The sequence below is a fragment of the Pseudonaja textilis genome, chromosome 9 (assembly GCF_049901715.1).
Source record: "Pseudonaja textilis isolate UNSWEBS1 chromosome 9, rPseTex1.2, whole genome shotgun sequence".
In the NCBI taxonomy this organism is placed as follows: Eukaryota; Metazoa; Chordata; class Lepidosauria; order Squamata; family Elapidae; genus Pseudonaja; species Pseudonaja textilis.
The window spans coordinates 1,671,571-1,742,885 of record NC_141998.1 but is presented as its reverse complement, the minus strand read 5'-3'; the positions used below and the strand labels follow the sequence as shown (position 1 = coordinate 1,742,885).

At 44.8% G+C, this 71,315-nt stretch overlaps 2 protein-coding genes across 2 annotated transcripts; both read left to right on the top strand.

The window, feature by feature from the left end:
- The first annotated feature begins 34,157 nt into the window (after nucleotides 1-34,157).
- Nucleotides 34,158-42,975, top strand: DUSP2 (dual specificity phosphatase 2). The gene is made up of 4 exons (XM_087938798.1): nucleotides 34,158-34,659; nucleotides 37,269-37,399; nucleotides 39,412-39,631; nucleotides 40,781-42,975. Exons 1-4 carry the CDS (start codon nucleotides 34,272-34,274, stop codon nucleotides 40,993-40,995), a joined length of 954 nt encoding a protein of 317 aa, XP_087794924.1. The 5' UTR covers nucleotides 34,158-34,271; the 3' UTR covers nucleotides 40,996-42,975.
- Nucleotides 42,976-46,117: 3,142 nt separating this feature from the next.
- Nucleotides 46,118-69,522, top strand: ASTL (astacin like metalloendopeptidase). The gene is made up of 10 exons (XM_087938750.1): nucleotides 46,118-46,139; nucleotides 52,752-52,862; nucleotides 55,103-55,164; nucleotides 56,131-56,221; nucleotides 57,273-57,390; nucleotides 58,665-58,846; nucleotides 60,195-60,276; nucleotides 63,523-63,668; nucleotides 64,655-68,902; nucleotides 69,402-69,522. The coding sequence occupies exons 1-10, from the start codon at nucleotides 46,118-46,120 to the stop codon at nucleotides 69,452-69,454; spliced, it is 5,115 nt and encodes a 1,704-aa protein (XP_087794876.1). The 3' UTR covers nucleotides 69,455-69,522.
- Nucleotides 69,523-71,315: the final 1,793 nt, after the last annotated feature.

Genomic DNA, 71,315 nt, shown 5'->3' with positions numbered 1-71,315 from the left:
TATCTTGTAAGCGATTGACAAATCAAATCAAATCAATAAAAAATAAAATTCCTTCTTCAGGTCGTCCTCCTCTTCCTCCTCCTCCTCCTCCTCCTCCTCCTCCTCCTCCTCCATCATCTTCTGACTGCTTTCCTTTCCTGCTTTGAATAACCTTACAAAACCCTAGTTGTTCCAGGAGGCCAATTATGTGGCCAGTGAATTTGAATGATTGGTAAACGCTTTAATATGTACAGTATATGTACATATTATATGTACAGTATATGCAGGTAATCCTTGCTGAACGATCGGTCATTCAAGGTTACCTCCCCAAAAATACTTAGAGCCCAATTTTTAAAATGCTGATGGTCCCAACTCTCCCCTCCATCCCTCTAGTCATGGGATTGCATTTTGGCAACTACTCGCACTTACATCCTTGGGATGTCAACTTGTGAATCATTCCTATGCCTATTTCCGAGTTGCCATAAGGAGGAGTGGGGGGTGGGGAGGCCTGGGTTAGCAATACAGTAGATGAAGGCCAGAAGCACATTCCGCACTTATCTTGTGGAGGTTGTAGCCTAGGCTACCGGATCTTCTGCCCCTGAAAATCCTTCATTGGAGAGTATGATTTATGACACCCAGCCTATGAATGTGTTTGTTGGATAATCCGATTTATGACGCACCCGGCGAGGGATGGGGGGAAACAGGATCATAGGTGATAGTAAATTATGTGTCTCAGAGTTGGCTAAATATGGATTAGTGTAGGACATGTTACTCCTAATAAATCTTTTGGATTCTTTTGAAGCTTGGCTTGAGATTCATGATTTCATTAGGGCAATCATCGGAACCCTGACATGGGCAGCATCCTGAGGTCACTTGACCATGGTTTATTATGGGGTTTTTTTTGCTCATTTCCCATGCTTGCTTCTAATTTTCATCAAAAACGCCCATTGGATGCAATGGTGTCATTTAACAATCACTGCATTCATTTAATGGCTGCTGTATTCACTGACTGCCCCCCTCCAAAAAAGGTTGAAAAATCAGGTCTGGTCACCTGATTATCTGCTTAATGACAGCAATGACTTACAGTTGTAATTCCTTGCTCAGTTATGGTTATAAATCAAGAACTACCTGTAATCCCTTAATACGTAGGTGTTCACTATTGCACTGGAAGAATATTACAGTATTGTTGCTTGCTAGAACAACACTTGGAGGGTGTTCAAATTAAGTGATCTATAAATACCATAAAGCAAGGGTCTTCAAACTCGGCAAGTTTAAGACTTGTGGGCTCCAACTCCCAGAATTCCTGAGCTAACATGACTGGAGGAGGAGGAATTCTGGGAGTTGAAGTCCACAAGTTTTAAAGTGGCCCCCACCATAAAGCAATAAAAAGAAAACGTAGAAAATATTGGTTAAATTCGCGTTGTTTCTATCATTTCACCAACAGTGTTTCAAAGGACGGCCCTTCCAATAATATTATTCAGCATTTCTGGAATATTATGAGAAAATCCATCCTCCCTTCTGACTTTCCTAGAACTCTCATGTCTTCATGCCCCACCCTTTACCACCTACCAAATATTAGTCCAAGGGTCTTCAAACTTGGCAAGTTTAAGACTTCGTGGGCTTCAACGCCCAGAATTCCTGAGCTAACATGATTGGAGGCGGAATTCTGGGAGTTGAAGTCCATGAGTCTTAAAGTTGCCAAGTTTGGGCGCCCCTGTCCTAATAGAAGAGAATAATTGTAGCTCAGAGTTGAATGGTGGGGTCTTTGATGTTCTCTGAATTTTGGTGGTTTTCTTGCAGATGTTTCATTACCCAACTAGGTAATATCATCAGTGCTAGAAGGGAGTAAGGTTTGGTCTGTGAGTTGGGATTGGTCTACTGCAAGGGTCTCCAAACTTGGCAAGGTTAAGACTTGTGGATTTCAACTCCCAGAATTCCTGAGCTAACACGACTGGAAGAGGAATTCTGGGCATTGAAATCCACCAGTCTTAAAGCTGTCCAGTTTGAAGACCCCTGTGTTAGTCTATTAAAAAAGTGGAATAGATTCAAATTGGGAGGGGGAAATGAATGCAGAAGCCCACCAATTTTATAGAGGGTTGAGGGTCTCCCTTTGAACAAATAGCAAGGCTGGGCAAGAAAAGACAACCGATTAAAAAGTGCGGGGCTACAATCTTGGCCATTTTAAAACGTCTGGACTTCAACTCCCAGGATTCCAAGGAGGCTAGGGAATTCTGGGAGTTAAAAGTTCATATATTTTAAAATTGTTATATTTGAGAAACAGTGGGCTAGAAACTGGGAAGCTGTGAATTCTTGTTCCTCTTCTTGGCATAAAAGCCAGCAAAGTGATTTGAACCCCACACCAATACTGGGTAGTTGTGATGGGCAAAATCTGACCATTAAGTAGGGCCACTGCCTTGAGTTTGACCAAAAAAGAAAAGTAGGATCAAAATATCTACGGAGATCCTCAACCATCCAGTGGGGTTTTTTTTGTCCCCAAAAGGTAACTGGACTTTCTTGATTGTTTTTTTTCTTTGAACACTTTCTTTGAAAGTTAGAACTAAAGAAGCTTCTTGGATGAGAAGCGAAATGTTTTCAAAGAAAGAAAGAAAAAAACCCAAGAAAATCCAGCTGCCTTTTGGAGGAAAAAAAACCCACCCCTTTTAGGATAAAAATCAATTTAAAAAACTCATTTTGTTTTTTTTTTAAAGTTACATTTAATTTGAATTAAAATTCAATTTCAATTAAAATCCTAGAGTTGCTGGGAGTCGGGCAGCCGATAAATTTAATTAATTAAAAATCAAATTAGAAGGCGGTTAAGTGACCAGGCCCATTTGGGTGGCAGTATTTAGTAGATTGTGGCTGATTTGTAAAACCCAAACTAGTTTAAACCTGCTTAAAACTAGCCCAGACTGAACTCTAAACTGGAACTGACAAACCATTTCTGTTTCATTCAGGATAATTACCTGGACCTAACCATGAGGTAACTGGCAGTTTTGGTCAGGTTGGCAAAATGGATTTTTTTTTTCAAGTCTCTACTTCCCTATAGATTAAATATAGATTAAATATAAATTAAATTTATTTAACCTATAATTACTGTAATTTCAGAACCAGTAGAAATTGCAATTTGGTGGCAACGTTGGAAGTACTTCCATTCTTTCAAGGACCTGATGATGTGTCGAATACCATCTCAAATAAGACTTTAGTAGAAATGAATAAAAATTGCTTTTCAAAAAGAAATCTCAGAATGTCTGCCTGTCTGTCCGCCTGTCCGCCTGCCCACGAACCCGAATGGATGGATGGATGACAGGCCATCAATTGGATGTTAACTCTCAGTGACCACAGATAGATTTATAAATTTCTATTCTATTCTATTCTGTTCTGTTCTGTTCTGTACTCTACTCTACCTCTACTCTACCCTACCCTACCCTACCCTACCCTACCCTACCCTACCCTACCCTACCCTACCCTATTCTATTCTATTCTATTCTATTCTATTCTATTCTTCTGTGACAATGAGGAGAGTGCAAAACCGACCTGGGAAGGAGGGAAGGCTGAGTCAATCTTGAGCCGGTCAGGATCGAACTCCTGGAGTGAGCAGTGAGCTAGCTTGTAATACTCCATTCTAACCACTGCATCATCACCTACCTACCTTCCTTCCTTCCTTCCTTCCTTCCTTCCTTCCTTCCTTCCTTCCTTCCTTCCCTCCCTCCCTCCCTCCCATGTGGGATTACATTTTTTTAATACTGGTTCTGTGGGCGTGGATTGGTGGGCATAGCTTGGTGGGCGCGGCAAGGGAAGGTTACTGCACAATCCCCCTTCCCTCCCCACCCCACTAACCTGCTTTCCAGCTCCGTTCTCCCGTGCAGGGCAACGAAAGGAGACCCAGCCGATCAGCTGGGACTCAATGGGAGGCAGAGAAGAGATGGGGTTGGCGGGGCCAGTCAGAGGCGGGATTGGCCGGTTCTCTGAACTACTCAAAACCTCTAGGCACCATGAAATTGAAAAAACCATTTGAAGAAAAGATACAAAGTTGAGTATTGTCAGCATACTGATCGTACCTCATCCCATGGTGTCAGATGATCTCACCCAATGGCTTCATGTCGAAGTAATTGGAGCAAATGTTATGTTTTTCATTGTGCTTCAATTACATGTTAGATATTTTGCAAGCCACCCAAGTCATTGTGGAGTCAGGCTGCCTTAATCAATCTAAATAACACCAACAATAACAATAACAATCTTCTCCAGGTCCTTCTCTTCTGGATGCAGATTAGAAGAGAAGGAACCGGAGAAGATAACAAACTACAAAGACCTGCAAGTAGAAATAGAATGACAGTGGACAAAAAAATGCAAAGGCAGGTTTCAACAGTGATAGGTACCAGGCAAATATTTGGCCTAGAACATCTAATTAATTGAAATACTGGACTGAAATTATAGAAATTGAAGATCAACACATTTCAAGGGTACCACTTTGGGGTATTAGTTTAATTTGTCTCAGCTGAACAATAGGTGGGCAGAAACACCCATATTCAGATTTGCCTCCTTCACGGGTCTCAGTTCTCTGCGGTGTGAGGACAATAATATTATCGTATGACTTTACAAGGTTGATGAATGCTTTGTCAATGTTCTGACTAATGAGCCCAACCAAAGCAAGCACAGTCGAGACAATCCCATCTCTTAATGCAAAACTTTATTGGGTACATCATTTTGGCACCGGTGAGGGCAAAAACCAGATCTAACTACTTCCTGCACAAACCCACCTAGTTAAAACATAGGATTCTCCCACCCCCTATAAGAGCAGGTCACGTGGTCCAATTGAGTCTCTTTGTATTGTTATGAGAAAAAGTCTTTGGCTCGGGCAAACCCCTGCGGAAGTGTCCTTGGCTCTCACGGCTCGGCTTCCCAATGTCTGGAGCACCCATCCCATCTCGCCCTTCCATCTATCTTTGGTCCGTTGGCAAACTGAGAAGCGATAATGGTTGCAACAGCAAAACACAGTTTGAACTTGACAAGGTTATTAAAATGATGTGTGTGAAGTGCGTACTCTGGAATGTATTGTCAACATCTGTAACATTCCCACCACACTTGCATTCCTAGGAACTTCAGGGGCAGGTTTAGGCTAAGAGATAGGACCTTCCCCAATGCCATGTTGTAATAATAATTAGATGGTTATGTTGTCATCCATCGTATTGTAGCTATACATTAGTGCAGGCAAAGAAATACTGTGGATTTTTTTTTCCCCCAACTTGTTTCTCACTCAATTTGCTAAAAATGAAAATGGCTTTCAGGTGAAGAAACTTCTAGAGAACTTCCCATTAATGAGAAGGTGACCAGAGGCAGGAGTGGGATTCAAAAACTGCAGCACAGGGGAGGATGTTTTTGCCTTCCCCAGACTCCGGAGGCTTTTGTCGAGCCTCCGGGAGGGTGAAAATGGCCTCCCCTGGCTCCGGAGGCTCTCTGGAAACTGGAAATGGGTCCATTTCTGGCCTTTCCGAACTTCTGGGAGGACCGTTTTTCACACACACAGCCCCCGAGCCTCTGTGTGCGCCCTGCACTTACCTGCATCCAAAACGGGCTGAGTGGGGACACCTGGGAGGGGTGGGCGGGGCAGGGCCAACCAGGAGTGGTATTTGGGGGGTTCTCCAAACTGCATAGAAACTTAGCTAGGGGCTCTCCCCAATCCCCAGCAGCCCTCCCCTGCCAATCAGAGATCCTGGGATTGCAACCGCCGACTTCCAACTAGCATGCGCCAAGGTCGTTTTTGCTGGGAATTGCAGGGCTTGTAGTCCTAATGGGTTCGGGGGAAAACCTTACGCCAGGAAGAGCTGTTGGGGTCATCCATATTTCCCCCTGAAGGACCAGATCAGGGGCAGAGGATGAGTTAATGGTTCCTAGCATTCCTCGCCCGATATTTTTGGCCGTGGTCCATTTAGTCGTGGGAGAATGAGAAGCATCGTTTGATTTACCTGGTGGATCTGACAACCTTCACACACCCACTAATGAGCAGAAAGCTGGGCAGAGCCAGCTAAGTATCTTGAGGGACTATTTAGAGAGGGAAGGGTGAAAACTGGCAACCAAACACACCGAACGAGTTTTAAGCAGGCGGTTAATTTGCGATCTAATCTTGCCTGGACCTGAAGAGCTCTCTTCCACGGTTGAAAGCAGGGCCTCACCCTTGGGAAGCGAAGCCTTTTCACATGGTTGTCTCTCAACGGGGCCCCATCCTGGGAAGTCTCAAGTTCAATCCAAAGTTTTTAATGTCACGTGTCGAGGATCCACTGGGCAGCGTCTCCGGAGGCCTTCTCAGAGATCCTCCATTCTGTGGTCTGTTTTTGGATTGCTCTGCTCTGTGGATCCTGTCGTAGTACAGGTCGACCTCAACTTACAACAGTCCTCGCAACTCTAAAACAGGCATAGCGTCTCGGAATCAGGTTCACATACTCTAGGTCATGCCGACAGGTTCGCTCCTAATAAATCCTTTGAAGTTTTTGAAACTTGACTCGAGGCTCATGATTTAATTCAGGGGCAACTGCCGGAATCCTGACACGTTCATTTACTGACCGTTGGAGGTTACAAGGGCACTGAAAAAATGATTTATAGGATCATTTTTCACACTGATAACCCTCCAGCATCCCCATGGTCACGTGATTAAACTTCAGACATTTGACAACTGAGTTGTATTGGTGACAGTTGTAGTGTACTGGGAGGTCATGTGACCATCTTAGCAACTGAGGCAAGGGAGGTCGTAAAAATGAGCCAAAAGTCACTTAACAAATGTCTCACTTAAGCACAGGATTTCTGGGCTCAATGGTGGTCGTAAGTCGAAGTCTACCTGTAGTTTATTCCCAACGTATTTGGAGAATATTAGGTTGGAGGAAGCTTTCCTGGGCTGTCAGTCTGTAGAGATTCTCCATTATCCAGGTCGTGGTTGTCCCGAAAGGTACTTTTTTAAAGAGAAAAGTGGACTTTTTGCTTTTTTTCTTTTGAAGATGTTTTGCTTCTCATCCAAGAAGCGTCTTGAGCTCTGACTGGATGGTGGGGAACGGAAGGATTTCATGGCAAGGAATATAAACTCTGCAAGGAATATAAATCCTTCCCTTCCCTACCCTCCTGTCAGAGCTGAAGAAGTTTCTTTTTTTAAAAGATTAACAGAGTTGGAAGGAATCTTGTAGGCTCATCTAGCCCAACCCCCTACCAAGCAGGAGACCCTACCCCATTTCTGACTGATGGCAGTCCAGTCTCTTCTTGAAAGCCTCCAGGGATGAAGCTCCCACAACTTCTGAAGGCAACTTCTGTTCCATGGGTTGATTGTTCTCACTGTCAGGAAATTCCTCCTTATTTCTAGGTTGATTCTCTCCTTGTTCAGTTTCCATCCATTATTCCTTGTCTGGCCTTGGGGTGCTTTGGAGAATAGCTTGACCCCCTTCCTCCTCTCTGTGGCAGCCCCTCAGATATTGGAAGACGGCTATCCTGTCTCCACTGGTCCTTCTCTTCCCTAGACTAGCCAGGCCCAGTTCCTGCAACCGTTCATCGTATGTTTGAGCCTCCAGTCCCCTAATCTTGGATGAGAAGCGAAAAGTCTGCAAAAGGGGAAAAAAAAACCCCAAGAAAGTCCAGTTACCTTTTGAAAAAAAAACATCTTTGGGATTTCTTGGGCTGTCTTTTATTTCCCCCTGAGTGAAACCAGTTAAACAAAGAAGTCTTGGGATTTATGAAGTCTGTCTAAAGCACCACTCAGTTCCATAAAAACGTCTGGCTGCCCTCAACATGTCAAGCGCCCTTCCTGACATTAATAAGATGTTTACAGTCCTCAAGATCTCCTTTCAGTTGTATTACTAAGGAATTTTGCAAGGCAGGTCTGGACTAGCTCTAACTGTATAGAAGGATCGGAAAATTGGAGAAGGCATTTCTGCCCAACCTCTGGATGATCACTTGTTCGTGTTGATGTATCTCTCATATCACGTAGCTCATTCCAGTGTAACAACCACAGTGATGATTTGTTTAGCGTCCTTTGGCTCTTACAATGGCCCTGGGGAAAGTGACTTATGACCGGTCTTTGCACTTATGACTTTTGCAACTTCTCCATAACTCCATGGTCAAAATTTGGGTGTTTTGGCAACCGACATGTCTATACAATGGTTACAAGCAACCCTGGGTCACGCAATCTGGCCATTTCTGACCCTCCCGGGGTCTTCTGAAAGCAAAATCAACAGGGGGTTGCTTAATGACCGCAGCAAAAAAAAAGGTCACAAAATCGTACATGACTCACTTTAACAATTGCACCTCTGAGCAACGGAAGGGGAGCGTGCATAAGCGCACCAACGTGCCTACCGTCCCTGTCCTATTGTTTCTTTTATATATTTTTTTAATTTTTCTTATATGTATCCATGTGTTCATAACTATGTTTTTACTTGTGCCTATTCTCTTGTAAGCAACTGACAAATAAAAATAAATAAATAAAATAAATAAGTTACAGTTCCAATTGTGATCCTGATGCAAGGACTAGCTATATTTTCACTGGATTTGTTTTAGTGCCAATTTAGCCTTCTTGATCCTCTCAGATAGCAAAAGTAGGGGAACATCAAGGTGTGGAGGACTAAATCTTGTTCCTTCTGGTCTCACCTTGGCTGTTCAAAGATAGAAATCTTTAAATTTCCTAAAGAACCATGGGCGACCATGCTGAGCTCAACCATCAAAATCAGAGACCCACCTTACTTTTGAAACTCAACTGGTTGTCCCAAAGGTGGTTTTTTTTTTCCAAAAGGCAACTGGACTTTCTGGTTTTTCTTTGAAGACGTTTCACTTCTCATCCCAGAAGTTTCTTCAGCTGAACTGAGGTGAACTGAAGAAGCTCCTTGGGTGAGAAGTAAAATGTCTTCAAAGAAAAATAAGAAAGTCCAGTGGTGTCTTTAAAAAGCACCTTTGGAACAACCATGATCTGGATGACTGAGAATCTCCATAGACATGTGGTTATGTCACTATATAGGCAATAGCCCGTAGAGACTACGGACAATGATTTTGACGGACATCAAAGGTGGTCTTCAGCAGGTTCTGACCAGTTCTGGAGAACCGGTAGTGGAAATTTTGAGGAGTTTGGAGAACCAGCAAATATCACTCTGATTGGAGATTTTACAGTATCCTTCCCCTGCCACGCCCATCAAGCCACGCCCACAGAACTGGTAGTTAAAAAAATTGAATCCCACCAACTGATGGACGTGTATAGGAATTTTGTCTAAGCAAAAGGGTCCAAAGGATTTTTTTTAAAGTGTAAAATGGCTAGATAGCATTTCAAAGTGATTCAGGGGGCTCCCTAATTTAATAACCCAGTTGCAACCAGACTTTTAGGATTCTGATATAACAACCAAGTCTCCATAAAATTAGTTTTAGCTTGCTTATAGCATCAGGTTCCGAGTTTGGTCCTCCTAGTGAGGCTGACCCCAGAGTTGCTCTTTGTAGACCCTCAAGGAATATTTGCATATAGCTGGTCATGCAAGGAGTAGAAATCCTTCCTTTCCCCATCATCCAGTCAGAGGCGAAGAAGGTTCTTGGAGGAGAAATGAAATGTCTTCGAAGGAAAACAAAAAAACCAGAAAGTCCAGCTGCCTCCTGAAAAAAACACCTCTGGGACAACTGTGATCTGGATGACTGAGAAACTCTACAGAATAGAAGGGGGAACTCAGCAGATTTGCAGATGACACTAAGCTGGCAGGAATAGCCAACACCCCAGAAGACAAGCTCAGTGTCCAAAAAGATCTCGACAGACTTCAACCGTGGGCCCTATCCAAGAAAACGAAATTTAATATGGAGAAAAGGGCTAGAGAGGTGGATAAAAATGCCAAATCCAGTCTCCCCAAAGTTGCTTCTTCAAAAGGCAACTGGACTTTCTTGGTTTTTTTTTCCTTGAAGAGGTTTCCCTTCTTATCCAAGAAGCTTCTTCAGTTCAGAAGGGGAGAAACTTCTTGGATGAGAAGCGAAACGTCTCCAAGGAAAAATCAAGAAAGTCCAAATTGCCTCTTGAAAAAAGAAAAAAAAACAGAGCACCTTTGGGACAATCAAGACCTGGAAGATGGAGAAGCTCCATAGATATTTGCAACACTGAAAAAAACAGGCAAAACAATGCCCGGGGACTCCTTGAGTCTATTTGGTGGACTTTCTCTGTTCTGCTTTGTGAAAAAAAAATGACAAATTGGTCCGTGGAGAAGAACGCCCTGAGCCGGTGACAAGTTGTATCATTAGATGTGCTTTTTCAGCGTTTGGAAAGTTGCAATGAGATGAGTGCAGCATGAGGTCACCACTTTCCCATTGCAACATTTGCACTTAGCTTTGAAATCCCTGGCTCGCGAGTTTGATAGGATTCTCCCCTTTATCTATGCTTTTGTTCTGACCCAAGAAGCCTCGTTCAAATTAAACAAGCGCAAACTGTGTATAAAAGCAAACCTTCTTTAATGCAGCGCTGGGAATTCTTTGCATTCCCAGCCAAAAGTCATTTAAACCTAGTTGTCCGATATCAAAAGCAAGCCCTTTCGAGGTTGCGAAAGACTACCAAGAAGAGAAGATTATTTCCTGATTAAATATCCACCGCTAGAAGTTTCAAAAACAAACCGGAGTAAGCAGGGCTTCAGTGAGGACTCTGAGTCTAAAGAACTTCCTTGCTTCCTGCAAAGAACACATCTCCGAGGGCTGGCTTTTATCCCTTATAGGAGGGGCCATAACCTTCCAGCCTTACTCCCGAGTTGCCCGTGCTGCTTCAGCTGCTCTTTCCTTCGAGCAGCCCCGAGCGCACGCACACTGAGCGCAGGTACCCCGGAGTCCTCTGCATTACTGCTGCCAGACTCCACAAGCTCCAATGGCAGCACCCCACTCTCCCATAATCCTGGCCCCATCCCTACATCACACACAGGCCCCTCATCCGAGTCCTCGCTATCAGAGACCTCTGCGCCTCCTGCTGGTGAACCACAACAGCCTTTTAGAACTGGCGGCCTGGGGAAACATGCCTAGGTCACCATTGCAAAGGTTTGAGTTTTTTTGGGGTATCTCTGCTTCATCCTTATTGGAGACAACATCAAGTGGAATAAGGTTTCATCCAGAGCTACAGATGCTCAGTTATGCCCACTGCTGCTTGTGTGTCATATTAAAAATAAAAACGGGGCGCATAGAATCATTCGTCACCCTTCAATCATGTTACACTTACAGAATAGAGTTGTCAAGGGGGAACAAAAGGACGCCTTGCCTTTATCAATCTTATTGCCTTTGTGTCATTTTCATTGCTAATTTTGATTAGGGTTGAGCTGTGCCCTGGTGAGACGTGCTATGATGTCATTTATTTAATAATAAAAATGACTGCAACTGCTAAAATCCAACTTTGGGTGTGTGTGTGTGTCAATTTCCGCGTCTGTTGGCTTGATTACACAACTACACCGTTATGAATAGCAACCACATAAGAGAAGGAGGCCACCTGCTCTCAACCCAAAATAGGGTCTTGAGGGAAAACATCTGGAATTCAATGCAGCTGGAAATGCAAGGGGTTAGAAACAGGGGAAGGTGTCGAATAAGCCAAGGTGGAGCCCTGCCCACACCATTGAAGCCCTGCCCACTTTCTTTCTTTTTTTTTTTTGAGTAGCTGCCATCTTAACCTGGTTGACCTCTCCAAGGAGAGCAGCTCCACTCAATGGTGTCCATGCCTTCCTTGTGGTTTTCCAACCCTGCCCATCCAAAGCATGTCTATGTCTGGGACCTGCTAATCTCAGTGAGGAGGAGGAGGAGGAGGAGGAAAATGGTGAGGAGGAGGAGGAGAAGAGGGAGTTTCGTGGACAAGTGACTCTTTGTCCTGCATGGTTCTGCTCAGCAAGTATCAAGGAAGGGAGAGAACATTCCACAGGATTGCCACATCATTGGGTGTCATGGAAAGACTCATAACTACAAGTCCTCTTGCGGAATATTATGTAACAGCTGTCTTACATCCATGGTGTGGTCATTTTCTACTTGAATTCACTCAGATTTGTGGCGTCAGCTTTCATTTTCTTGCAGAGTAAATAGGAATATTATTCCTCCACGGGTCTCCCAGACTCCTTGCAGAGAAACGCCGCCCTACACAGCTAAAAGTTCAGGATAGGAGGAGTTCCAGGACCTGCCAAAATTGCCCTTGAGCGCAGTTACCCAAAAATACAAGAGTATGGACCTTTTCTTAGGTGGCTTCCGGAAACCTCAACCCCTTGCAAACCTAAGAAGGGCTACCTTGTCACCAACCATCTCGCTGGTCTTTATCAAGGCCAGAATCAACAAATTTGACCCAACAGATAAAAACTTTGTAAAAAAAAAAATTCGACCCAACAAACTGGGCTCAGATTCTAAGGCAGAATGTTGAACACAAAAAGGCTGAAGGCTCATAAATCCAGGGAAGGTATTTGAGGGTGGGCTGTTGGAAAGCCAGCATTCTAGAATGGTAGATTTGGCAAGAACAGGCCACAGGAATCAACTGAATCAATTCTGCAGTGTGCAAGGAAATCAGGCAGCCTGTTGATGAGAGTTGGTTTGGTGTGCCATCTCTTCAAAACCACCCAAAGGTGGCGAGCCCATAAATTCCATAGCGGGAGTCATTTCTGAACATCTGCACAAGCCAGATGAGGAACAGCAGCCGGGCCAAGGATCCTGACATGACTTCATTTGGTTTCCAGGAGAGATGCTAGAGATTCCATTCATGACTAAAGCAGAATTTAAGTGGGCAATTAGGATAGAAGGAAGGAGGAGACTAAAATACCTGCCCTTTTGTGGGCAACAGGTATCCCCGAACGAGAAGCAATCAACTCCCTATGAATGGGATGCGGCTGATCTGATTTTTCTGGTAGGAAAGCAAACATATATTCAAATAGGAAAATAATATTTTGTCCTATGAGCCACAGCCTATTCATGCACAGTTATTTCCGCCTGCAGCTCGGTAGCTCTTCGTTGTGCACGTAAGTGCATAGATAGAACAAAACGTTGCAACAACGGATAACCACCCGTTTGTGCAGAGTAGGATACAAATAGACATGCAGAAGGTACCCAGATTTCTATGGCTGCACAAACACGCACGCATACGCACATATGCGAAAAGCTCTCACACACAAATATGAATGTGTGCCAGGCAGATTACATGGCAGCAATATGCAAGCAAGGCGTAAAATGTGCAGGCATTCTGAATTTCTGCAAGCATATCTTTGTTTGGGCATGCACAGAACACATTGTGCAATGCACCACCACATCTTTGCGGGACTCCCCTACCCAAATGCAAACAAGCATTAAGACAACACAAAGTCATGTAGAAATTCACAAGGGAGCATTCCAGAAGCGTACATACAAGTATGCGTGCAGTATGTGCAGAAACACACAACCCTGCACATGTCCCAAAGTAGGTAATCATGCACAAATGTGTAGGAAATTGGTACACACAAACAGACACACTCAAACACACCCAGATGCATGCACACACTGATATATCTTGGTAAATTTTGCAGGTATCAAAGAGCAACATCAAAGCAGCCTGAGGAAAATTGTCCCATTTCTGCACATTGCACAGGTATTTCTTTCCCCCTCAACTGCTGTACTTTTAAGCTCCCACAGCAAAACTGTTCTTTTGGGGGGAGAAAGGCCCCTTTTGCATGCACGCTGCAGCAGGTAGATATATCAATCTCTTGGTGCATCGCGTAGATTTTCCGTAGCTCAAATTAAACCTGGACGCTCCATTTCTCCACCGCAAATTTCAACCCAATTGGAGATATCCTTGGGAAGCACGAAGCCTCGCTGGCTGCAGAGCCCTTGTTTGCAGCTCCTGTAGGTCTTTGGGTTTTCTCCACCTGGAGTCTGCATTTCTGGCTGCCAAATCATTCCTCCACTCTCTTCAGGTTACCTGGCTGCCCAGGTGACGCACCGCGGCATCCCGAGCTCCTGCTTTCTCTCCAATTTCTCCAAGATGGGCAGGCTGCATTCCAATTCTGATTACTCTTGAGGCTGGGCTGGGCTCCTTCCTAAGCGAACTCCACTCATTAAAGCTGTCTCCAGTTTCTGCAATTAGCTGCGGAATTGTTTGCCTGTATGAACGTGGTGAGCAATTATATAACAGCAGCCTTTTCACTGGCCCTGTAATTATCCTTTCCAAGCCAACGTGGTACAATCCAGAGTCCGGATTGCATGCTGCATCTGGGGTGGTTCTGGAGTCTTTCCATGTGAGGTGAGGGTGGTTCTGGTAAGAAACAGGAGCTCGCTCTCTACCAGCGATACCTGCCTGGTGCAATTCCCAACATCGTTGGAGCACCGCAAAGAGAGACACACCTCTGAAAAAGAAACGGGTGTACAAGAAGGAAGAACTTGTTCCAGTTGCTGGTTTCTGCAGGGGAAAAAAGCGCTTGGTAAATTGGTTTGTGTAGCCTGGGAAACTACCCCATCACGAAAGAACGCTCTGTCTCAAGATAAGCGGATCAGGCAGGGAGATGAGAAAGAAGTAGCTGTACACAAGGACAAAAATCTAGCAGGGCTTAGTTGAATCTAAGTTAGTTTCAGGGTACCCCAAGGGTGGTATTCAGCCGGTTCGGAACGGTTCTGGAGACCTGGTAGCAAAAATGTTGAGTACTTTAAGGATTCTGGGTATTTATCTGAGTTTATGTTTGTGTGTTTAGCTGTGTCCCTGGGAAGAGGTCAAGTGAGTACTTCACATGGGCATTCAATAAATGAGAAGGTAATAAACAGCCCTGGCTAAATTGGGGTTCAGGAAGGGGAGGGGGACATGGTTGAAGTTGGAAAGGGAAGAGGAGCATGCTGACAACTACACACACACACACACACCAGAGATGGTATACAGCCGGTTCTGGAGAACCAGTAGCAGAATTTTTGAGTAGTTCTGAGAACCGGCCAATTCCACCTCTGACTGGCCCCACAAACCCCATAAATTCTCTGCCTCCCGAGTCCCAGCTGATTGGCTGGGTCTTCTTTGGTTGCCTGCACAAGAGAACGGAGCTGGAAAGCAGGTTAGTAGGCCGGGGAGGGAATGGGGATTTTGCAGTATATCCTTCCCCTGCCACGGCCACCAAGCAATGTCACACCCACCAAGCCACGCCCACAGAACCGGTAGTAAATGTTTTTGAATCCCACCACTGGGGTACCCGGTCCTAGTTAGTTCTGCACTACGGTGGCATCACGTTATTGGAAGAGGAAACCCTGAGAAGTCAGCTTTTGTTCTGCATTGTGGAGGAGAGACCAATTTTCTTCAGCAAACCATCACCTCCACATTTCTTGAACCGGGGGATGATGGGAGTTATGGTTGGAACGATGGAGAAGGGCTGGCAGGACTTAAGACCTCATTTACACGATGCATTCAACTATGAAACCATCATTTATGGAGCGAAACTGAATACACTTGGTTATGCAATACTCCGGCTTTATTCATCATCCAGAATGGCTGAATTACTGGAGAAGAGATGGTCAAAACAAAAATTTTAAAAAAAAGTGCTTTTCAAAAAAGGTAACTGGATTGACATCTGTGGGAATTTGAGAAGGAGGAGGAGGAGGAGGAGGAGGAGGAGGAGGAGGAGGAGGAGGAGGAGGAGGAGGAGGAGGAGAAGGAGAAGGAGAAGAGGAAGAGGAAGAGGAGGAAGAAGAAGAAGAAGAAGAAGAAGAAGAAGAAGAAGAAGAAGAAGAAGAAGAAGAAGAAGAAGAAGAAGAAGAAGAAGAAGAAGAAGAAGAAGAAGAAGAAGAAGAAGAAGAAGAAGAAGAAGAAGAAGAAGAAGAAGAAGAAGAAGAAGAAGAAGAAGAAGAAGAAGAAGAAGCAGCTCCTTCAGTATTCTGGCATGCCAACCATCTGGTCCAGGTGATTTGTACTCATCTAGCACAGTTAGGTATACCACACACTAGTGAGGCCACACTTGGAATTCTGCGTCCAGTTCTGGTCACCACAATACCACCACAATATAAAAAGAGATGCTGGGATCCTAGAAGAGCAACCAAGATGACTAAGGGGGCTGGAGGCTAAACCATGCGATGAACAGTTGAGCGAGCGAGCCTTGAAGAGAAGGAGTGACATGATAATTATCTTCCAATGCTTGAGAGGCTACCAAGGAGAAAAAGGAGTTGACTTGTTCTCCAAAGAACAGGAGGGCAAGAGAAGAAGCAAAGGGTGGGAGCTTTACGAGAGAGAACCAACTTAGAAGTAAGAAGAAGTTTTCTGACAGTGAGAACAATTAATTAATGGAACGGGTTGCCTCCAGGAATCGCGAGGGCTCCATTGCTGGAGGATTTCAAGGAAAAATATACAGACAAATGGACAACCCTTTGACTGGGATGGTATAAGACCCCTGCCTTGAGCAAGGGTTTGGACTAGAAGACCCTATGATTCTATGTCCCTATTCTGGGTTGTCCTCTTGCTTTGGTAAGGACCTGTCATGCCCCTGGTGGAGACTGACTCTGAGGGAGAGGAGGAACAGCCAACAGGGAGTGGAAGTGTGACTCCAGAGGTTGTGGAGAGGCTGGCTGGGCAGTCAGAGGAGGACCCAGGCCCATCCCATCTCCATCCTAGGGCACGCAGGGAGGAGAGGATAAAGGAGAGACGTGGTCTATGGGGGAGGAGAGGGCCTTGATCCTCTTCATGGGCTGCAGATGTGACAACCAGATAAGAGGATGGACATGCGTATAGGCGAATGCTGGAAACGAAGCATGGAAATATCTCTAGTTTATGGTTCTTCTTTGAGTTTGGTGTCCTTCCCAGGGTGTGTTATCTGTGGACATCCTCCAGCCCTTGTCTTGCCTGGTTTGTGTTGGCTTTTTTCCTTCTTCTTGCAACTGTTTGTGTGGGAGTTTTTTGTCTCCAGTCAAGGATATTTGGAGCTTGGAAGCAAAGCGAAGGAATAAAAGGGGCTTGGCCTGTTTTCTGTGACTGTGTTTGTTTTGTATCCCACCCGGGGTCATCACAGGACCCTTCATCTCACTGAGATTCAGATCTTAAACTTTTGGTCTTACTGCAGTTTTTTTTACCCTCTAAGGAAGCGATGGAAAGTTGGCTGGTGAGACGTCTCCTCCTTCTATTTCCAGCAACCATAACAGCAGAGGTGGAGTCCTTAAAATAAAGAAACATAAAATATAGACTGTCAAAAGGCACTGGAGACACCCAACTGCACCAGCATGGCCATGTGGGCCAGGCCAGCAGTTGCTGTGGGGGTGGTGGTGGAATGAAATCACTTAAGGCAGCACATGGCAAAGCACATGTCCTCCTCCCTCTTCTCTATTTAAGGAATCACATGGACATCGATGATGCGACGACTGGTGAAAGCGGTTTGGAGGCTTCTAATGGTCTTTCCAAGGTGCTTGGAGCTGTGACCACTTGAGTATCTTTGTGAAAGGTCTTGCCTTTGGTTGCTCACAGTTTGTGATGACCCAAAGGGGCGTGGCACAAAGGCAAGGCAGCCAGATAATCCGTAGGAGTCTCTTTATTAGCTCCAACTTTGCCCCCAATGTCCAGATTACCTTCGGGATGGAGAAAAACTCTCCCAGGAACAGCCTTGGGCTGCAGCAAATTGAGTCCAAAACATGGTCAACACAAACTAACTATAAGTCCAATCAAGCCAAACTGAGGTAATTAGTTTGGCAAGGCAAGAGAAGGAATTCCAGATGTGAAAGCACGGCAAAACTCACACAGTTGGGAAGACACCAGGAACACAGATAAGCAATGACAACAAAGGATACGCATCTCTTTTAAACTCTCTTCCCAGCTGTGGCTAATGAAGGGAATCAGGGCCCTTTCCTCCCCTGTAAGCCATGCCACCCAGGTTGCTCCCTTCTCCCTGAGTGCCCTAGGATGAAGAGGGGTTGGGCCTGGGTCTTCCTCTGACCTCCCTCTCCCTTGTTCTACCTCTCTCCTGCTCTGCCCAGCTGGACTTTGCCCTTCCCCAGTTTCCTCCACATCCAACGGAGCCACATTTCCACTCCCTGTCAGCTGTTCATATTCCTCCTCAGATTCGAACTCTGACAGTGGCACAACACAGTTCTTGGGGAACAGATTTGCAGGGAGTCCTCAACTCACGACTATATGCTTAGTGACCATTCTGTAAGAGATGACCCAGGCAGAGCCTGAGGGTGGGTTCAAATGCATCATCCGTTGAGGGTCCCAACACCCCACCCAAAAATCCTCCTTGAAATCCGTTGACTCTTATCTGGTGCCAATTCTCCCTGGCTGTTAGTAGAACATATTTTGGGGTACAGGTAGCATGGAGTAAAGTTACAGTGGTTTTGCTTGCACCTGACACATTTGAAATTACAAGTTCCTGAGGGTACTTACAACCCAATTCTGAACTAAGGAGAAATTTCATGACAGTGAGAACAATTAATCAGTGGAACAGCTTGCCTTCAGATATTGAGGTGCTCCAACACTGGAAGTTTTCAAGAAGAAATTGGACAGCCATTTGCCCAGAATGCAGGGGTGGGATTCTACAGGTTGGCGCCTATTCGCTAGAACCGATTGTTAACATTCTAAGCAGTTTGGAGAACCGGTTGTTAGAAGAAATTACTGGGCTAATCCTGTAAGGAAGGCAGGAAGGAAACATTCTGGTGTTGCTTACAGAAACTGCCTCTCCGTTAACCCTTATTACATTCTTGGCAGGACTCGACTTCCTGTCTCTGGACCGTCTCTGGAGTTTTTTCCCCCTCCTTTGCTGGTACTTTGCTTGTGTGGAGTGACCATTCTAAGTTACAGTGGTGCTGAAAAAAGGGACTTATGACAATTTTTCACACTTACGACTGTTGCAGCATCCCCTCAGTCAAGAGAGGCCAGGCGAGGAGATGCGTGCCTCGATGTGACTGATACTGATTTGGCCACACCCAGCCAATAACATGATTACCAAGCCATGTCCACCCAGTCACATGACCACCAAGCCACGCCCACCGACTAAGCCATGCCCACAGAACCGGTTGTTAAAAAATTTGAATCCCACCCCTGCCAGAATGATATAGAATTTCCTGCTTGAGAAGAGAGTGGAACTAGAAGACCTCCAAGGTCCATTCCAACTCTATTATTCTGTTATTCTGATAGCTGACCCACCCACCTGCAGTCACATGACTGTCAGGTCTCCAGTTTTGGCACAACTGAACCATTGGTTCACTTAACGACCAAGACGTTAGTTTTACAGCTGCGGCAAAACAAGTTATTAAAATCGGGTTGGTTACCTGGGTGACCATTTAATAACCATCATGACTTATCACCACGAGGGGCAGGCTTCATTAAGGTCGGAAGTCAAGAGCTATCTGGAATAACTGCCACTGTCAGTCCTGCCCTAGTCTGGTCTCTTGAGAAAGGAAAACCCTCGACTCCAATTTGGTTGAAGTGAAAGCGACTTTTACGAAGAGAAGCTGGTTGCCATAAGGTCAGACGGGATCTGAGGTTTCCCGTGCAACAATACAAAACGACCGCCTTCCACCCCCCCCATTCCCCATCCCCGGTGACCAGTTCGAATCCAGCCCATGTGATGTCGCTGCGATGTTTTGGGAAAGCCGAGGTGCTTTTGCTGCTAACTTCCCGGACTCAGGGTAAATGACCTTGGAGATGCCTGGTACGAACTGCGTCCATGTAGCTCTGCTCTTCTTCAGTTGTTGCACCCCTCCCCAACTCCCACACAACTGCGTACAGTTTTATTGCCCGTTTATCTCCCTCCTCTCTAGCCCTTCCCCCTGGTCCTTTTTGATGGCAGGACTCTAGCAAGACTCCAAGCCAATAAGTCCGTTGTGTGGATCATCACATGTTCTCTCTTCCCGTTGCTATCGTAGACCTATCATAGAGTTGAATGGGACCTGGAAGGTTGTCTAGTCCAGTCTCCTACTCAAGGCATTATACTACTGCCAGACTAATGGTTGTCAGTCCATTTTTGAAAGCCTCCAGCTAGTCCACAAACTGTTCGAGATTGCGTTTCTTGGATGTTTATGCCTTACCAAAAGACAGAAGAAACACAAACACAAACCGGAGACTTAATCAACACCCGTGGTTCATCCCAGGCCTGGCTCACCCATGTGGCACACCCTAGGCTGTTTCTCCCACCATTTTTCCCCTCGTGTTCCTTTGATCTTGGCTTGTGCAAGATTCCGTGTCCCATTGTGTGTGCGCGCCCCAGTTCAGCAACCTCTGCAGCCTTACCAATAGGAGTAGCGTAACTCTATAAGTATCCTGCCACTTTTATTGGATTTCTGCCTTGGGCACAGGGCTGGGAGGCAAGGGGGTGTGGAAATAATTATTTCCTCCCTGCCCATTACTTCTGATCTTCACTAATGTACACATGAAGGTTGTGTAATCTTTCGTGTTAAACTTAGCCAGCTGCCATATCTAAACAACGTGACAGCCTGAATGAAGAGGGATTAAAACTGTGAATCCGTTGATGTGCAAAAAGGGACACTGTTAGATTCCACTGGAACTAGCATTCTAATCACAAACGTTTAAAAATACACTTCCCTTTTTCCACATAGGAAGTGTTTGCATTATAAGTGCAAGTTATGAAATGGGGAAGATTGCTCAACTAACTTCTTTAATTCTTAGAGGATTATGCCCAAATGTCTACCTATAATTGCCATTGTAAATGTAATAACAGAATAACAGAGTTGGAAGGGACCTTGGAGGTCTTCTAGTCCAACCCCCTGCCTAGGCAAGAAACCCTACGCCACTTCAGACAAATGGTTATCCTACGTCTTCTTAAAAACCTCCAGTGTTGGAGCATTCACAACTTCTGGAGGCAAGTGGTTCCACTGGTTAATTCTTCTAACTGTTAGGAAATTTCAGGTTTTAGGTTGCTTCTCTTCTTAATTAGTTTCCATCCGTTGCTTCTTCTCCTGCCTTCTGGTGCTTTGCAGAATAGCAAATAGCTTAAACTGTCTACCATGGACCTTCCTCCCTTCCTAAGAGGACTTTAAGGGGGCGTGCATAAGCGCAGCAACGTGCCTACCATCACTGTACTACAGTGGTGGGATTCCATTTTTTTTAACTACCAGTTCTGTGGGCGTGGCTTGGTGGGCGTGGCAGGGGAAGGTTACTGCAAAATCCCCCTTCCCTCTGCGTCCCACTAACCTGCTTTCCAGCTCCGTTCTCCTGTGCAGGGCAACTAAAGGAGACCCAATCGATCAGCTATAGGTGTGGCTTGGTGGGCATGGCCAAGGAAGGATGTACTACAAAATCCCCCTTCCCTCCCCACCCCAGTAACCTGCTTTCCAGCTCCATTCTCCTGTGCAGGGCAACCAAAGGAGACCCATCCGATCAGCTGGGACTCAATGGGAGGCAGAGAAGAGATAGGGGCGGGGCCAGTCAGAGGTGGGATTTGACGGTTCTCCAAACGACTCAAAATTTTTGCTACCGGTTCTCGAGAACCGGTGAGAACCGGCTGAATATCCCCTCTGCTCTCCTATTGTCCCCATTTATTCCTGCTCATTGATGATGTCTGTCCTTATACCCATTTATACTTAGATGTGCACATGTTATGCTCATCCTTATACTTGTTTTCTCACCGGTTGCTCGACAAACGAAATAAATAAAAACAAAATAAATGATAAACAGCCCATTCGGCCCTGGTGGCTGCACACTTTCCCGTCCTTTCACTCCGATGAGTGGCGTCGGTGAAGCGAGAACCTCTCCGGCAAAGAAGGCAGCGCCCCACCCAGGGTGGGGCTGCCAGCGTCATGGACTGGGAATGCGCAGCTCTCTTGCTACCTGCTCGATAGGGAAGCAAGAAGCAAAAGGGACGGCAAAGAGTCTTGCCGGGCCCCGTTCTTGCTCCAGGTGCCTATTAGCTTGTGGGCTTAAGCCTGCCTCCCTGGAGCGGCCCAGCTGTCACGTGGCCCTCGGCACAAGTTGGCTTTGGGAAGGTGGTCCTTCGGGAGGAGGGCGGGGACCCATTTCGGCTCTGGGAGGTGCTTCTCCATAGGGATGAGGGCCCGTTTCTGGGCCACCCTGAAAGGAGGCGGGGAGGTCTTCCCTGGAAGGGCCCCGGGTGCTCACTGAGCTGGGTTGCTTTCTTGCGGACGTTTCATGGGCCGAACTAGATAACATCATTAGTTCTGGGGCTGTGCAACAGTGAAGGACGGTAGAAAACAACCAAGCATTGAGGCCACCAAGGACCCCACAGTTCTCCTGCTCCTCTTGCTCCTCCTCCTGTTCCTCCTGCTTCTCCTCTAGCTGTTTTTGCTCTCCCTCCTCCTCCTGCTCCTATTCCTGCTCCTACTCCTACTCCTGCTGCTCCTGCTGCTTTTGCTCCTACTCCTGCTGCTCCTGCTGCTTCTGCTCTTCCTGTCCCTGCTCCTGTTCCTGCTTCTGCTCCTCCTCCTGTTCCTGCTCCTTCCCTATTCCTGCTCCTACTCCTACTCCTGCTGCTCCTGCTGCTCCTGCTGCTTTTGCTCTTCCTGCCCCTGCTCCTGTTCCTGCTCCTTCTACCCCACTCTGATTCCTGCTCCTCCTGCTCCTGCTTCTGCTCCTCCTCCTGTTCCTGCTCCTGCCCTTTTCCCGCTCCTACTCCTACTCCTGCTGCTCCTTCTGCTCCTTCTGCTCCTGTTGCTCCTGCTCTTCCTGCCCCTGCCCCTGCTCCTGCTCCTTCTACCCCTGCTCCGATTCCTGCTCCTCCTCTTCCTGCTTCTGCTCCTCCTCCTGTTCCTGTTCCTGCTCCTGCCCTATTCCTGCTCCTACTCCTGCTGCTCCTGCTGCTTTTGCTCCTCCTCCTCCTGCTTCTTCTCCTCCTCCTGCTCCTGCTCTTCCTCCTCCTGCTCCTGCTCTTCCTCCTCCTGCTGCTTCTCCTCCTCCTGCTCCTCCTCCTCCTCCTCCTGCAGCTCCTCCTCGTCCTGCTCCAGTGAAGTTGAGACAGTGTGTTTTTCAACTTTAGCAACCTGAGCATGTGTGGAGGTCAACGCTCCTAATCTGGGAGTTAAAGTCCACGTGTCTTCAAGCCGACTGGCTGGGGAATTCCGGCAGTTTGTTTATTTATTTCTTTATCCGATGTATTTGGCCACTCATCTCAGTGAGTGTCTCTGGGTGGCGAACAGAATTGAAATAAAATGAAAACAACGCCACACCTTACAAAGGTTCGAATGCAAAGCAGCCAAGAAAACAACCAACCCAAGCCAGGGAGACATCTCAATTAACAGGTGAACAGAGCTGGAAGGGACCTTGTAAGGTCATCTAGGCTAGAAGGCCACCAAGGTCCCTTCCAACTCTATTCTGATTGATTGAGATTACACCTGGATCCTAGACCTTCTAAAGCAGGGGCCACCCACCTTTTGGGCCTAAGGGATCACCAAACTCATCATCTTATATCCCGCGGACCAGACACCCTGGGAAAATCCCCCCAAAAATCTGCATGGAAATTCCTCACTCCGCTTTCCTACCGATCGATCATTCTTTATTTGGGATCTCAGGATACCGTCTCCAGCTCCGTTCTCAGGGGGAGAGAGAGAGAGACTTTTGGCTTCGTGCAAGGAAAGCAGCAGAAGCCGCAGAAGTCTTTCTTTCTCTCCCCCAAACTTTGCCAGAAATGAGTCTTTGTGAGACTTGTCATGCTGGCACAGCCTCTTGGAGCAAGAGGCCTTGCAGGGTCCCAAAGACTCATTTCTGGTGGAGTTTGGGGGAGAGAAAGAAAGACTTTGGCTGCTTTCCTTGGGTGCAGCCAAAAGCAGAAGAAGAAAGAAGCAGCTTGGTGGCCAGGCAAGGCGCGTGGGGTGAGTGGGGAAAGTCCCCCCTCCTCCCTTTCCCCCCTCCCCTCACTACCTCGTGTTGTTTGCAATGCAAGCAACACAAGCCTTGTGTTCCCGTGGGCCGTGTGGACGGCACAGCCTTGTATTCCTGCGCAGCCTGGGTTAATTGCTTTGGGGGTGACATTTCTCTGCGGACCACCCAAATTTCCTTGCAGACCACCAGTGGTCCCCAACCCACTGGTGGGCGACCACTGTTCAACTCCCAGAATTCTCCCACCTTGACCACTTTAAGCCTGGGAGTTGAAGTCCGCCAGGCTTAAAGCGGCCAAGGTTGGAGACCTCTGTTCTAAAGGGTAAGATGAACTTAGTTTATTGGAACTTCGTATTTCTTGCACCTGGAAGGAGGGGAAATAGCAACTCTTATGCCTTTGGGGACCACGATTCTGTGTTCTTGAAAAGGGAAACCGTCACTGCAGGTGAGAGTGGGGGAGAACTAATATATATATATATATATATAACAACGGAACAAGATGCTTCATTGATAAAGGAAGTGGTCGGTGCCTTGAACCAGGGGTGGGCCAGTTTCCTGTGAGCGCTGTAGGTTGAAAGCGTGGGCGTCTCGTTTTTCTGCCTCTAAACCCGAGACAAGAGAACAAGCGGGACTGATTGAACCGCGGGAGGATATTACATCATTTAGAAACAAAAAAGGGGGGTTGGTTTAGTTTGGTTTTCAGCGTGGGTGACGGCTTCCTTTCCCCCGCTGCTCTTTGCGGTTCTCCATCGAGTAACTACTATCAGGTGCAAATGCTTTCAATGGCCTCATTCATTTGGAGAGGGGAAAGAAACATTTGCAAAATATATCTATATCTATCTCTATCTCTATCTCTGTCTCTGTCTCTGTCTATGTCTATCTCTATCTCTATCTCTATCTCTATCTATCTATCTATCTATCTATCTATCTATCTATCTATCTCTATCTCTATATCTTTATATCTATATCTATATGTCTCCATCTCTATCTATCTCTCTATCTATATCTATATCTGTCTATGTCTATGTCTCTATCTATCTATCTATCTATCTATCTATCTATCTATCTATCTCTGTCTCTGTCTCTGTCTCTGTCTCTGTCTATCTCTATCTCTATCTCTATCTCTATCTCTATCTCTATCTCTATCTCTATCTCTATCTCTATCTATCTATCTATCTATCTATCTATCTCTATCTCTATATCTTTATATCTATATCTATATGTCTCCATATCTATCTATCTCTCTATCTATATCTATATCTGTCTATGTCTATGTCTCTCTCTCTATATATATATATATATATCTATCTATCTCTGTCTCTGTCTCTGTCTCTGTCTCTGTCTATCTCTATCTCTATCTCTATCTCTATCTCTATCTATCTATCTATCTATCTATCTATCTCTATCTCTATATCTTTATATCTATATCTATATGTCTCCATCTCTATCTATCTCTCTATCTATATCTGTCTATGTCTATGTCTCTCTCTATATCTATCTATCTATCTATCTATCTATCTATCTATCTATCTATCTATCTATCTATCTCTCTCTCTGTCTCTCTCTGTCTCTGTCTCTGTCTCTCTCTATCTCTATCTCTATCTCAATCTCAATCTATAGCTCCATATCTATCTATCTATCTATCTATCTATCTATCTATCTATCTATCTATCTATCTATCTTTATATCTATATCTATATGTCTCCATCTCTATCTCTATCTCTATCTGTCTATGTCTATGTCTCTCTCTCTCTCTCTCTATATATATATATATCTATCTATCTCTATCTCTATATCTATCTATCTATCTCTATCTCTATCTATCTCTATCTCTATCTATCTATCCATCTATATCTATCTATCTATCTATCTATCTATCTATCTATCTATCTATCTATCTATCTATCATCTCTCTCTCTCTCTATCATCTATCTAATCTATCATCTCTCTCTCTCTCTCTCTCTCTATCATCTATCTATCTATCTATCTATCTATAAAAGCGAAATGCCCCTCACGCATCCTCACAAAATCTTCAGAACCGTAAAGCCTACAAACTTGAAATTGGGCCCCTATGTTCCTCTTGGCTTCTAGGGGCTCACTAAGAAAGGATGTTTCGAAATGACCCTCAGAACATTTAGAGTATTTCTTATATTATTATTATTATTATTATTATTATTATTATTATTATTATTATTATTATTATTATTATTACTATTACTATTATTATTATTATTAACATGCTCTGATGCTAAGGAGTTCTACTCCCCCTCCCCACCTGGAAAGAAATCTCTTTCAAATGCAGAGGAGAGGCATTTCAGTTTCACAGCACCAAGCAGCTTTAGTACAGAGCAGTTGAGCTAAGCCACGCCCAGGCTCCTTGCTGTCTCATTCTTACTCACACAGCAACTACTGTTTCAGTTTCCAAACAGCCCTCAACTCTCTCTCACATGCTGATAGGACACTAGCCAGGTGAAAACCAATGGATGATGGTAGGCAGAGATAGAATTTTCCCCCCTTATTTTCCTCCCCCAAAACTAAGCCCAACCACATAGTTTCGTAGCGAAGCATGGGTACCCTGCTAGTGTAGTATATATTTGGACAAGGCCAATGCAAGGGGTATTTTGAGCACCTACGACTTACCTCCAGAAGTTGTCAGTGCTCCAACCCTGGAGGTTTGGTTTTGTTTTTTTGATTTTTTTGATTTTTATTTTTATAACAAAAATAACAAATAAAACCACCTTTCAATTATACAGCATGTCGGTTGGGTACATATATCTTGTGCATACAATAATATTGGTATACATTTCTTATTGAGTTTACATTCATATTATATTATTGTCAACATTACATATCCTCTTATATCATGATTACATCGTCATTAAGTTTTTATTTTGATTTCAAACTATCCTTAAAGGCTAATCCCAAATCTTACTGAATTATATTCATATTAAAGCTTATTCAAAAATAATCAATTTTAATATATCATTATTAATACAATATCCTTTAATTTCTTACTCTGTTTTCTAGCCATTAACTCTGGAGGTTTTTAAGAAGAGCCATTTGTTCTGAATTGGTTTAAGGTCTTTAAACTTGGTTTGCTTCGGCTTGCAAAACCTCTGATAGTTTTTTGTTGGTAGCTCAAAGTTTCCACACACCTGAATGGAAAGAATGTGCATGTATCACGCTGGGCCAGGAATTCTTAGTCATGGGAATGTGTTGGAGAGCACTGAGGTGGTGCCAGGCTTTTAGGAATGCACATTGGCAGCCAGAACCAAAAAAAATAAAAATAAATCACAGTGAGATTGCTTGATTAATTGAGAAGAGTCCCAAATAGGCCCTGCTAGAACCCAGGAAACCCCAGGGTTTTATGCTAGATATAGAAGTTGGAGCGGGGTGAGGAAACCATGCAGAAATCAACTGATAATATGTTAAAAAATATCTGAGTGGCTCCTGGACTGTGTTGAACCAGCCTAGATGTAGCGTCTTCCAATGTGGTCAACGCAAGAAGAAACTAAGGAGAAAGATTTCTTGGTTTCCATGCAGATATGGTGGGAATAGAATTTCCAGCTGGTGTTTTATTGGGAAATCTATGATTAATAGATTAGAAGAGTTGAAAGGACCTTGTAGGTCATCTAGCCCAACCCTCCGCCCAAGCAGGAGACCCTACACACCATTTCTGACAGAGGGCAGTCCAGGCTCTTCTTGAAAGCTTCCAGGGATGAAGCTCCCACAACTTCCGAAGGCAATTTCTGTTCCATGGGTGGATCGTTCTCACTCAACAACTGCAACATGTCACTCAAGAGATGTTGTGCTGGAAGACCTAGATGGTGTAAAAGGAAGAAGGAATGACCTTGAAGAACAAGACCCACAACCAAGACAGCAGACAGATAAAAGAAATTTGAGCCTGGGGCAGAAATGTAATTTGAGAAAGCATCTCAGAAATGTCCTCCCTTTCAACTGTTATTCTCTTCTCTTCTCTTCTCTTCTCTTCTCTTCTCTTCTCTTCTCTTCTCTTCTCTTCTCTTCTCTTCCCTTCCTATTCCTATTCCTATTCCATTTACGTTCTACATTCTATTCTATTCTATTCTATTCTATTCTATTCTATTCTATTCTATTCTATTCTATTCTATTCTATTCTATTCTATTCTATTCTATTCTACTCTACTCAACTCAACTCAACTCAACTCCACTCAACTCTATTTATATTCTATTCTGTTCTACTCTACTCTACTCTACTCTACTCTACTCTACTCTACTCTACTCTACTCTATTCATCTATTCTATTCTATTCTATTCTATTCTATTCTATTCTATTCTATACTAAAAGATGGTGAAGAGAAGGACCAGGGGAGACAGGATAGCAGTCTTCCAATATTTAAGGGGCTGCCCCAGAGAGGATGAAGGAATCAATCTATTCTCCAAAGCACCTGAAGGCCAGACAAAGAATAATGGATGGAAACTGAACAAGGAGAAATTCAACCTGGAAATGAGGAGGAATTTCCTGACAGTGAGAACAATCAACCTATGGAACAGAAGTTGCCTTCAGAAGTTGTGGGAGCTTCATCACTGGAGGCTTTCAAGAAGAGACTGGACTGCCATCAGTCAGAAATGGTGTAGGGTCTCCTCCTGTTTGGGCAGGGGGTTGGGCTAGATGACCTACAAGATCCCTTCCAACTCCGTTAATCTGTAATTTGAGTGAACCCGGCCTTCCAGGGAAGCTATAGTATGGCTTACTTGCACAACCCATGCTACGTAAAGACAGCAATTGTCTTTTGTTCATTCTGGCTTAGAGGCAAGAGCTGGGGCTGGAGTTAAGTGAACCATTAGCTGAGAGCCGTTACCTTGTCACAAAGAGTTCGAGTCCCACCCCTCTTTGAATATTGCTGATCCTTATTTGGTGCCAATTTGGTACTGAGCTTTCGTTGAGCATCTTCTTGTGTATTTTGAACAGCAACTGAATGTATGGTCCTAATCCTTTGGGCTTAACATGGAGTAGATTGTGTGAACCCAGCCACACTAGGAGCAATGAACCTGGACTACGTGCTATGTGGAGTGATGCTAAGTTTTCCTCAGCCATCCAAATAGGCTCTTTATTTCAACACATCGTAGAAACTCATAACGTGACTCACATTCTTGTCATCTTCCAAGTAGACAACTGCCATTTGTTCTATGTAAGATGAACCTTGGAGTCAGAAGCTGGTAGAATCTCCCCGAACTTTTGGAAACTGAATTTGGGGGTCCCAATTTAAGGGGCTGATGCTCCCCTATAAAATCCTACATCAGTTGAGTCTTCACAACTTACTCTCAAGAAGATTGTCTGATCCCACCAGAACCTTCCAATGTCCACCCTCCAGGACAGGGGCCTTCAAACTTGACAGCTTTAAGACTTGTGGACTTCAACTCCCAGAATTCCTCCTCCAGTCATGTTAGCTCAGGAATTCTGGGAATTGAAGCTCACAAATCTTAAACTTGCCAAGTTTGGAGACTCTTGATCTATTCGATCTATCTATTCTCTCTCTCTCTTTCTCTCTATCCTACCTCTCTTTACCCTAGCTATATATCTATTCTATCTATCTATTCTATCTTTCTCTCTCTCCCTATCTATCTATCTATCTATCTATCTATCTATCTATCTATCTATCTATCTATCTATCTATCTATCATCTATCATCTATCTATCCTACCTCTCTTTATCTAACTAATCCAGGGGTCTTCAAACTTGACAGATTTAAGACTTGTGGACTTCAACTCCCAGAACTCCTCCTTCAGTCAGGTTAGCTCAGGAATTCTGGGAGTTGAAGTCCACAAGTCTTAAACTTGCCAAGTCTGGAGACTTCTGACCTAGAAGGTCAACTTTCAGTAGCATCATGGAAGAGTGTGGCCCCCAAAATGGTCATCCCCCTCCCCATTTTTGTCATGCTGGCGGCACAAAAAACAGTGCCTTTCCATGGGAACGTTGATATGGAAAATCCATGGCATACAACGGTGAATGCAACGCACCACTGTTTTCTTGAAAGGTCTTATCGTGTTTTTTTAAAGACCTATAAACTATCCAGAATCTGCTGAGGAAGTTTCCTCTACGTAAATCTTTGCAACGAGAAAATAATCTTGGATGCTCTCAATGGCGTGTCATCCTGCACTTTGGCGTCTCAGCTGACTCCTTGCCAGCCCTCTGGGATGGCTCAGTGCCTGCAGTGCCACCTGCTGGGGCCAAGCCAGGCCGAGCCCTTGTTGTGCCAGCTTCTTCCTAAAGGCCCAGTCTGTTCTTCGAGCGTAGAATATGGAATAGGCTGGAAGGGACCCTGGAGGTCTTCTAGTCCAACTTCTAACCAGGCAGGAGACCCTATCCCATTCCAGACAAGTGGCTGTCCAGCCTCCTCTTGAAAATGCCAAGCCGTGGAGCACCCCACAACCTCTGGACATGTCCCAAACAAGCAGGCCGATGGCCCACGTGAGGAAAACAAACACACAATACCTTAAATTTAGAAAATCCGGACACGTGTTAGCCCTGTGAGGTCACCCAAGTTAGGAAATGCTCTTCCAGCCACGGTCTTCTTTGAAGCAAGGAAGAATAACAGAACCTTAAAGCTTGTCCCGATTTCTTTCTTTCGCATCTTATACTGAAGAAAATCAAGACAGGGACTTTTGGAGTTTCTTTCACACATGTCCCTCTTTCTTCGGGACTGAGATTTTTATTTTTTGATTTTCAATTCCCTCCTTGACATCTTTTGAAGATAGTGAGGCAGGAGGTGTACACATTTAATAAATGTAAAAAAACTCAACCTTTCCTCCCTTAATGGTCCCCTCATTCCTTTCTCCAAATCAGCTTGATATTCATCTTATTTATTTCAAATATTTTGTTACTGGTGCCTACAGAAAAATAAATCAGTCAAGTAGGCTCAGCACAGTATAAAATTCAGCATAAAAATCAGCCTGGACAATGTGGCCAAAAGGAGGAGAACTGAGAAGATTTTAAATTTCCTTCCTTCCTTCCTTCCTTCCTTCCTTCCTTCCTTCCTTCCTTCCTTCCTTCCTTCCTTCCTTCCTTCCTTCCTTCCTCCTTTCCCTCCCTCCCTGATTTCTTTCTTAATGGTTGACAAGAACTGCAGAAAATGATGGATAACCCCACCTCCCTCCTCCCCCCCCTTTCCTCCCTCCCTGATTTCACACATGTCCATCAGAAAAAGAACTTGGACCTCCTCAAAACACAAAGAACTTTGCATGAAATAAGAGCCACAAAAATAAAAGAGCTCAGCGCAAAATCCTTATATTTCTGGTGCAAATTATCCTGCAAATTAGCCCATGTTTTAATGCACCCACGAATAAAGTTGACCCCCACCCCTCTTTAACGCAGCAAGGGCAAAAAATACACCACCACCAAAGCTCTGTTCACCTGTTTCACCTGGGTACTGAATTAACCTGGCTTTACGAAGTCCAGGGAAGCAGAACTTCTCAGGCAGGATTCGCACCACTCCCCGCAAATCTAACCATGGTTAATAGTAGCCCACCTTCCTGCTTTCTCCACTCATCACTTGGTCTGTCCTGAATGGGATGGAGGGGGGGGGTCTTCTAGGGGCAAGAAATCAGAGGCTGGGATGAAGACGAAGAAACAGAATTCAGCTCCAACTTGAAATCATAAATCTTTGGTTATAAGGGAATTTAGACCTCGGATGGTTCATAAACTGGGTCTGTTTCGGAATAATCTGGTTCCCCCTCCCCCATTTTTAAAGAGAGCTCAGATAAGGACTGTATAAGAAGTGGGGGGGCGGGATTTTCCGGAACTGAAAATGATGGGAGAACGATTTGGGAAAATCACGGTGAAAGAGCATCTCGCTCGTCCACTGGGAATTGGATCCAGCCAATTCCTAACCCCAATGCCCACCGTGTATTTAAAGGAGAGATTGGACAATGGCTTGTCTGAAGTGGTATAGGGTTTCCTGCCTAAGCAGGGGGTTGGACTAGAAGACCTCCAAGGTCCCTTCCAACTCTGTTATTCTGAAAGCAACCCCCCCCCCCCCCTGCGCTCCCTTCAATCGAGGGAAAACGGGTTGTTGGAAAACGCCGGATACGCCATAGGGCCAATTCCCTGGACAGAGACTCTTACTACAACGTTAGTTTCGCGTAAGTTTTGTTTTATTAACAAACCCAATTCAGACGTGTTTGTAGTTCTTCTGGGGAAGATGCCCCCTCCCAGGGAACACGAAACACCCCCCACCCACCCCTTGTTCTCTTTCCAGGTGCATCTACATCTCCAAGTCCGGATGGCTGGATTGACATGTTAGCGGCACCGGCTGCTGGGAGAAAACAATCCAGTTTGGTTCCAAGCCTCCGGGGTGGGAAAAGGATGCTGGAAATAAGACAGAGGCTGGTTTGGAAATCTCTTTTTGTCGATGAGCAGAACTAATCACGGCATGAGGTTCTGGGACAGCTGACCAAATGGGGTTGGATAGATAGATAGATAGATAGATAGATAGATAGATAGATAGATAGATAGATAGATAGATAGATAGATAGATAGATAGATAGATAGATAGATAGGAAGACAGGCTGGGATAGATAGATAGATAGATAGATAGATAGATAGATAGATAGATAGATAGATAGATAGATAGATAGATAGATAGATAGATAGATAGATAGATAGATAGATAGATAGATAGATAGATAGATAGATAGATAGATAGATAGATAGATAGATAGATAGATAGATAGGAAGGTAAGATAGATAGATAGATAGATAGATAGATAGATAGATAGATAGATAGATAGATAGATAGATAGATAGATAGGTAGGTAGGTAGGTAGGCAGGTAGATAAGTAGGTAGGCAGGTAGGTAGATAGATAGATAGATAGATAGATAGATAGATAGATGATAGATAGATAGATAGATAGATAGATAGATAGATAGATAGATAGATAGATAGATAGATAGATAGATAGATAGATAGATAGATAGACAGACAGACAGACAGACAGAGATAGATAGATAGATAAGTAGGTAGGTAGGTAGATAGATAGATAGATAGATAGACAGATAGAATTCCTTATTGGCCAAGTGTGATTGGAGCCACAAGGAATTTGTCTTGGTGCAAATGCTCTCAGTGTACAAAAAAGAAAAGAGACATCTGTCAAGAGTCAAGTTGTGGACTTTTATACATTCTTTGGGGTTTTGTGTTTGAAATGCTCCCAGTGGATTGTGCAGTGAGCTTTGTGTCTTTTGCTATTTTAATAGCAGTGGGATAACCCTATTATATCCTAAAGCTCATGTCCTCTTCTTAGAATTTGGGAGGGCAGAGGATGTACATTCTATTATTATTATTATTATTATTATTATTATTATTATTATTGTTGTTGTTGTTGTTGTTGTTGTTGTTGTTGTTGTTGTTGCAATTTTCTTTGTTATATATACAATTTCCCTACCTACAATGGCAGCGTACTATCCGGGTAGAACCTCTTTTAAATACAAGTAATACATCTTATACATACAGTAACTATAACTATTATTCTCAAAATCTATTCACCGTGATCTTCACTTCTCCTTATTAAACATTTCCCATTATTTAATTAAACACTCTATTCAGCTTTATCTATAATTGGTTAATAATATCAAACGTTATAAACATCATAGGAGCATCCCATTTATCACCAATATCCTCTCATGGTTGATGGGATGTACATTCTTAATCCCATCAGCTGGACCCGTTTTGTTTGTGAATAGGCTGGCCTGGATTTCTTTTTCTTTTTCCTTTCCTTTTTCCCTTCCTTTCCTTTCCTTCCCCTTCCCTTCCCCTTCCCTTTCCTCTCTTCTCTCCTTTTCTTTTCTAACTTAGCAACTCCAAGATACTCCCAGAATCCCCCAGCCTGGATTTTTTAATGGGCACTAAATTATCCCTCTCTGAAGACTTCAGGCATCTGTCGGGAGAGGCGTGGGGCTGCTTTCTGCCTTGGTAAGTTTTTTCCCCCCTCTCTATTTCTCCTTTGGGGAAATATAACCTTCTGCCTCTTTTTTAATATTTCCCCCAATATTTCTTCCTCTGGAACGGGGTGGGGGTGGGCTTCCTATATTCTGCTGGGTCTCCGCCTCTGCGGAGTTGTTTTGCGGGGGGAGGTGGGGAAGGAGAGAGACCCACACTCTCAGGATGTTTCCACCAGCCACCCCATCCCCCCAAGCCCTGGGTCCCCTGCTTGGGTGGGGTGGGCTAAATGACCCCCAAGGCCCCCCTTCATCTGTAATCTTGTCTGGTTGGGAGGAAAGGATGCCCAGGCACGTGCACGTGCGGCTTGTGTGTGTGTGTGTCCGCCCAGGCGGGGAATTCAGCCCTCCCTCCCTCTCTCCCCCCCCCTTCCCAGCAGCACAGGAGGAGGGAGGGAGGGAGGGGCGTGGCCCAGGTAGGCCGATCCCGGTGACGCGCACTTCCATATATGGCCAGGCCGGGCGGGGCTTGCTAGCAGATTTAAGCTCCCTCTCGGCCGGCAGCGAGGCAGACGTTGACTGAAGAGCGGTCCCTGGACTCGCGTGTTGGAGGGGAATCGTGGGAATCGGGCATTGCGAGCCCCTGCAAGCCAACGAGGGTTTTTGTTTTTTTGGCCCGGCATGGTGATCGAGGTGGTGGTGCCGCTGGACAGCTCCGGCTTGGCCCGGTTGCTGCGGGACCCTCAGGAAAGTTGCCGGACCTTGGTGCTGGACTGCCGGCCGTTCCTGGCTTACTGCCAGGCGCACCTGCTGGACGCCCGGCCGGTGCATTGGAACGGGCTGCTTCGGCGACGGTCGCGGGGCCGGAGCGGCGTCAGCTTGGAGTGGCTGGTACCGGACCGGGCGCTCCTGGCTCGGCTCCGCAAGGGCGAAGTGGCGCACCTGGTGGTGCTGGACGAAACCGGCGGGTCCGTCTCGGCTCTGCGGCCCGACAGCCTTGCCCGGCTGCTACTCAACGCGCTGCTGCGGGAGGAGAGGGCCGCCGCCTCGCACATTTACCTGCTGCAAGGTGAGAAGCCGGCCTGGGGTTCCTATACACACACACACACACACACACACACACACACAGACAGACAGACAGACAGACGGACACACACAACCCCTGAAGCTGCGGGGCAGAGGCAGGGCGAGGGGACGGGAGTCGGCACTGGCTGGCAAGTGAAGAAGCCGGCCTGGGGTTCCTATACACACATCACACACACACACACACACACACACACACACACACACACACACACACAACGCCTAGGGCTGGGGGAAGAAGTAAGGAGCTATGTGGGATTCGCATTTGGGCTGATAAGTTATGAAGCCGGCCTGGAGTTCACACAGTCTCTCTTTCTCATACACGCACACACACACACACACACACACACACACGGGACACACACACACACACACACACACACACCACCTAGGGCTGGGGAAGAGGGATGGGGGTGTTTGCACACCTGCCTGGTAAGTTAGGAAGCCGGCCTGCATTTCCTACACACACACACACATATATACACATGCACACACACACACATACACATACACACACAAAACGCCTAGGGCTGGAGGAAGAAGTAAGGAGCTATGTGGGATTCGCATTTGGGCTGATAAGTTATGAAGCCGGCCTGGAGTTTACACAGGCGCTCTCTCTCTCTCTCTCTCTCTCTCTCACACACACACACACACACACAGAGAGAGACACACACAGAGAGACACACACAGGTACACACACACACACACACACACCACCGAGGGCTGGGGGAAGAGGCCGGGCGAAGCTGCCTGAAGGGTGTTTCCACGCCTGGCTGGCAAGTTAAGAAGCTGTCCTGGATTTCCTACACACACACAAGCACACACACACACACACACACACACACACACACACTGCCTATGGCAACCTCTTCATTTGGGGCTGATGTGCGACTGTTCGTTAACTGCCAATCGTAAATGTATTTTTGGATTGTGTGGTCAAAAAGATTATAATGCCCAATTCCGGCCAAAGTGGAAGAGCCTCAAGGCCAGATTTTCATTCTGACTTCCAGGGAGATTCTGGCTGGATTTTCTGGTAGGAATTAAACTGGATGGGTGCCCCATTTAATTGCCCAAATCTATCGTTTGGCACACCTGCCATTCTTTCTTTCCATGATCGAGCAGAGGTGTCAGTGACACCCATTGTATCTCCTGGGGGTGGACCTGCCTGCAAGGTTTTGGACCTTGTTTCATCGCTTTGGTCCTCCCTCTGTGGTGATGTCCACACATTAGATCTTTAGGCCCAGTGCACAAATAAAAAACAAAAACAAAACAAACCACAGTCCATGTTGGCAATCTTGGGCTATCGAAACATGGTTTAACATCTCCATTTTTTGCAATGTGCAAATATTAGCTGTGGCCGCTCCTTGTCAACCACCGACGCACATGAAATTATACTTGGAACTAAAAATGTTCCTTGCCTGCTTTGAGTCTTTTCCACTGGCACATTTGGGTCATTAGAGACAGGTTGGGCTAGTGGTTAAGGCCCTGGGCTAGAAAAGCAAGAGAACTCTGAGTTCAAGTCCTACCTTAGCCATGAGAGAGAGCTGGCTCCCCCCCCTCTCTCCGCCCAATCCACAACACACAGGTGTTGTGCAGGTGGAAGGTGTGCTGGATATGTTCCCTGGCTTGAGTTATTGGTAAAAATAAAGGCGGAAGACAAATAATAAATTAAAATTAAAACCAGTACGGTGGTCTAGAGAATAGAATAGAGTAGAATAGGAATGAATAGAATGGAATGGAATGGTATGGAATGGAATGGAATAGAGAATAGAATAGAAAATAGAATAGAATAGAAAATAGAATAGAATGGAATAAGGAATAGAATAGAATAAGGAATAGAGAATAGAATGGAATAAGGAATAGAATAGAATGGAATAAGGAATAGAATAGAATACAGAATAGAGAATAGAATAGAAAATAGGATAGAATAGGATAGGATAGAATAGACAATAGGATGGAATAGGAGTAGGAATAGAATAGAATAAGAAAGAACAGAATGGAATGGAATGGAATGGAATAGAATAGAATAGAATAGAATAGAATAGAATAGAATAGAATAGAATAGAATAGAATAGAATAGAATAGAATTCTTTATTGGCCAAGTGTGATTGGACCCACCAGGGATTTGTCTTTGGTGCAAATGCTGTCAGTGTACATCAAAGAAAAGATAAATTCCCCAAGAGTCGAGAATCATAGAGGTGGAGTTCTCACCTCACAATCGGGAGGCTGTGAGTTCGATCCTAGGTAGAGGATAATATTTGGAATAGACTCTCCTGCTCTAGCCGGAAGTTGGACTAGACAACCTCCAACGGTCCCTTCCAATTCTGTTATTCTATGTCAATGTCCAGATGAAGGCTTCTTCTAATTCCCAGATTTCCCCAGCCAGCTGGAGAATTCCCCAGCTGGCTTGGGAATTCTGGAGTTGACCTCCCCCTCTCAGAAAACGGCCGGGGTTGAGAAAGTCGGCTTTTAGGCATGAACCCAGGATGCCCTGATTACAGGTTTCCCGTCCAGACAGAAATCGCCCGGAAGGAGAGCTATTATCTACTGTCTCCCAACTCAACATCCCACTTCCTTCCAATCTCTCTCATCTAGGAGGCTTTAAACACTTCCAAGCCAACTTCCCAGAATTGTGTGCAGTGGCACCACCTACCTTGGCGCCTTCCTCAGCCTTGAGAAGCCCTGAAGACAATGGCGCAGAAGTGGTGACTCCCTTGTATGACCAGGTAAGCTTCCTGGACCCAGGGAAGGTGTAGCACAAACGGAGAAGGAGAAGCTATGGACACACCTGTAATTCCCCAAGCCATATGCATATGTATATGTATATGTATATGTATATGTATATGTATATGTATATGGTATTCAGCTTTGTTTGGGTATTTTCCCACGTCATTATAGTTGTGCTTTTAACTTTAAAAGCACAACTATAATGACGTGGAAAATACCCAAACAAAGCTGAATACCATAAATGTAGTACTGCAAAAACTTAAGAATATATATATATATGTTTTCTTAAGTTTTCGTGGGTACTTACATGTATGGCATTCAGCTTTGTTCGGGTATTTTCCCACGCCATTGTAGTTGTGCTTTTAAAGTTGTAGCGACGTTTCAGCAGAATCTCATCTGCCATCATCAGGCTTCTGTAAATATATATAGAGAGATAGATAGATAGATAGATAGATAGATAGATAGATAGATAGATAGATAGATAGATAGATATTTTACAGAAGCCTGATGACGGCAGATGAGATTCTGCTGAAACGTCGCTACAACTTTAAAAGCACATAGATATATATATAATCTTCTGGTCTGCTTTAATTAAACTGTCTAGACTTTGTTGAGTGAGTAAGCCTTGGTAAAAATGATTGCGCGCATGGTGGAATACCAATTGACCTGGGCGAATGGTTTGTATTTCCCTTTTATTCATCCAGCCTTTCCTCAAGGCTTGGAGCTGGTCACAAGCAGAGCTTGGATTTGAGTTGTCACATCTCACAACCATTTTTTAAAAATCACTTAATTATGTTTTAATGGCCTGTTGACACCGTCTCTGTGCAGGAATGTCTTGGAGAAGAGCTGTCTCTTTTATGGTCCCTTAATTGCAGGTTATACCAGAGCCAAAATAGTCCCTTTAATTCTCAACTGTCATCCCTTCTCTAATTCCATCTCCTGTTAACGAATTATGCAATTTCACCCAGAAGTCTGAAATAGTCACACGTCTTTCTCCTCTGAACATTTTGAGGTTTCTTCTCATTCTGCTGAGTGAGGAATTATGGAAAATCGACTATGACTTGCCACAGTTGATCTACTCAAAAGAGTTTTTCGGGGTTTGTGGTATTCTTACATATAAAAGTGGGCTTAATTTGTAATAATCCTCTTGTCTTTCTATTTGGAAGTAGGACCCACATATCTAGAGAACAACCTCACTTGAAGTTTTACTTCAATGTTAGCCAGAGGAGGGAATACAAGGAGAAATAAGAACTTTCTAGAATTAAGGAGAAATTTCTTAACAGTGAGAACATCAGCTAGTGGGAGGGCTTGCCTTTAGAAGATGTGGATGCTCTAACACTGGAGGTTTTCAAGACAAGACTGGGCAGCCATTTGTCCAGAATAGTATAAGGTCTCCTGCCCGAGCAAGGGGTTGGACTAGAAGATCTCCAAGGTCCCTTCCAACTCTTATTATGCTGTTAACTGGACACGTGTCTTACTGGACATCCGTAAAGCTATGCTGAAGGGCTTTTCTGTCTTCAGCTAATTAATGAACCCCGAAGCTGAACATTGTGTCAACTCATAAAATATTTCTATGGTCAGAGTTGCCAACAGAAAGGGATGGGGTGAGGGGGGGGAAGGGGCTTGAAAGAGTAGTGTGGCAGCTTGCAAACCGAAAGTGCATTCCATAAATGTTTTCAAAGATAGTAACTAGGTGACTGAAGTTTCTGCTGTGCAAAATTCTAACTGGAGAGCATGATTGATGACTCTGGGCTATGGAGGTGTCCCGTTGGAGGATATGAATTACGATACACCCAGGGGGTGGGGGGGGAAAACCAGGGTCAAGGGTGACAGTGAATGAGTTGACTTCACCCAGGTAGTGCCCAGGTACTCCTAATAAATCCTGTTTGATAAAATAAATCTAATAAATCTCCTAATAAATCTTGTTTAATTTTTGGAAGTTTGGCTCGAGACTCGTGATTTAAATGGGGGTAAACTGACGCGTTGTCTTCTTGGTTTTCCTCTCTTTCAGGATGGACCGGTGGAGATCCTACCCTTCCTTTACTTGGGTAGCTGTTACCACTCTTCCAACAAAGAGGTGCTGGAGTCGCTGGGAATCACCGCGGTCCTTAACGTCTCTTCCAGTTGCCCCAACTACTTTGAAGGACACTTCCTGTACAAGAGCATCCCAGTAGAAGACAATCACATGGCTGATATCAGCGTATGGTTCCAGGAAGCCATAGATTTCATCGGTGAGTGCCGTAATTTGGAGAAAACCCATTGTTTCTATGGAAACTGTAATTCGGCCCCTTGGCCTTCTGAAGAATGGGGGGAGGAGGGTCCCCTTTGGTGGACACAGTGAAGTCGTTGGAAAGAACAAGGTTGAATTAGTTGGCCTGGTTTGATCTGTTGGGTGGAAGGGATAAGGAGGATGCTGGTAGTTATGCTACGGAAACGAATCCAGGAGAGAAGCAACTAAGAACTAGGGAGACATTTCCTGACGGGGAGAACAATTAACCGATGGAACAACCCGCCTCCAGAAGTTGTGGCTGCTCCAACACTGGAGGTTTTTAAGAGGAGATTGGATAACCGTTTGCCTGAAGTGGTGTAGGGTTTTCTGCCTAAGCAGGGGGTTGGACTAGAAGACCTCCAAAGTCCCTTCCAATTCTACTCTATTCTATTCTATTCTATTCTATTCTATTCTATTCTATTCTATTCTATTCTATTCTATTCTATTCTATTCTATTCTATTCTATTCTCTACTCTACTCTACTCCTTTTTCCCTTTCCCTTATTCCTTATTCCTTATTCCCTATTCTATTCTATTTTATTCTACTCTACTCTACTCTACTCTACTCTACTCTACTCATTTTTCCCTTTCCCTTATTCCTTATTCCTTGTTCCTTTTTCCTTATTCTATTCTATTCTTTTCTGTTCTATTCCTTTTTTTCCCTTTTTTCCCTTTTTTCCTTATTCTATTCCCTATTCTATCCTATGCCCTATCCTATCCTTCAGTATAAAAAGCTTCCCAGGGGCAAACCATCTCTATTTGTGTCATAAAACCACTCTCAATCATAAATAACTGATGGAAACTGCTGGAATTTGGCCCTTTTTTTCCCCCACCCAGTGTTGATGATGTCATCTTGCAAGTGGGTGTCCAAGGTGGGAGACCTCTGCTCTAGATCGTTAGCAGGAAGCTTGCTTTGGCCATCCTTCCGAGCATTACACCTGCCAGGTGGGACCGTGAGACCTCATCTTACACACACCCACACACACCCCAATTTTGTGCCACCCCAAAACAGCTCAAGGGTCTTTTTTTTTAGGCGCGATGGCTTCCCTACGGCGAGGGAGCTCTTCTCCTCCTCCACCTCTGACCTTCTCCTCTCCTCTCCTCTCTTGCAGATTCCGTGAAGGCCAGCGGTGGGCACGTGCTGGTACACTGCCAAGCAGGCATCTCTCGTTCCGCCACCATCTGCCTCGCCTACCTCATCCAGAGCCGCCGGGTGCGGCTGGAGGAAGCCTTCGATTTCGTCAAGCAGCGCCGCGGCGTCATCTCGCCCAACTTCAGCTTCATGGGACAGCTCCTGCAGTTCGAGACCGAGGTGCTCTGCCACTAGCCGGCAGCTCCTCGCCGCTCTGCAGAGGAGGAAGCCAAGAGGGGGCTTCTTACGGACCACAGATTTGGGGAGGGGGCCCCTGTTTACATCCCAGATAGGGGAGGAGGGAGGGGGGAGCCACGCGCTGGGCACTGGCCTCCTCCTTTCCCTTCTGCCGCACTCCTTGGTAGCAAGGACTTCCCAAAGTGGGAGGGGCGCCGAATTGCCCTTCCTGCCCCACCCAACCCTGGCGGACTTCTCCCCCCCTCCCCCCCCCCCGTGTGAAATTGCCATGATGACTTTATTGCATGACTATGAAAGGAAAGAAAGAAAGAAAGAAAAAGCGAATAAGCTGGAGACAAGGAGAAATAAATGTGAGACGAGACGGTTCGACACTCTTGGCAGGAACCGCTCGGGCCCCCCCTCTGTTGCCTCCCCCCCATCGAAGAGAGCCAAATATGTTATTTATTATTGTCCGTTGTTGCCCCCGCGTGTCTCCCCACTTTGGACGGCTTAGTTTGGACCACGTTGCATAAATCAACTCAGCCCAAGTCACGGGGATCCTCGACATATGGCCTGCCGTTGAGGCCCGCCATCGAGGGCGCTAAACGTTGAGCACATTTTTTTTTCCCCTGTTGTATGACTTTTCTCCCCGCGTTTTTTGTTAAGGGGATCTCGGCCGTTGTTCAGCTAGCAACAACTAGCTAGTCGTTAAGTGGATCCAGATTTCCCCGTTGCTGTGGTTAGAAGCTCCCCAAAGGGGAGATTTCTGTGCTCCCCTTCTCCCCCCGCCCCCACTCCCAGGGACACGGCCGCCGTCATAAATGTGAGTCAATTGTGGGGCATTCGAAAGTCAATCGCGCGGCCATGGGGATGCCCCAACGGTTGTAAGGGTGGGAAACAGCCGTACGTAACTTTTCCCCGTGCTTGTAACCTCAAACCGTCACTAAATGAACTGTTGTAAGTCAAGGACTACTTGACTCTGCCTTTGTGTCCTCCAAAATTGGACACAGTGCCATTTTCTTCCAGCCCAGGTGGACTAATCCTTGGGTGTCTTCAAGTTATAGACTGAAATCAACGCATATTTTCTTTTTTTAATTAAAAAGCCATAATATGTATTAAAATAACAGTTTAAAGACAGAGGTTCAGGTTGCTAATAATCTGATGCATTTGATAGCAGGAGCAGGTTCAGGATGATGGACAGCTGAGCTTGTTCCTTGCCCAAATGCCAGTGACCTGGTCATGCTGTTGGTCACTCAGCTGCCATGGGTGGGCCATTACGTTGAACATGTTCATCTAATATGAACATGGAAGCGACGTGGATCTGTTCTTTTCTTCAATGACTTCAATGCCTGAAAGTTCATTTGTGGTAAAGCTGGAAAAAGTTGACATGGACCTTGAAGGTCCACCTTAGAAGCCTCCTGCACACCAATATCCCATTAGTGCAGGGGTCTCCAAACATGGCCCCTTTAAGTCTTGTGGACTTCAACGCCCAGAATTCCCCAACCAGCCATGGGGAAGTGGCCATGTTTGGAGTTGAAGTCCACGAGTGGCCACGGTTGGAGACCCCAGCATTATTAGTGCCTTGCGTGAAATACACCTGTGTTTCCCAGCCAGGTAGCCTAGCCTTGGCACCTTTGGGTCAGATGAACCAACAATCAGCAAGCCCCACTGCGATGGAGATGCGTTGTGTGGACAGGATAGTCCATCTGGGATGAAGATTGGCTTCACCACCTGCAAAGGGAAGTGGGACAACTCCGAGTCCTCCTTCCCTTTGTGCACAATCATCCGTGGGTGAGAGGAGGGGCTGGAGCATTGGTGGATAGGGCCCCCAACTGCTCCCTTCCTCTTCCTCTCTCCCCCCAAAGCAATACTCACTTGTTCCTCTGTACATTTGCTGTTAGAAGAACCTCCGTCTTGAAGGACATTGATTTCAGAATGTCTTCTGCACTTTATATTTATTATCACCTGTTGCAATAAACAACCACTTTTTATATGGCAGGACGTTGCGTCTCAAAATGTTTGCTTGGTTGGGAAGAGAGTCTTTTCTTTTTTTGCCTCAAAGATGAAATGGTTCATTTGCCCTCAGCATGCTTAAGAAGAAGACATGGCAACATGGTCAGGAAAGTCAAGGTGGCGGCAATGAGGTTGTATTCACAGCTCCACCTGTTCAGGAGTTTCCAACTTAACAACCTAAGCCAAGGGTCGGCAACCTTAAACATTCAAAAGAGCCATTTGAACCCATTTCCCACAGAAAAGAAAACACCAGGAGCCACAAAACCCTTTGTAACGACCGGGGCGTGGCACAAAAGCAACACAGTCAGATAATCAACAAGAGCCCCCTCATTAGCTCCAACTTTGCCCCCAATGTCCAGGTTACCTTCTGTCTGGAGAAAAAACTCTCCCAGAAACAGCCTTTGACTGCAGAAAATTAAGTCCAAAACATGGTCAACAAAAACTGTAACTTTAAGTCCAATCAAGGCAAACTGAAGTAATTAATTTGGCAGGGCAGGAGCAAGAATTCCGGATGGGAAGGCACGGCAATAACTCAACACGGTTGGGAGGATGCCAAGAATGCAGATAACCAAAGTCAACATAAGATAAACTCACATTTGCTCCCAGCAGCCGCTGCACTCAGCATGCATCTCTTAAACTCTCTTCCCAGCTGTGGCTAATGAAGGGAATCAGGGCCCTTTCCTCCCCCGTAAGCCACGCAGCCCACGTTGCTCCCTTCTCCATTCCTCCCTGCATGCCCTAGGATGAAGAGAGGTGGGCCTGGGTCTTCCTCTGAACTCCTTCTCCCTTGTCCTACCTCTCTCCTGCTCTGCCCTGCTTTGCCCTTCCCCAGTTTCCTTCACAGCCAATGGAGCCACACTCCTGCTTCCTGTCAGCTGTTCATCTTCCTCCTCAGATTCAGACTTTGACAGGGGCATGGCAACCTTCCCCGTGCCTGAGCGGCCACAAAACTAGCATATGTAGGTGAATTAAACGTTCTGTTTTTTTTCTGAAACTTTTCATTTCCTGGATTTACCCATGGTTGGTCTACCGGAGATCGAAAAGCTCAATAAATTGAGTGCCAATGGGTGTTGCACATTGGTGGTTGTGACACCTATTTTGAGTGAGAGAGAGCTCCAACAGAGGGGTGAAAGAGCCTCATGCAGCTCTAGAGCTACAGGTTGCTGATGCCTGCCCTAAGCCATGGTTTGCTTAACCTCAAGTTGACTGAATAAACCACGTTATTTCAGATCACACAACCCCTTGGGTTAAATTGTGTTGGGGGTCACCGTTGTGAAATCCATATGGATGAGCCCAAAGAGAACTCTCGGCATCTTTCATGGCCCACAAAGCAGCATCTGCAGCAAACAGTCAAACATCTGGGGCTCAACATCCTGTGGGCCTGCTTCTCTTGCCTACCTTTCAGTGTTGCAGCAGGTTCAAATCTGAGTCACTGTCAGGTTTCCAAGGGATAAAATCCATTTAAAAAGCAAAGAGCAAAATCCATCTTCCAAAACTCATTTCTTTTATTTAGGAAAGCATCAAATTGGCAAAGTCTGTTGTAATTCTCAATCTGACACAACCCACAATTGCAGCATATAATATTGGAAGTTAAGAAACAGCCCCCCAAAGGTCACATTCTTCAATAGAAGTAAATCAATGATTGCCTTGGTGTCATTAATCTCCACCTCCAAGTCTCAGCAAAGTCAGCTTTCATTCCCACGGGAAGAAGAACCACTTAGCCTAAACAACTCTCTCTTATCTCCACTCCTCCCCGCTTAGGAATGTGGCAAGCCCAAAACTCTTCCCCCCACAACCAGCAAAGAGAAAGGAAGAAAAGGAATATATAATAAGGCTAAATAAAATGGCTCTACACATATGTCAATTTCAGGCTTGACAGTCACATTTTCCAACCGGCCTCCCTCTGAACTCTGGAGCAACAGAAAAACCCCCCCACCCACCTACCCCATTTCCTCTGAGCTGCTGCCTCTCCTTCCTACTTTGCGGTAACTCAAAACCAAGATCTCCACTGTTGATACTGTCTAGTATTGTTAAGCGGTGGTAGTATGGGAGGGTTTCTCCTAAAATTCACCACCATTTCTACGGTTTTGAGCGTGTTCAGTTCCAGATTGTTCCGGCTGCACCACAAGGCTGGTTGTTCAACCTCCTGTCTGTTTGCAGATTCGTTGTTGTCTCAAATGACACCAAGCATTGTTGTATCACCTACAAACTTCAGTACTTGAACAGAGGGATCTTTTGAGATGCAGTCAACGGTATGAATGTACCGCAACTAAGTTTAGGAGCTGTGTCAGAGAAGGAGCCCACAAGGAGCCTTATTTGTTTATTTTATTTTTATTTGTATTTATTTCATTTGTCAATCGCTTACAAGATAATAGGTATAAGTATAAACATAGTTATGAATACATGAGATGGGAACATATAAGAAAAAAAAAACACAATAGGACGGGGACTGTAGGCACGTTGGTGCGCTTATGCACGCCCCCTACAGACCTCTTAGGAAAGGGGTGAGGTCAATAGTAGACAGTCTAAGGTTAAAGTTTTGGGGGTTTGGGGAAGAAACCACAGAGTCAGGTAGAGGATTCCAGACATTGACCCCTCTGCTGCTGAAGTCGTATTTCCTGCAATCAAGTTTGGTTGAGATTGTATGTATTGTATGCTCTTCTGCTGTTATGGTTGAAGCTGAAGTATTCATTGACTGGTAGGACATTGCAATGTATGATTTTATATGCTATACTTAGATTGGATCAAAGGCGGTGTAGTTCTAGATTATCTAGGTCTAGAATTTCAAGTCTGGTGGCATAAAGTATTCTGCAACGAGTAGAGGAGTGGAGAACTCTTCTTGTGAAATATTTCTGGACTTTCTCAATTGTGTTAATATCAGATACGTAATGCGGGTTTCAGACTGATGAGCTGTATTCGAGTATTGGTCTAGCAAATGTTTTGTATGCTCTAGTTAGTAGTGTGATATTACCAGAGAAAAAGGTACGTAAGATTAAGTTAACAACTCTTAATGCCTTTTTGGCTATGTAGTTACAGTGGGCTCCAGCACTTAAGTCACTAGAGATGAGTACTCCAAAGTCCTTGACAGAGTTAGTGAGAGACTCACGGAAACATCTGGAGCGGCACGATGTGCTCGGACGCTGTGGCGAGTGAGTGGGCTGTGATGAAGCAGCAAAGCTGATTCAACCGGGGCCCAGTGGAATATTTCTGGCTGGCTGGGTGGGTGGGAAGTGACAAGCAGAGGTTTTATTTTTTTTTCCCCTCAAGACCCAGCGGGGAGGGAGGCGAAACGATTGTCAACGCAAGTCACAAAGACGCACCGCATCTTCCAAGTCACCAGGACGAAGGGGCTGGGGTGGAAAGAACGGCATTAATTGAAGAATAGAACATATATTTATTCAAAGAAAAAAGAAAAGGAGGGTGGGAAGCCAGCAGGAGGGAGAAACGAGGAGAAGAAACGAGGGGAAGGGGGAAGGCGTGGAAATTTCATGGATTGAAAACAATCCGAACATGAAGGCTGAGAAGCTCTACTAAACTTAAGGAAGGAAAGGAAAGGAAAGGAAAGGAAAGGAAAGGAAAGGAAAGGAAAGGAAAGGAAAGGAAAGGGAAGGAAGGGAAGGGAAGGGAAGGGAAGGGAAGGGAAGGAAGGAAAGGAAAGGAAAGGAAAGGAAAGAGAGAGGAGAGGGAGGGGAGGGGAGGGGGAGGGAGGGAGAGGAGAGGAGAGGAGAGGAGAGGAAAGGAAAGGAAAGGAAAGGGAAGGGAAGGGAAGGGAAGGGAAGGGAAGGAAGGAAAGGAAAGGAAAGGAAAGAGAGAGGAGAGGAGAGGAGAGGGGAGGGGAGGGGAGGGGAGAGGAGAGGAAAGGAAAGGAAAGGAAAGGAAAGGAAAGGAAAGGAAAGGAAAGGAAAGGAAGAAGGAAAGGAAAAGAAGGGGAGGGAAGGAAGAAGGAAAGGAAAGGAAAGGAAAGGAAAGGAAAGGAAAGGAAAGGAAAAGAAAGGAAGGAAAGGAGAGGAGAGAGGAGAGGAGAGGAGAGGAGAGGAAAGGAAAGGAAAGGGAAGGGAAGGAAAGGAAAGGAAAGGAAAGGAAAGGAAAGGAAAGGAAAGGAAAAGAAAGGAAAAGAAAGGAAGGAAAGGAAAGGAGAGGAGAGAGGAGAGGAGAGGAGAGGAGAGGAAAGGAAAGGAAAGGAAGGGAAGGAAGGAAAGGAAAGGAAAGGAAAGGAAAGGAAAGGAAAGGAAAGGAAAGGAAGGAAAGGAAAGGAAAGGAAAGGAACAGCTCCAGATTTGGCGGATTATACACACGGAGGAACGAGTGAGTATTGCTTTGGGGGGAGAGAGAAAGGCCCTTTTCCCAACCAAGCAAACATTTTGAGACGCAACGTCCTGCCATATAAAAAGTGGCTGTTTATTGCAACAGGTGATAATAAATATAAAGTGCAGGAGACATTCTGAAATCCATGTCCTTCAAGGACTCCAGCTTCAACCATAACAGCACAAGAGCACACAATAGATACAAACTCAAGGTTAATCGCACCGAACTTGATTGCAGGAAATACGACCTCAGCAATAACAGAGGGGTCAGTGGTTGGTACTTCCATCTTAGGAAGCTTCTAAGCTGGAGCTCAGAAGGATGTAGAGGATAGTAAATCCACTTCCAATAATGGTTGAAAAAGAAGAACTTCAAGAACAGTTTCCACTCTATTTTTTGATGTTCCGTGTTCTACGTCAGGGCTGCCCAACCTTGGCCACTTTAAAACTTGTGGATTATACTGGGATTTGAAGTCCACAAGCCTTAAAGTGGCCAAGGTTGAACACACCTGCTTTAATCCCAATTAAAGGGGTTAATTGGATGAGGAATTCTGGGAGTTGAAGTCCACAAGTCTTAAAGTTGCCCTAAGTTGGACACCCTGTTTTAAGTCATTCTTCAAAAGGGGCAGGATTTGAATCACAAAACTGCACCCACCGTCTTACACACACACACACACACACACACACACACACACACACACACACCATGCAGACATCCCCTGGCTCTGAAACCGACTGATCCTGCCAGACCGAAATTGTCTTCTCAAATGTCAGGGCAGGAGGGAAATGAGGAGCATCACTCTTGCCCGGGGCGGGCGGTGGGGGGGGGGAAATTAGACCGGTCTTTGCACCCAGGGCCAAACCTGCAGCCCTCTGGGACTGTCTGCCTTGCCCTCCCTCCACCCTCTCCCCTGAAGCTTCCCTTCCACAGGAAGCCTTGGCGTCAGTCAGTGGGAAGGGAGAGGCTTACTGGCGGGATGGAACAGCTTCCTCGCCTCCCTGTGAGGCACCCCAAGCCAGGAACCCAACACACACACACACACACACACACACACACACACCATGCCATGGGAGAAGATTTTCCTCGGGGGACCGAGCTGGGCCCCCAAACTCTTCTGGAGCAGAAGTCCCCTCCAGCGTGGTCAGAAAAGTCAAGATGGCGGACATTGCACTGCAACCAAAGCCCCGCTTGAGTTTCATAGACTCTGCGCAGCTCGCCAGCAAAGTGTAAGGAAAATGTCAGAAGGGAACACGGGCAAGGTTACTAAGTGTGGTAAGAAAGTTGAAGGGGAGTCTTTGTCCTATGGGCAAAGGCGTCAGCAAGAACACAGAACATAGATTAGCAGAGTTGGAAGAGACCTTGGAGGTCTTCTAGTCTAACCCCCTGCCCATAGCAGGAGATCTTACCCTGTTCCAGGCAAATGACTGTCCGGTCTCTTCTTGGGAACCACCAGTGATGGCAGACACCCAACTTCTGAAGACCATTCTTGGAACACCCACGTCTGCTGGCAAGCCGTTCCATAGATTAATTGTTCCCATGGTTAAGACATTTCTCCCTAGTTCTAGGTTGCTTCTCTCCTTGATAAGTGTCCATCCATGGCTTCTGGTCCTGCCTTGGAGAAGAGATTGACTCCTTCCTCTTCTTTGTGGCAGCCCCTCAAAGATTGGAAGGCTGCTGTCATGTCACCCCTCATCCTTCCCTTCATCCGACTAGACACACCCAATTCCTGCCATCGTTCATCATACATTTTAGGCCCCGGCTCTCGAATCATCTTGGTTGCTCTTCTCTGTACTCTTTCCAAAGTCTCAACCTCTCTCTCTCTCTTTTTTTTCAGTCTACAAGGAGAAGATGGACGGCCGGAGTCCCCAAACTTGGCAAGTTTAAGACTTGTGGGCTTCAACTCCCAGAATTCCTGAGCTAACATGACTGGAGGAGAAATTCCGGGAGTTGGAAGTCCACAAGTCTTAAGGCTGTCAAGTTTGAAGACCCCTGGAATAGATAGATAAAGAGAGGTAGAATAGACAGATAGATAGAAAGAGGTAGAATAGGGAGGGAAGGAGAGATAGAATAGATAGATAAATAGAATAGATAGATAGATAGATAATCTATTCTAGAATAGATAAAGAGAGGTAGGATAGAGAGAAAGAGAAAGATAGAATAGACAGATAGATAGAATAGACCAAGGGTCCTTAAACTTGGCAACTTTTAAGGCTTGTGGACTTCAACTCCCAGAGTCCCTGAACTAACATGACCGGAGGAGGAATTCTGGGAGTTGAAATCCACAAGTTGCCAGGTTTGGAGACCTCTCATCTACGGTTAACCATCTGGGAGAACTTCCTGATTTGTAGGTGCTCTCAGGCAGTAGAGCAATCAGTTGGATTTTCCTTTGCCCAGAAGTCTTTAAAGTCAATGCTCTTAAAGGAAGAGTCCCCAAACTTTTCAAGAGCCCCTCAAGAAGTTTCAGGTGGTTCGTAGACCCCTCTGATTATATGAAAATAATGCCATAAATGCTACTTTAATTATAACCCTACTATGAACGATGATGGAGAGCCCCATTGGCTACTTTGGGAAAAGTTCTGGAGTCTCCTGGACTGAGCAAGATGACCCATTGATGGTACCTTGCAATGCTGTGATTCTATGAGTCCCAGCCCTCAGGCTGATGGGCTCCATCACACAAGGGGTTAACCTGCTTCCGGTTGCTTCACCTGAGCTCTATATAAGAAGCCCGAGGAGGCCTTCTGGAGCAGGCTTGTTTGTTCTCTCCTCCTGGAGTTGATTAGTTGTTAAGGCAAGAACCAGCATTCGGAAGGTTGGTTCTTCAGCCATGGGTCTCTGCAATGCCTTTGGGGTCCTGGTTGTAGGCTGCCTTTGGCTTCTTTCAGGTAAGGCCCGGGCAGGAATCCCTAGTTCCATCCAGAAGTTGTCAGAGGTTGGGTTCACACACACGTGTTTCTCTCTAGCTTTGACTTAGCACCAGCTCTAATTCTAGGCCTCACAGTTCAGAAGCCACGATTTGGGTGGGCAGAGGCCTCGCCCTGGAGGCTCTGAAGGCCATCTGGGACTTCCCAACACCCCTCCCTCTTGACAATATTTTCCATTCTGGTCTCCCTCCTCCTTCACTCTGACCTTTGAGTTGCTACTATGCCATGCAAAGACCAAATTTTCATTGGGCTTTTCACCAGGAGGTTATGAGTCCCCTGCCTTGAAGAGGGAGTTAGACTAGAAGACCTCTTAGGTCCCCTCCAGCCCCAGGCTTCTATGTTCTGTGTCTGGGGTGTCCAACCCTGGCTACTTTAAGAGCTGTGGACTTCAACCCTCAGTATTTGTCCACAAGTCTTAAAAGGGGCCAAAGTGGGACATTCCAAGTTCTACGTTTTTCCGGAAATGTTGTGTTGTTTTGTTGTTTTGCTTTATGGTTTGGTGTGATATCTGAACCAGGCCACGGTGGCCTGTTCAATAGGGCTTCGTTAAAGCAAACCACTGTTTAGTGGAGCATGATACCTAATCATTGTTTCTGCTCAGAAGGTTAGAGCATCTCCAGCTGAGCAAACATGGCTGACCCTGTGTTGTGTTGTGGTGCAGACAACAAACCAGGATTGTTGTGCTCATTTGATTCCATTTCCCTCTTGGATTGGGGAGGGTGTGTGTGTGTGGTTTTTCATAGGTGGGGGGTTTTGGGTCATCTATGGTGTCTTTTCTTTTTCTTTCCTTCCTTCCTTCCTTCCTTCCTTCCTTCCTTCCTTCCTTCCTTCCTTCCTTCCTTCCTTTCTTTCTCTCTCTCTCTCTTTCTTTCTTTCTCCCTTTCTCTCTCTATTTCTCTTTTTTCTCTTCCTCTCTTTCTCTCTTCTCCCTCTTTTCCCTTTTTCTATGTCTCTTTTTTCCTTCTTTCTCTCTCTTTCTCTCTTTTCTCCCTTTCTCTCTCTCTTTTTTCTTTCTCTTCTCTCTTTCTCTCTTCTTTCTCTCTCTTTCTTTCTCCCTCTTTCTTTCTCCCTCTTTCTTTCTTTCTTTCTTTCTTTCTTTCTTTCTTTCTTTCTTTCTTTCTTTCTTTCTTTCTTTCTTTCTTTCTTGTTGTTTACCGTACATTTCCTTATTTTTAATATTTTGACTTGTGAACATCCCGAAGTTCCAGAGGCAGGCAGCCCATAAATATAAATAAATATGAAATAAGAAGAAATCTGAGTCATGGATGTTACCGTGCCTGGAGATGCAATCTGATTTAGGAAGGTCTAGAATTACAAAATCTCTTATCTCTTTATCCCCGGACACTTAATCTTCACGATAGCCCTGATAAAAATGATCCAGCTTAGCGTTTAGCAGAGGAAGGAAGGCTTTCTGAAGTGGCATTTCAAGTAGAGTGTGCCAAACTCCAGAAGGTAGGCATGGTAACCTCCTTAAGATGGAACAAGTATCTAAGGTTTATTACCATAGAAAAAAAGAGAATTGAGCCAACCTCCTTTTGAAATCCCTGGTGAAAAGCTGCCCTCTTGTGGCCGGAGCTGGTGTTACCTTGACAAAAGCAAGGCGGATTGTTCTTAATTTACAACCTTAGTTTAGGGCAGTGGTCGCCCACCAGCGGGCCAGGGATCACCGGTGGTCCGTAAGAAAATTTGGGTGATCCACAGAGCAATGTCACCCCCAAAGCAATTAACCAAGGCTGCATGGGAACCCAAGGCTGCGCCGCCCACGTGGCCCATGGGAACACAAGGCTTGCATCGCTTGCATTGCGAACAACATGAGGTAGTGAGGGGAGGGGGGAAAGGGGGGAGGGGGGAGAACTTGCCCTACTCGCCCCACGCGCCTGGCCTGGCCACCGGGCTGCTTCTTTCCGCTTCTTCCTTCTTCTGCTTTTGGCTGCACCCAAGGAAAGCAGCCAAAGTCTTTCTTTCTCTTCCCCAAACTCCACCAGAAATGAGTCTTTGGGACCCTGCAAGGCCTCTTGCTCCAAGAGGCTGTGACAAGTCTCACAAAGGCTCATATCTGACTGAGTTTGGGAGAGAGAAAGAAAGACTTCTGCGGCTTCTGCTGCTTTCCTTGCATGAAGCCAAAAGTCTCTCTCTTTCTCCCCCTGGCCACTCTACAATTATTCTCATTCTCATTCTCATTCTCATTCTCATTCTCATTCTCCTCTACCCTACCCTACCCTACGCTACTCTGGTCTATAATTATTCCTATTCTACTCTACTCTACTCTACTCTACTCTACTCTACTTCTTGACCACTTGAAGATGTGTGGAGCAAAGCTGGCTGAGGGGATTCTGGGAGTTGAAGTCCACACATCTTCCAGCAGCCAAGGTCCAGAAACACTGTTATAGCAGGTTGGTCTGTTGGTCCGAGCTGGTGATGGGTTTTTCCTTCCCTGGATGAGTTCAGACAGAAGCAGGAAAAGCGTTGTTGGATTCCTGTGCTTGGCAGGCAGGTAGACAGGATGGCTGACATTTTCCCCTTCTTCCCTTGGTTCAGTCCAGCCCGGGCACGGCCGTGGGGACACCTTCCAAGTAGCTCCCACTCCGGATTATGAACTGGAGGAGGAGGAGGAGGCACCTCATGATGACATACTTGACATCAACCAAGGTAGAACTTATGGTCTTTTCAAAAATATGCATTCATCAGTCAACTGAGCACCTAATTAGCTGCCTTGTGTCTAAGGATATTGTAGTAGGGCTGTAGTATTCTTCTTCTCATCTTTTTTACTACCTTCTCCTATTGATATCTTATATCACTTTGTTGTTTGTATGTACACAAAGAACTTCTGCACCAAAAACAAATTCTTTGTGTCAAATTACAATGGCCAATGTTCTGTTCTGTTCTATATTCTATTCTGTTCTGTTCTATTCTCTATTCTATTATTTTCTATTCTATATTTTCTTTTCTATTCTATATAATTCTATATTCTATTCTATTTTCTATTTTTAATTTTTCTCTATTTATTCTTTTCTATTCTTTTCCATTCTATATTTTCTATTCTATTCTATATTCTATTCTATTTTCTATTTTTCTCCATTCCATTCCATTCCCTATTCCATTCTAATTATACTGTTGTAAAACTTGCTTTGTACATTGTATTCGTTCAGTACAGTGATATTTCTACAATGTTGATTCAAAATGATTAGCACTTGAATGTTTAATTAGTCGAAGCCATTGAATATTCAATAAAAGAAGTAAGTACTGTCAATCCTAATTACACTTTAAAATATTAACCTTAATAAGGATCGAATCACTCAAATATCTTTATTACAGTACTTGCAAAGCAATAGAGAGAATAATAGTAATGATACCAATAAAAGAGGGAAGTAAAGAAGATGATAAAATGGATGAATATAATATTACAGCCACCCTGGGTTGGCTAATATCCATCCCAGATTAAGCAGCACAGTGAGAATGTTATTAGGAAAGAAAGAAAACTGAAGACAATAAAAAGCATCTCCAATTAATATTTTTGTGCAATTGGTGAATACCTTTGGCGATCTGATACGAGTAACCATCATATTATTTGACATCTTCATCTGGAGTTGAGCGGAGCAATTTAAAAAAATGTGGGAAGTTGTAGGAAATTGTTTGCTATACAATAAATGCTTCCCAGATCCACTGCTAATATTAAGATCACCACTTTATATTAAGGAGAAACTTCCTAACAGTGAGGACAATTAACCAGTGGAACCGCTTGCCACCAGAAATCGTGGGTGCTCCATCACTGGAGGTTTTTAAGAAGAGACTGGACGGCCACTTGTCTTAAATGGCATAGCTCTCCTGCTTGAGCTGAGGGCTGGACTAGAAGACCTCCAAGGACCCTTCCAGCTTCTATTCTATTCTATTCTATTCCATTCCATTCCATTCCATTCCATTCCATTCCATTCCATTCCATTCCATTCCTTCTAATTCTATTCTATTCTATTCTATTCTATTCTATTCTATTCTATTCTATTCCTTTATTCCTTATTCTACTCTACTCTACTCTACTCTACTCTACTCTACTCTACTCTACTCTATTCTATTCCTTTTTCTGTTCTTTATTCCTTTTTCTATTCTTTATTCCTTTTTCTATTCTATTCTATTCTATTCTATTCTATTCTATTCTATTCTATTCTATTCTATTCTATTCATTCTACTCTACTCTACTCTACTCTATTCCTTTATTCCTTTTTCTATTCTTTGTTCTTTATCCTATCCTATCCTATCCCATCCCATCCCATCCCATCCCATTCTATTCCTTTATTCCTTATTCTACTCTATTCTATTCATTCTACTCTTTTCTATTCCTTTATTCCTTTTTCTATTCTTTATTCCCTATTCTATTTCTATTTCTATTCTATTCTATTCTATTCTATTCTATTCTATTCTATTCTATTCTATTCTATTCTATTCTATTCCATTCCATTCCATTCCATTCCTTTCCTTTCTTTAATCCCTTTTCCTTATTATATTCCTTCTTCCTTCTTCTATTCTACTTTACTCTGCTCTACTCTATTCTACTCTATTCTATTCCTTTATTCCTTTTTCTATTCTTTATTCTTTATTCTTTATTCCTTATTCCTCATTCTATTCTATCCTATCCTATTCCTTGGAAAAGAAAAGGTAAACTAAGCATCTGTGATGAGGATCAGAGCACTAACAGATTTTTAAAAAAGAAAAGAAACAGGAGATTCAAACTTGCCTAACCCTAATCCTAACCGTAACCCTTTTGTGCATGGGTTAATTACAATATTTATACCTTTTTAAGCCCCGTTAGGAGCCAAGCTATGAGTAATTGTGTTTCTCGAGTTTCAGGCTTGGTCCTGTTTGTCTTTAATGCCATTCCCACGTTCTGTTCCCAGGGCTGATTCCATTAGAGGCACCTGAGCACAGCTTCCTGCTTGAAGGCGATATCATCAAGGTGGTAAGTCAAGATGCTACTTGGGGTGGGCATGTATAAAAGCGAGAAAATATAGGACTAAAATACACACGTGGCTGGAAAAGATGACAAAGCAGCCCAGAGATTTAAAGCCAGAAATATTTCTCTTAGGCATAATACCAGAAAGCTCTGATAAAGGGACTATCTACTTAATGCCTTCCCAGCGGCGAGAATTGTATTTGTACAATACTGGAAAAAGGAGAATATCCTACCAGATGAAAATACAATTTGGAAAATACTGGATTGTGCAGAGATGGGTAGACTGACAATACAAGTAAAAGAGATACAGAGTACTATTCAACGTGGAACCGGTTTTATCAATGTTTAGGGATAAGAGTTAGAAATTAGATGAAGAAAGATCGTGGTTATCTGCAAGTAAAATATGAACGTTGTACATAATTATAAGTATGCCAGCCTAATGAATAGGATCATAAATAAGCTAATATAATTATAAATATGGTTGTAATTATTATGTGTGTTATCATTATTGCTATCAGTATATCTGTTGTTGTTTTTTCCCTTCTTTTGTAAAATGAAATGCCTGGACAAGATACTGTCTTCAAAATACTTATATATATATAAATAAAAAAAAAACTTGACTTAAAAGAAAATAAAAGATGCTAAAGAGAAGGGGATCTCTAGCAGCTGAGCAAGTTATAAACAGAGTCTGGACAACCATTTGTCCAGAATGATGTAGTAGGGTCTCTTGTTTGAGTAGGGGGCTGGACTAGAAGGCCTCTAAGGTCTCCTTCTAACTCTGTTTCCTTGTTAACGTTGCTATTAAGGGGGTCCTGAAAAGCCTCCGATGAAGGCTTTAAAAATAGATGGTGCCTTTGAACTTACAAAGTGGCAAAATGGATTGTTTATTAAATGCATGGAGGAATAACTGCAGTTCTCCCAAATGCCAAGACAAGCCTGTCCGTGAAAGCAGGGCTGCCATTTTCTTTCTAGAGCCCCTTCAGGCGGTTCTCCTCTGCCAATCCGAGGTGGCCGAAGAGGAAAGGAATTGTCCGAATTCCCTACATCATCTCCTATAAATACAGTAAGGACCAAACTCCGGAAAAACTTCCCTCCCTCCCTTCTTCCCTGCCTCCCTTTTTTCCTTCCTTCCTTCCTTCCTTCCTTCCTTCCTTCCTTCCTTCCTTCCTTCCTTCCTTCCTTCCTTCCTTCCTTCCTTCCTTCCTTCTTTCCTCTGTCCCTTCCTTCCTTCTTTCCTTCTTCCCTGCCTTCCTCTGTCCCTTCCTTCATTCTTCCTGCCTCCTTCCTTCCTTCCTTCCTTCCTTCCTTCCTTCCTCTGCCTTTCTTCCTTCCTTTTTCCTTCTTCCTGCCTTCCTGTCCCTTCCTTCATTCTTCCTGCCTCCCTTCCTTCCTTCCTTCCTTCCTTCCTTCCTTCCTCTGTCCCTTTCTTCCTTCCTTCTTCCTTCCCTGCCTTCTCTGTCCTTTCATTCTTCCCTGCCTCCTTCCTTCCTTCCTTCCTTCCTTCCTTCCTTCCTCTGTCCTTTCTTCCTTCCTTCTTTCCTTCTTTCTCTGTCCCTTCCTTCATTCTTTGCCTCCCTTCCTTCCTCCCTCCTTCCTTCCTTCCTCTGTCCCTTCCTTCCTTCCTTCTTTCATTCTTCCCTGCCTTCATTTTTTCTTCCTCCCTCCCTCCCTTCCTCTGTCCCTCCCTCCCTCCCTTCCTTCCTTCTCTGCCTTCCTTTTTCCTTCCTTCCTTTTTCCTTCCTTCCTTCCCTCCCATCTCCCTCCCTCCCTCTGTCCCTTCCTTCCTTCCTTCCTTCCCTCCCTCCTCCTTCCTTCCTTCCTTCTTCCCTGACTTCCTTTTTCTTCTTTTTCCTCCCTCCCTCCCTCCCCCTTCCTCTCTGTTCCTTTCTTCCTTCGTTCTTCCCTGACTTCCTTTTTCTTCCTTCCTTCTTTTTTTCTCCCTCCCCCCACCTCCTTAATTTCTTCTTCACCCCCTCCTATGAACTGGGAAGGCTGCTCTCCATTTTTAAAACATGGTCTTCCTGCCCTATTTCCTCCTGGAAGATTTCCAAGGCCAACCCCCACCCCCCAAACCCCCCACCACCACCAATTTGTCCCCGAATTGTCCACTCCAGACAGGCAGAGTGTGAAGATCATCCAGGAAGCATTTGAAGACTTTGCAAAATCCACTTGCATCCAGTTTGTCCCTTACTCCTACCAGAGGGACTTCATCTCCATCGTCCCGCTGTCGGGGTGAGTAATAACAACCCCGGGACGCGTCTCAGGGAAGCTCATGGGATCGCAGCTCTTCGCAGCTCTTGCGCCTTCGGCCACAGCTGTGGACTTCTGCCGCACGGACTGGTCACGCCAAAGGAGGCTTTTGCAGAGGGTCTGCCTGAGCTGAAATCCAGTTCTGGGCTGGCTGGGGCTGATGGCAGTTGGAGTCCGACATCACTTGGAGTCCCCCGAGTTGGAGAAAGTTGCTGCGGATAATTTCTCTCTGTGGGTCTCTCTGTGGGTCTGTCTGTCTCTCTGTCTCTCTCTCTTTCTCTCTCTCTCTGTGTCTGTCTCTGTCTCTCTCTCTCTCTCTCTCTGACTCACTCTTTCTCTCTCTCTGTCTCTCTATCTCTGTGTCTCTCTCTTTCTCTCTGTCTCTCTCTCTCTCTCTGTGTCTCTCTCTCTCTCTGACTCTGTATCTCTCTCTTTCTGTCTGTCTCTCTCTCTCTCTGTGTCTGTCTGTCTGTCTCTGTGTGTCTCTGTCTCTCTCTCTCTCTCTGTATGTGTGTGTCTCTGTATCTCTCTCTTTCTGTGTGTGTGTGTGTGTCTGTCTGTCTCTCTGCATGTCTCTCTCTCTCTCTCTCTCTCTTTCTCTGACTGTCTCTCTCTGACTCTCTCTTTCTCTCTCTCTCTGTGTGTCTCTCTCTCTCTCTCTCTCTCTCTCTCTCTCTCTGTGTCTCTGTCTCTCTCTCTCTCTTTCTTTGTCTCTGTCTCTCTCTGTGTGTGTCTCTCTGTCTCTGTCTCTCTCTCTTTCTCTCTGTCTCTGTCTCTCTTAACATTTGTTAAGTGAGTTTTACCCCATTTCTAGTCCTTTCTGGCCACAGTGAATCGCATCCCTGGTTAAGCTAAGGACACGATTGTTAAGTGAACCCAGCTTCCCCATGGATTTTGCTTGTCAGAAGGTCACATAAGGGGATCGCATGATCCCTGGACACTGCAACCGTCCTAAATCTGAGTCAGGGGATGCTGCAATAGTCGTACGTGTGAAAAATGGTTACATGTTTTTTTTTAAAAAAAAACCAGTTGTTGACTTCTTCTTCTGATTTGGAGGCGTGTGTGTATATGTGTCCGTGTGTTTTAAAGGTTGCACCTTGCTTTAGCTGTGAGACAGTTTAATGGCCTGTTTGCCGTAAGTCTACTCTAAGTCTGGTATGGCAAACGGCCGAGTCATGTTTATTTAAAGGGGAGCCTGGGCCAAATTGGCCCAGCTAATCCGCTCCAATGCAACCTCTGGATTCTCCTCTTTCCAGCTGCTTCTCCAGCGCGGGACGCATCGGAGGCCTGCAAGTGGTGTCGCTGGCTCCAGACTGCCTGAAGAGAGGCCGAGGGGTGGTTTTACATGAGTTGATGCATGTCCTGGGCTTCTGGCACGAGCACTCCAGGGCCGACCGAGACAAGTACATCAGCATTTCCTGGAATGAAATCTTGACTGGTAAGAGATGTGGCCGTTCCCAGAACCACTTCAGACGAGAGGAAACGGCCTTGGCCTGGCTTGCAAAACCATCTCCCAATCAAGTATCAGAAGAGGCTGGACCGTCACTTGTCTGAAACGGTATGGGTTCTCCTGCTTGAGCAGGGGCTGGACTAGAAGACCTCAGGGGTCCCTTCCAGCTTCTATATTCTATTCTATTCCATTCCATTCCAATCTAATTATACCATTGTAAAACTTGCTTTGTTTGTACATTCTCTTCTCTTTCCTTCTCTGTTCTGTTCTGTTCTGTAATTCTGTTCTATTTTCTACATTCTATCCTATCCTATCCTATCCTATCCTATCCTATCCTATCCTATCCTATCCTAATCCACTATTACTCTTCTCTTCTCTTCTCTTCTCTTCTCTTCTCTTCTCTTCTCTTCTCTTCTCTTCTCTTCTCTTCTCTTCTCTTCCATATTTCTATTCTATTCTATTCTTTCTCTTCTCTTTCTTTCTCTATTCTGTTGTGTTCTGTAATTCTACCCTATTCTCTACATTCTATATTCTATTCTATTCCCCATCCCCATCCTATTTTTTATTCCTACCCCATCTCCATCCCAATTCCCATCCCAGCTCCTATTTTCTGTTTCTATTCTATTCTATTCTATTCTATTCTATTCTATTCTATTCTATTCTATTCTATTCTATTCTATTCTATTAGCTTCTATTCTATTCTATTCTATTCTACTCTTCTCTTCTATTCTATTTCTATTATTTCTTTTTCTATTCTGTTGGGATAGATTTAACAGAATAACAGAGCTGCAAGGGACCTTGGAGGTCTTCTAGTCCAGCCCCCTGCTGAAACAGGAAACCTTATAGCATTTCAGACATACAGCTGTCCGATCTGAAGGCAAGTCGTTTCACTGGTTGATTGTTTTCACCATTAGGAAAGCTCTGCTTAGTTCTAGACTGGTTGTCTCTGTAAGAAGCTTCTTGGATGAGAAGCGAAATGTCTTCAAAGACAAACCAGAAAGTCCAGTTGCCTCTTGAAAAAAGCACCTTTGGGGACCCCTCCCCTTAGGGACCTCTTAAATATGAGATGAGGCCCATGGGAGTTTGGTTAGAACTAAAGCTGTAGTTCTGAAACTACCAGTTGTAGTCCAGTGCAATTATACTTTGATGTAGCCATCAGCTATGAGAAGGTAGTCCTAGATGCAGAGGAAAACATATCCATTGTAACCCACCAGATTGTGTTTAAATTTTGCTTAATTTTCACCTTTTTTACTATCTTTGAATCCCGGTTGATAGTTGCCTGCTAAGATGACTCCTAGGTGATTAAAAATGCCTTTGATTTTTTTTTTTGTTCCAGGCTTTGAAATTAACTTCATCAAGAACTGGAACACCAACATGCTAGATGATTATGACTATTCCTCCATTATGCATTATGGGAGGTATGGAAAATTTATTTACTTATTTATTTAGATTTATACGGCCGCCCGCTCACTCTCGGTGACTCTGGGAGGCTTACAAATTTATTTATTTTTTTATGGGTTCCACATCAAACTATACATCACACTGTAACCTGCTGTGAGATGAGGGCATATACCGGTCCAATATCTGTTTTTTAAAAAATATAAAGGATGCTTTGATTCAATGGTTGGATGGCTTAGACATTGGTATTTGAACTTAGATCTTTTTAACATGTATCTTTTATTGGGTTCTACTAATCTAGTTGAAAATGTTAATACATGTTGCTAGTCCATGTATGATATGACAACTAGCTAAATAAATAATTCTCTAAGATACAAGCAATGATCTTCTTTTAGTGTCTTCTCCAAGAGGGGTTGATGACCATTGTTAGGGATATACCCTAGCAAGATCTGCAGGGCAGTCAGGCAGGCAGGCAAAATATGTGAGATAAGTGTTGTGTAGCTTACACTCAGTAAAAGCAGATACACAGTGCCTATTAAATAGTTTTATTCCAGCAAGAGTTAAAGCATAGTCAAAACAGTCCATATATCATTCACTTAGTTCAGTCCGTCCAGGGATTATTCAGTTGCAAATTCCAATGTCGAAAAAGAGAGGTCAGTACACTTACAAATATCAGTCCGGTGATATATCTTCTCGCAGTAGAGATATATGCAGAACTCAGAAACTCCTCTCTTCTGTCAGCAAACTCAGCAGTAGAGAAACACGAAGCTACCAAACCATCAACCATCCAATGCAATCCAGTAATTGCCAGTAATTGCCAGCAAACCGTCAGCGTCTTGTCAGTGTCTCTTGCTCCCTCTTATGGTGGTTTCACACCACACCCAAAATTACATGCTTTGCAGTTAAAGTGACACACACTTAAACTGACAATCATAGCTTATATATATTATCTTACCCAAACTACGTTAGGTGACCTATGTTATACCTAACAACCATCGATATGTATTTGTTTTTCTTTATCTCGCTATCTTCACACTTCCATCTTCAGGGCTGGCTTGAAGGTTCTTCTCACCTTCTAAGGTCTGCTGGGGATTGAGGGACATTCAGAGAGTTGTGTTCAATTTGTGATAAGAGCCTGCAGTGCCCGACTGAGCTTGAATTGCAGCTGGTGATCTTATGCGATGGCCAACCCACCATCCATAACTGGTGGATGTAGCTGGTCTCCAGCCCCAAGATGAGCGAGCTATCCAATTCAATTTCTGCAAATAGTTTATCGCTATCCACTGCACTTTCTAATGAATTCCTTAGAGCAGAGAACAGCAACAAAGATGATAAGGCTAGTAAACTCTAACGATGAACATCTACGGGAAGTAGACCTGTCTACCATGTCTAGTCTAATGAAGTTCTGGAACTAAGAGAAATTTCCTGATAGTCAGAATGATAAACCGGGATAATTTTTGTAACGGTGAGAGCAATTAACCAGTGGAATGTCTTGCCTCCAGAAGTTGCCCCATCACTGGAGTTTTTAAAGAAGAGATTGGACAGCCATTTGTCTGGAATAATAGAAAGTCTCCTGCCTTGGGCGAGGGTTTGGACTAGATGACCTTCAGGTATTCCAGGACCTAATTAAGGAAGGGATTTATCCATTTTAACTCTCTGGAAAGGAGATATATTTTGATCAAGAGATATCCAGAAGAGGAATGTCAAAGAATTTGTCACCAATTTTGCTCAAAGGTAGATTTAGAGGTTCTGTTCTCCGCAGTTTTCTGAGTTTGGCAAATGCTAGTCCCAAAGGCTGCTTATGTAATTATTTCCTTATCTAAAAGTCTCACCAACTTCTTCCCTCTTAGGATGTTTGGGGTAAAAAAAAAAAAAAAAGCTACCATACCACTTTAAAAAGAGGAATTTGCATTTGAAAAGGCTACACTGGGGTTTCAGATAATGTGACATTTAAACAAAGTAGCGTGCACTTAAAAAAATAACTTTGGGACTAATTCATCTTCATTATTAGAGAAATTAGGAGCGATTCATGGAAAGCATTATGGATGCAAATGACTATAACTTTTCCCTTTTTTAAGAGAAAGTAGAGAAGATTGCCATATTATTATGAGCAGGGTTTTTAATGATTTGCACCTTTTTAGCTTAATATAGGTCATGCTGGGAAGAATATTCCACTTGATGGGTACATCCTGTACATGGAGAAGATATCTTTGGTCGTTTGTCTCTCTGAGAGAGAGAGGGAGGAGAGGAAAGGAGGAGAGGGAGAGAGAGGGGGAGATGGGAAAAAACTTTCTCTGCCTAAGAAGTGAATGAACCAGGATTGCTAAGAATGGACTTGGCATAGATGAAGATGGATTAGATGACCCCAAGGTCCCTTCCAACGTATTCTTTGTTACGTTAAGATCACCTGATGTTCTAGAAGGCAATATTCCATGTTAAGCCGAATAGGAGAGTTTAATGTTTCCCAAAGTTGGCAATTTTAAATTGTATGGACTTCAACTCCCAGAATCCCCAAGCCAGTAGTACACCATTCTTGTGGTTAGCTGGGAGCAGGTGCAGATGGCTGAGGAGAGAGAGGACTCAGATGAGGGGCCAGGACCATCAGGGAGTGGACTGTTGCCTTCAGAGATTGTGGAGGCTGGCAGCAGTGATGACAAGTTTCCCGAGGAGCCTGTTCCAAGTCCATGTGCGCGCAGGATTGCTCGTAGGAAAGAGCAGCTACAACAGCACGGGTGACTCGGGAGTAAGGCTGCAAGGTAATGGCCCCTCCTTCAAGAAGATAAAAGCCAGCTGTGAAACGAACATGCTTTGCAGGAAGCAAAAACATTTTGAAACTCAGCCTCGTGGACATTCCAGTATCCTGAGTTTGCATTTGAAAATTCTTGTGTGGCAAATTATTTCTTGTCTGCTATCTTTTGGCAAGTCTCACACAGTTTGGCAAGGCTTGTGCTTATCACTGCTAATTAGTTTGCAGAAGCATTGAAAGTTTTCTTGGGTTTGGTTTGTTGGAGAAGGGCGTGGGTCAGAACAATTCTAGACAAATGGCTGTCTAATCTCTTCCTAAAAGCCTCCAGTGATGGAGCACCCACAACTTCTGAATGCAACCTGTTCCACTGATTAATTGTTCTCACTTGTCAGGAAATTTCTCCTTAGTTCTAGGTTGGATCTCTCTTTAATGATCTTCCCCCTGTTACTTCTTCTCCTGGTTTCATTTGAACTGTTGCAAAAGGGATGTTTGAACTGCATCATCTTCTAACTACTTTTAGGAATGCCTTCAGCATGACTGGCTTACCTACGATCATCCCACTTTCCAGGCCTTCTACATTCCTTGGCCAAAGATGGAACTTGAGTGTTTCTGACATTGCAAAAATCAACAAACTCTACAAATGTTCTCAGGTGGCAGCCCAGCCAGGTAATGCTCAAAACCAATCAAGGTCTTGACCAAGGGTCTTCAAGCTTGGCAAATGTAAGACTTGTGGGCTTCAAGTCCCAGAATTCCTGAGCTAACCTGACTGGAGGAGGAATTCTGGGAGTTGAAGTCCACAAGTGTTAAAGCTGTCAAGTTTGAAGACCCCCTGCTCTTGACAGTAACCAAGAGAGCTAGTGTCAAGTATTGAACCACGTTCCTTCTTTCAAACCTTAAAGCTGGAGAACGTATGCGGAGATCATGAGAGCATGGAAACCAATCAAGGTCATTGTTGCAGGTGCTTGAGAAAGAAATGGGCTGTTCCCATAACAAAAGACTATTTCATAATTGGACAATTGTGATCACCCAAGGGTGGGGAGAATGGGAGGCCGTTGTTTCACAGGGCAAGCATTTGTTCAAAAAAACCAGAGCTGGTTTCGTTTCTTCAGTACCAACATGGTGTATCCAATAAAGTTTTACTTTTGGGAATTCAATTCTCCCAAGAGTGTTTCCTTCTTTTGGGTTCACTAATTGGACAGTTGACAGCTAGCTTTGTACAAAATCTCATGGTCATGTGTACTGCAAGGGAAAAAAAAGGTTGGATTTAGAGAATCTTGGTGCCTGGTTATGTATATGTAGAGGATAAAGGAAGATGAACTGGTCAGGGATAGGTTCAACTTCATAGATTTTACCTTGTGCATTGATTGTTTTAACATTATGGGGATTCACCTATTGCACTAAGCTGTGTTTTCTTGGGCTTTGGTTTAAGGGGTAATGTGGATTCAGCTCTGGTTGATAAACCAGGTTTTATGCTTTGCTCCGTTTATGAACTCAAGCAATTATGGCATTGGTCGGAACCCAGACATATGGCTTATTCAAGTTGTCGTAATAAAGGGAAATTGGATTGGCACATGTGTAGCTACTTAAGGGGTGGAAAATGTCACCCAGGAGCAGATGGTTATCTAATATTTTTTTTGGTATTGTATTTCCAGAAGCGGTGCCTGCGGAAGCCATCAAAGAGAAGGTTATGGATTTCATTCCCATTCAGTCTGAGCCCTGTTCTGCTGAAAACAATTTAGCCAGTGCTGTTGTTAAAAAGACTACAGAGCCCATTTTGTCATCCCAAAAGACTGTTGGTGAAGATCTAAGCACAACAGCAGGTCTGTTGAGGACAACAGAGGTGGCAGAAGAGGGTGTGGTGGTATCTGCCATGACCTCTCACACAAGAGAAGCAAGCAGAGAACTTCAGATGCCTACAAAACACGTGCTGGAAACAACACAAACTACACAGATGAAGACGAAGGCAACAGACAATGTTGTCGAGAAGGCTCCTACACCATGGACTTTCCAGAATCCAATCACTGGATGGCAGTCGAGAAACCAATATCTGAAAGCATCTACACCAACTGAGCAAAGTCCAATGGAAACAAGAGTAAGGGCTGCTTCAGAGATGGAGCAGACATCTTCTTCTCAGGCCAGAGGTTCTGTCCTTTCTTCAGTGGAAAAAATCCATGGAGCTACAGTGACACCTGGTCAAAAAGAAGCTAGTGTGGAAGTTTCTGGGTCAAAAGCCACCGTTCTGGAGCCTACAGGAGAACTGTCTACAGCTGTGGAGTTGGGAAGTAATGAGACAGACATTGGAATGGGTTCTTCAAGTTCTCTTCTATTTGTGGTGGAGAAACACTCCAAGGGACCATCAAAGAAGGCATTCCATCAAGCTGTAACTGCTTCAATGAATGAAACAGGCAGTCCCGCTTACATGCATTCAGGGGAGAATGTCTTGACTAATTTAACCATCTCTAGTATCCTCGGGAATTCAACCACCATCTCCAGTCATGTGGAACTGGGAGAAAAACCTCAAGGCATTGAAGTGGAAGTTCTGGAAAACATTGTCACAATTTCTGGCTCAAGGGGGAGGGAAGTAGACACAGAAAGTTCATACCATGAGAAATCAACCGTGCTTCCTTATAGTCAGTCTCCCAGCGTGAAAAATATACACAGACCTGGAGACGTTCTACTTCCTAGAAAGGAGACGCCAGTTCCTGAAATTCTGGAAGCTCAAACAAAATACATGGGTTGGTTCACTTCTGGAGCACCATCGTTTCTTCAGGGAGCGGCCACTGTCCATCCTGTGGCTTCAGCGTTAAAGGAGAGCGGTTCCTTGGATGGCACTACTTCTAGGATAACAGGATCGTTTTCACTGCTACCATCTCACCTGGCAAGAAATGGTCATGAATGGTGGAAATCCATTACAGGTAAGCCGCCTGGAACTGTTTCCTTGCATGTTACAGAAGGGCGAGTGGAGGTTGAAAACCAAACTGTGGACCATGCAGAGTCACCAAGCCAAATTCCCACTTGGAGGAAAGCAACTTCATTAGAAACCAACACGGCTCTCCAACCTACAGAGCAAAGCTCTAAGACAGTAGCAGGACTAGGGGACAATAAGTCATGGTCCCAAGCAAGCAGTGACAAGCTTCACCATCCCAGTAGGTTCATCACTGTGGAATGGTCTCCATCTGCAGATGTCAAAAGACAAACACTGGGGAAGGCTATAGAAACAGCATCAATGGAGACCTTCAAGAGGTTGACGATGGCTCAAAAGATTGACCTGGGCCAGAGGGAAAGGCCTACAAGAACCAGTTTGGTGAGACAATTTCCCACTGAACCATCTGGGAGCCAAGTGTCCACCCAACGTGAACAAGGGGATGAAGAAACTCCAAGTCGACCTTCTTCTGCTTGGTCAATAATAACGGGAGCCAAACGTCACGAGATTCAAGCCAACGGATCTACTAATAGGCTGAGGGCAATGGTGTCCCCAAAACAATGTGGCAAGAAATTAGCAGGGTCTGTATCTAGAACATTAACTTCACCCATGGGGTACACCCCTGAGAAATTCAGCTCTTTCAGTAGGCCATTAAAATTGGGAATGACTGGCACAAGAAGTCCAAGGCCAGAAATTCATGAATCTGGTCCTACTTCTAGTAGGATATTTCAACTAGGGAGAGAAAGAAATACTTCTCCCAGAAGTTTGGGTGGTTTCACAAAGCCAGGAGGTAGAAATGGAACCAGTAATTCCACAGAACATTTTAAAGAAGAGACTTTATCAGTGAAAATGAATGAGTTCACACAAAAAAGTCCAGCGAAAACGGCTCCAGAGATTACTGTGGGAAGTGGCACGAGGTCTGCTGCACCACTCATGGGTGGTCCTTCCAATGTTTTCACCATCTTGGCTCACGGCAAGCTAACTCTGAACAGAGCTCAAGGCCATTTTTATTTGGGGGACACAGATTCTGTAACGCGTCCCGAAAGCTTGCCTACACAATCTCTAGAACTTGCCACAGGAACAAAACTTTCCTTCCAGCTTAATAAAACTGTCCCTTCTGCAGAAGGAAGATCTACCACGCCAGCCAGTTCAACAGCAGCATTGACTATGGGTGGGATGAGCTTGGCCACAGCTCATGTTCAGGAAGGTACAGCTGGGAGACATAGCCCAGGGCTTCCTTCGTTAGAAATACAACCAACATCTCTAGAAGGAACAGCTCCACCACTGGTCACAGGTTCCTTACAGTCTCCTGAGCCTGTTAACCCTAAAGAGGGATCTGTTGACGGTCATCTTACAACAACAACTTCATCGCTTCCAAGGAACACATCCCCAGTGGCTACTAGAGTTGCATTATCTACTGATTTGTCCAGTACCATCATTCTGGACTCTAGGGAAAACCAGACTATTATGCAATATGATTCAAGACAGATCACAAGGACCCCTTCCAAAGCGAGTGGAGTGATGCCAATGGCAACCAACGGAAGCACTTTGGCTTCCACTGAAACCCATGGGACATCTCCTGCTGGAGTTTCTACCAGGGGGTCGCGTGAGAAACATACAAAACTCCTACAGTTTGAGTCTGAACCACAAACTAGAGTGAAACCGTTAGAGGAAATCACCGGGCCAATATTGGATGGAAAAACATCAACCCGCTTTCTGGAGGAGACATGGAAGGTCTTTACTAAAGAAAATGGTGCCTACAGATCAGAGGAGCCAGCTGCTGCTAAACTCACAAGGATTGGATCCGAAACATCGGGAGAAAGTCATCTTGGCACAACAGGAGCCACCAGTCTAAGTGTGAAATCCTCATCTCGGTTAATTCCCAAGAATTCCGCCAAGGAAACAGAAGAATCCGCAATCTTAAATGAGAAGAAATGGAACGTACGTCACACTAGCGGTCCTTCTAGCCAATCCTATTCTGTTGCTTTAATGCCTCCCCATTCAGATGTTGCAACACCCAAAGTGGTACCTTCTATTTTGGATGTCTATAACCCTCATGAGACAGAGAAGGTGGAAACTGCAGATCATGGGTACCACATGGTCACAAAGTTTTCTAACGGGGCTTTGGTGACTGCTGGAATATCTCTGCCCCAGCTCCAAACTTTTGGTTCAGCTAAAACAGGAAGGAGGTTTTCTATAACGTATGGAGCCAAAGGTCTGGAAGAGGCCACTAAGACTCCCACAAGAGTGAAACATGGCGAACTCTTTCCTCTGGCAACGGAAACATCCAGACAAATCTCTGAGACCCAAGTTGCCACGACCCTAGAAGAGATGACTAGGAGGAAGAAGAACAAAAGGAATCTAGAAGAAAACAAGTCTTTTCTTGCGAGGAACCCTATCCATCTCCACCATATCAACAAGAGATCTCTGCTGGGAATAACAGCAAGTCCACCTCCTTTCATATTGTCTTCACCAGCTCCTGATCCTAAGGTGGTACCCTCAGATATTGGACAAATAAATCCCAGAAGACTGAGCATAAAGAAATTGTTCCCAAAGACGCATCAGTGCAAAATCATTATGGCTTCTTCAGGTGGGACCATACAACGACAGCGGCTTCCTGGATATTTACAAGCACACCTGAGTCCTCCTGCCATGGGTCAGGATGTGGCCCTTTCCATGGACAACATGATGAAATCAGGAGAGCCTGAGAAACTTGTATGGAGGTCCGCTTCCAAATCCAAGTTATGGACTCTTCTTCGAAAGTTGTCTCCTTCTGAGAAAAAGAACGGAAATAAACCAGGACCCAAACAGAGAACAACAGACATTTGGGTATCTTGCTCCTTCGAGGAGAACTTGAGTGGCTGGAAGCAAAGTCAAAATGACAACCTGGACTGGAGGCTTGAAAAGGAGGAAGAGAAGACTATGGTGTCCACGAAAGACAGGAGCAGCTCTGGAAAACCTTTCAGGAGTTTAGATGGTAAGGGAGAACTCCATTCTTTTGCATCCCTGTAGATGTGGAGACAGGGACACAGTGGCTTAGTAGCTAAGACGCTGAGCTTGTCAATCAGAAAGGTCGGCAGTTTGGCGGTTCGAATCCCCAGCACTGCGTCATGGAGTGAGCTCCCGTCACTTGTCCCAGCTTCTGCCAACCGAGCAGTTCGAAAGCATGTAAAAAAATGCAAGTAGAAAAATAGGGACCCCTTTGGCGGGAAGGGAACAGCGTTCTGTGTGCCTTCGGTGTTTAGCCATGCTGGCCACCTGACCATGGAGACGTTATAATGCATTAAATCAAAGAAGGTAAGAGGTAGTGTGGGTGGGAGCAAGGTCCTCTCTCTAGCTTAAAATGTCCTTCCCACCTGATGAAGATAGCACACCCTTGCAAAGGGTTTCTTTTTCCTCACCGAAGTTAATTCAATTTTTTTTGGAAAGGCCCAAGTGCTCAGCGTGTGCTCTTTTTCCATGCGTTCTCTCCACAGGTAGCGCTCAAAGGCGTTGTCGGCAACGACGTAAGATGCAAAGCTCAGGTTGATGATCTGGTTCTCCCTCAGAAGCCCAGCGAGCAATGTTTACAATAGGACGATCCACCTTCTGTGTCACAAATTAATCAAATAAATCTAAAGGATACAGCAACCTTGGATTAGCAGTTTCAGTGACGGTCCGTCTTCCGCATTTCATAGAATCCTATGAAAGGGACCTTGGAGGTCTTCTAGCTGAATCCCCCGTCCTTGGACCATCCTGGACAAATGGTTGTCCAATATATATTTTTTTTCTGAGAACCTCCAGTGGTGGAGCACCTGGAACTCTGCAGACCAGGTGACCCACTGGTTATTTTTACTTATTTATTTTTTCATTTTATTTGTTTGTCAAACATGTACAAGGTAACAAGTATAGGCATGAACGTAAGCAAGAACGAAGGGAGTAAATAGAGATAAATGGGGACAGTAGGACAGGGATAGTAGGGACGCTGGTGCACTTATGCACACCCCGCTTTAAGGACCTCTTAGGAATGGGGTGAGGTCCACAGTAGACAGTTTGTGGTGGAAGCTGGGAGGAATTGAGGCTGTAATAACAGAGTTGAATAGGGCGTTCCAGGCATTGACCACTCTGTGGCTGAAGTCGTATTTTCTGCCATCGAGTTTGGAGCAGTTTACCTTGAATTTGTATCGATTGTTTGCCTGTGTATTACATTGTGGTTGAAGCTGAAGAAGCCGTTGACAGGTAAGATGTTGTAACAGACAATTGTGTGTACTATGTGTAGATCAGACTGCAGGCGTCGCAGTTCCAGATTGCCCAGGCCCAAAATTTTGAGCCTGGAGGCATTAGGGATTCTACTGTGAGTGGAAGGGTGGAGTACTTTTCTTGAGAAATACCCCTGAACCCGCTCCGTTGTGTTAATGTCCGATATACAGTGCGGGCGGTACAGAATAATAAAAACAAGGACCAAATAGGGTGGAAAACAGCTTCTATCCCAGGGCAGGAGCTCTGTTGAATTCTGCTGTGTAGTGCAGTGTTGGTGCGGTGTCAGGAGTTTTCGGTTCAATGTGTAGAGTGTGAAGGATGTGTGTTTGTGTTTATTTTCATGGTCACGCTGTGCACTGAAGGTGGTGTTTGGTACGAAGTGCAATGACAGTAAAGTAAAGTAAACTAAACATAATGCCTAGGGATTATATACAATGCCTCGGGGAAAGTATATGGCGTATTAAAGACCGACTTCATTCTCTGCCTAAAAACATCACACGTTCTACAGATTTCCTTGGTTTTTTACACAATGCCAGTAAGATACATTTCTATATCCCAGCAGGCAGCAACGGAAGGGATGAATGAGTTACGGCTGAAGGGAGGAGGAATTGACCTGGGGAATCACGCTTTGGAACGATCAGTTTGCAAAAAGGGACATTTTCACAGTTCAGCCCCCGCCCTCGTTTTTTTTTTTCTTCTTTAGATCAGTCACATTTTAGCCGCCACTGGAAGATATTAATTGTATAGGCCTTCTACGTTCATTAAAATTACATGAGGGAGCATGGGGAGACGTTAAGTCTGTTGCTGGGAGTTTGCGCTTTGATGGAATACTTTTTTCCCCCCTTCAAATGTGGTTAGTTTAATAAGTTTGCCTTTATAGCCTTCAAAGAGACCGTGCCAGAGAAGTTGATCGGGGAAATGCATTTAAAAAAAAAAAAAACGCAGAAATTATCGCTGTCGGGAAAGGTAGCATTAAAAAGTCAAGATAGAGGCTTTTAAGAAGAGACTGGAGAGCCATTTGTCTGGGATGGTATAAGGTCTCCTACTTGAGCCAAGGGGTTGGTCTAGATGACCTCCAAGGCCCCTTCCAGCTCGGTTATTCTGTAAACCCTGTATCTTTTTCTAGTACTGATAGAAAACCTAGGTCAGGA

Coding starts and splice junctions, on each gene's coding strand:
- DUSP2 (XM_087938798.1), top strand. CDS start 34,272: ATGGTGATCGAGGTGGTGGTGCCGCTGGACAGCTCCGGCTTGGCCCGG. Junction 34,660..37,268: donor GCACATTTACCTGCTGCAAG/GTGAGAAGCCGG, acceptor TCTCTCATCTAG/GAGGCTTTAAACACTTCCAA. Junction 37,400..39,411: donor TGACTCCCTTGTATGACCAG/GTAAGCTTCCTG, acceptor CCTCTCTTTCAG/GATGGACCGGTGGAGATCCT.
- ASTL (XM_087938750.1), top strand. CDS start 46,118: ATGTGCTCGGACGCTGTGGCGA. Junction 60,277..63,522: donor TCCATTATGCATTATGGGAG/GTATGGAAAATT, acceptor AACTACTTTTAG/GAATGCCTTCAGCATGACTG. Junction 68,903..69,401: donor ACCTTTCAGGAGTTTAGATG/GTAAGGGAGAAC, acceptor TTCTCTCCACAG/GTAGCGCTCAAAGGCGTTGT.